The sequence below is a fragment of the Trichosurus vulpecula genome, chromosome 3 (genome assembly GCF_011100635.1).
Source record: "Trichosurus vulpecula isolate mTriVul1 chromosome 3, mTriVul1.pri, whole genome shotgun sequence".
NCBI lineage: Eukaryota > Metazoa > Chordata > Mammalia > Diprotodontia > Phalangeridae > Trichosurus > Trichosurus vulpecula.
Window position 1 is genome coordinate 312,818,756 of NC_050575.1, and position 72,089 is coordinate 312,890,844.

The following is a 72,089-nucleotide window of genomic DNA, read 5'->3' on the forward strand; positions in this document are numbered from 1 at the left end:
CTTGGGCAAGTGATGCCCTCTTTGAGCCTTAGGTTTCCTCACCTCTAAAAAGAAGTTAATGGCTTTTGCCTTCTTTCTACAGAAATATTCTAAAAATTACTAAGTAAATTTATAGATTCTCAGAAAGGAATGTTATACAAATATAAGAGCAATGATCTTAAAGTAAGGTGACTTAAATTCAAGGAAGGAAGAAAGGAAAGGAAGAAGGAAGGAAAGAAGAAATCGAGAGGACAGGAAGGAAGGCATCAAGAAAGTAAAGAAGGAAGGAAAAAGGAAGGAAGACATCAAGAGAGGAAAGGAAGGAAAAAAGGAAGGAACACATCAAGAGAGGAAAGGAAAAAAGGAAGGAAGACATCAAGAGAGGAAAGGAAAGAAGGTAAGAAAAAGGAAGGAAAAAAGAAGGAAGGAAGAGATTAAGAGAGAAAGAAAGAAGGAAGGAAGGAAAAAAAGAAGGAACGACATCAAGAGAGAAAAGGAAGGAAATAAAAAAGGACAGATGGAAGGAAGGAAAGAAGGAAAAAAAAACAAGGAAAGAAGGAAGGAAGAAAAGAAGGAACTGAAAATCATTTACTGATTCAAACTAATCTAGTTCCTGATTCAAGTCCTGGTTCTCGTCCTGACAAACTGCATGACCCTGGATAAGTCCATAAACTCTTTTGTACTTATGAAAAAACAAAGGGACAAAATTAAATCTCATTTTTTTAAAAAATGATTTTGCCCTTTCAAGAATACAACATGCGTTCCATGCTTAACACTCTTGAGTTTGGCTGAAGACGTAAAACGAGGGGAGAATGAGGGATCAGAGGTAGGATAGCAGTTAGAGGATCATAAGAAAGATGGGAGGGGTCTCAGTGAGCAACTCCTTCATTTCACTGATAAGGAAATTAAAGCCAGAGACTTATTTGCATGAGGTCCCTCAATAATAAGCCGTGTTGTTGAGTCCTGAACCTTGTGCTCTGACTTCACAACCAGTAAATATGCTTTCCACTACTAGTGTCCTAATCATGTCCCCTAACCCTCCTGTCATTTTGCCCCTTGTAAGGAGAGGGGCAACGAGGTGGCACCATAGTACACACAGCACTGGGCTTGGAATCAGGAAGACTACCCTTCATGAGTTCAAATCTGGCCTCAGACACTTAGCTGTGTGACCCTGGGCAAGTCACTTAACCCTGTTTGCCTCAGTTTCCTCATTGTCACATGACCTGGAGAAGGAGATGGCAAACCACTGCAGTAGTTTTGCCTAGAAAATGGGGTCACAAAGTCAGATACAACTGAAATGATTGAACAACAACAAAAAGGGCTCTTTTGGAAAGCAGGTTTATATGGCTGGGTGTGAGGGGCTGCTGCCCAGAGCTGCTTGCAATTGTTCAGAAATGGAACAATGGGATTCAAAAAGAAAAGATATGCCATTCCCCCTTCCCCTTCCTTCTCCTAGCATTGGCCTACTGTTTTTCATTCAGTAGAATTGTAGATGCTACAGGGGTGTGTGAGTTAAGTGACTTGTTCAGGGTCACACAGCTAGTAAGTATCTGAGGCTGGAGTTAAACTGAGGTCTTCTTGACTCCATGCCCAGTGCTCCTCCTAGCTGACCCAGGATTTGGCAGGATTTTAGCCACTCTAGTTTGGGATTGGATTGCTACGCACTGTCGTTCAGCTGTTTTTCAGTCTTGTCTGACTCCTTGTGACCTCATTTTGGGTTTTCTTGGCAAAGCTACTGGAGTGTTTGTTTTGCCATTTCCTTTTTGACCTCATTTGACGGATGAGGAAACTGAGGGAAAGAGGGTTGAGTGACTTGCCCAGGGTCACAAGTATCTGAGGACAGATTTGAACTCAGGAAGATGAGTCTTCCTGACTCCAGGGCCAGCGCTCTATCCACCGCTCCACCTAGCCGCCCCTACCTTCTATAGGTGGTATTATTGTCAAAGGACATTGATCATGACAAAATTATAGCCATTGTGGATGCCTGTGAAAAGTATCAGAGGAGGTTCCAGGAAAAGCAGGGACCTCTTCTAGGTGGGGGTGGAAGAGAAGGCTTCATTGAAGAGGTGACATTCAAGGTGACCTTCAGGCCTTGAAGGACTGCTCAGATTTTGGTAGTGGGGACTGGATGGCCAGGGAATGATATAAACAAGGCTAAAGAAATACAAAGATGCATAGAGTTCCCAAAGGGAAAGAGTTGAAAATAGGGTTAGAAATGAAGGTGGGATCCAGAATGAAGACTGTTCTTTCCAAATATACTAATGCATACATAAATGCAATGTCCTGATTGTACTTTCGATGTATTTCAGATATGCATTGCCTCACTCAGCTGCATTGAGTTTTGATGGGCTATAGGAGCTGGGTGAGCTACTCACCTTTCTCATAGGTTGTTCAAGCTGGAAGGATTCCTCATGATCATTTACTACAACCTTTTTATCTTATTGATTACACCTTGCACCTTGTCCAGAGCCACACATCTGCTAAGTAGTTGATCCAATTTTTGTGACTTTAAAATCCATTTCTCTTGTTCTTGGACCTCCCTGGCTTTGATAAGCAGCGGGTAATTAAGTGCTTTGTCTGAGTTTAGTGTCTTCTTCTCTTCCTTGTTAGCTTAGTCTTTTAGGGTGAAGATCATACTTATCTATAAAGCAATTGACTTGCCAAAGCTATTTTTAAAAAGGGTTGACTTCCCCATTATTGGAGCCCTTCCTTTACAGGAGCAGGCACCTCCCACCTCCAGGACCTCATTCCCTCAAATGTACAAAAAAAGAAAGTAACTCAGAAATCCAACTTGTGCTGAACAGAGGTTCGGCACTTTGTACACTCCAGAATTGTAATGTAGGCCTTGGAGTGGGAGGCCTGTTTGAGGTCCCCAAAGGGAAATCCGATTAGTTACACCATATTTACTGGGTGTGAAATTGGTTTTTAATCCTCTGCTGTTAAAGATGAGCACATTCTTAGTTGCAGTTCAAGTTTCTCCATCCCTTAATATATTTCCTTCAAGAAGATTGCCCTACCGCAAAACCCCTCTGGCCCACATAGTACCGTTCTTCAACCTTAACAGCAGTTGTAGTCATGCACAGATGAAAGTCCGCCTCAAGCCCATAGCGGGATTCATTTCCTAGCCAAAGCTGACTGCCTGACAGGCATTAGTTATAGAGAACGCTGATGTCATGGACCACTAGGTATCTTGCTGGATCTCCCCTGAAGTCAGAAGAAAAGTAGCATATTATGCGTTAAGAATCACAAAGGCTTTGTGTATGTTTTCTTATTGGATGCTCATAGCAACTGACTGTTTGCTAATGCAAGACTTATCTTTGTTTCACAGAGTGGGAAGCGGAGGCTCAGGGAGGAGACTGGTCATGTAGCTCCTAAGTGTCAGGGTGGTATCCAAAGCCAGATCTTCTGTTGTTAAGTCTATAGTACCTTCACTTAAGCCATGCATAGGAAGTTAAAGGGATTGGTAATTCTGGACTTACTGAAGTTCATGTCACTATCTCACACACACCATTTCCTAATCTAATTAAAACGTGATTCCCTTCTCTCTAAATTCAATTCATCATGGGACAAAAATTAAGGGTATCCAAGCATTTGGATACTCACCATCAAAAGTCATCTAAGAAGATTTGTAAATTATTTTAGGATCATGGAGAAGGAGGGCGGACAGCTGAGTGGTTGGTATAAAAATAATAGCCACACCTGGAATTTATATCACCCTCTCTCCTGGGGTATGTTGGACCAGCTCCAACTGGCTGCCTTGTGAGAGAGTTGATTATGAAATTTTCCTTGTGAGCATTTATACCTCAAAAATTGGCAATCACTACAGATCAGAACTTGATTTATTGTTCTGTTGCAGGGGTGGAGAACCTGTGACCTCGAGGCCACATGTGGCCTTCTAGGTCCTCAAGTTTTACAGAACAAATCCTTTTATTAAGGGGATTTTTTTTCTATGAAGTTTGGATTCAGTCAAAGGACCACACTTGAGGACCTGGAGCGCCACATGTAGCCTCAAGGCTGCAGGTCCCCCACCCCTGCAACAGAATGACAAATCAAGCTCTGATATGTAGTGATGGCCAATTTTTGAGGTATAAATGCTCACAAAGAAAATTTAACGATCAGCTCTCTCAAGGCAGCCAGTTGGAGCTGGTCCAACATGCCCCAGGAGAGAGGGCGATATAAATTTCAGATGTGGCTATCTTAAGAAAGTGATGGAGAAAATGTCAGTAATGCAGATCAAATTTTAAAGCGTGTCATGTGTACAGTTTTTTTGGATACCTACTCGTTAAACATTCATCAGCATACTGCTGGGCCCATATCCCTTTCAAAAGTGAGTTCACACACAGTGAAACTTAGTTGATTCTACGATATCAACTTAGGGTCATGGAAAGAGTGCTAGGTTTAGAGCCAGAGGACCTGGACTTGAATACTATCTTTGCTACTTGTTACCCATTAATTAACATTTAGCCTTTTGGGGCTTCAGTTTCCTTGTCTGCAAAATGAGAGGGGAGATAAAATCTCTCAGTTCTAAATCCCTGATCCTTAACAACAATCCTATGAAGTTCCCTGGACGATCCCTTTTCAGATCCTTTTGCCCTTTTGTTTCCTTTTCCCATATGTACACAGACATGAATGGGGAGGCATACTCAGGCTGGGGTGGCATATCCAAGGCTAGGGTGGTGATCCTGGGCTAGTGACTTCACATAGACACCCCTCTCTGAAATGTAACTTCTCATGCTTTCGGTATTGTTGTCAGTGACGCTTTTCAAGCACACATCCCCATGTTAAATGAAAAATTATTCCCTTTCAGGACATCCTGGAAGGCTTAATCATTGCCACAATCTGCTCAATAATTAATTAATTGAGCAACCAATTCAATCAATTAATCAATTCAGTAGATGTTCATTAGTTGTCTACTGTGATTAGAACACTGTTCCCCCAAATAGAGAAGAGATAAAGTTTGGGTCAGATTTTAAACTGGAAGGGCCTTAAATATCAAGTTCAACCCCTTAATTTTAGAGCTGAGTTAAATAGAAGAGAAGTTATTTGTTCGAGGTCACATAGCAAATCACAGAGTTGGGATCTAACTTCCATTCCTTGAACTCCAAGTAAAATGCATATTTCACTCTACGTTGAATTCTCCCATCCAATGGAGTTTGAAGTCCAGTAAGAAGATAAGAGACTGACTCTGGTAAGTATATGTTTAATAACTTAAAGGATGCATGATCTCATGGATGTGGGCATTCTTTCCACTGGTTCAAATGACAACCTATCCATGTCTTCTTGCCCCTTGTGATTATTATGAATCCATCAATTAATCAAGAAGTACTTATCATAATGTGCCAGCACTGTCCTGGATGCTGGGGATACAAAACCATAAAGAAAAAAGGAAAGAAAAAAAAGAAACTCTTCTTATCCTTTCTTGTCCACATTGCCCCATAGCTCTTCCACAGAAAAGCGGGCTAACATGCTAGAAGTGTTCTAGGACCCAAGTCTTTTTACATTTTGTGGGTGACAGTGAGCAGCCATACTTTATATCTGCTGTCCTTTCCTCTTCATCCTGGCCCATTTCCTTTTCTGATGTCATATTTCCTAGATGATGTCCCTGTTCTTCACCATACCTTTAGTGCATGGGTCATTGTTTTAAATATAATGCAACCTGTTTGTTTCTAGTATGCTTCTTTCTACTGTCCATTGGACATCCCACAACTTTGATTTGATTTGGCTTGTGTTCTAAGATTTGTTCTCTTTCAGCACCATTAAGAAAACACTAGTGTATGTAAAAGATGAGCTTTTATGTTGGGGAGAAACTTGGGACTATTCAAAGCAGTGCACAATTTCTCAAAAGAAACCTAACCTGCTCTCTTGTTCCTATTCATTTGTGGGCTTAGCTTATTATCCATGTATAGTGCCTATCTTTGGATAGATATGATAGATATTTTGATATCTGTATTGATGGATTAAATCAATGAACTGCCCATGGAACTGTAAACTGTGACTTAGAAAATAAGCATTCTTCACCCGTTTGGCTTTTCCTGTGTGGTTTATTAGGGTGTTATCTTTTGAGTATCATGGATCTCAATGATCCATGTCACAGATGTCATTCCCTCACTGTAATGCTTTGGGTGAGTCATCTAAGGTGTTTGAGTCGTGGTTTCCTCATATATATAATAAAGGTGTTAAATAACAGAACCTCTCAGGTCCCTTTCAACTCTAGAGTTATGAGCCTATGATTCAATGAACTGTAATACAAAATAATATATAAATGCATTAAAGCGATGGAAAAGAAAATGCTACCTCAGGGGGAAGGTTGCTTTTGATTCGAGGGATCGGGGAGCCAATAGAGCAAAAATAAGGAGGTTGAAAATTCTGCTGAAGGTTATCAGTGCCTGTGCCTGTGCCTGTATTTTTTGCTATAGTGGGAAATGTGGATAAACTTAAAAACAAACAATCCAATTTAATCCAATAAATATTTATTAAGTACCTACTACATACTAGGAACTATGCTAAGTGTAGGGATGCAATTGATAAAAAGACAGTCCTTGCCCCCAAGGAGCTTACAGTCTAAGGGGGGAAGACAACACACAAAAGGAGGCAGGAAAGCAGGTGAAAGGGTTAGGGGAGGGTTGGGCACCAGGGGTATTTGGTGTGGGGGCATCTTGTTCCATGGAGCTGAAACCAGGTAGAGCTGCATGTGCAAAGTGGAGTGATCTGAGAGTGCAGTTTCTGTCCTCTCTGAAGGAAGGCAGTTTGGTACTCTTCCCTCTAGACCTCCAATCAGAAGGGAGAGGAGGGTGAAGGAGGTGGAGTCAACTAAGAACTGAGTTAGTAGTGTGGTAGTGAGTTTAGAAGTGATGAGTTATCCTGGGATGGGCATTTGTTTCCTGGCAATCACATTCCAAACACTAAAAATAATGCTGCCAAACTAACATCCCAGCTTGACCATCAGTGTCCCAGCAGATTTTCTGCCTCCATTGTCAGCAGATGAGGGTGTGGAACTCTTGCTTATGCCTCTGCCCTTAAGGCTGAAAGTTCCTGCTTCTTTCCTATGCTTCTCTTCATAAGGCCGCGTGACAATATAAGCTCTTGTGACAGTAACATACTATCAGGTTAACCTTGAGAGCCATAGAAACATCACTAAAGGTATAAAGATAGGTGAGGATATAGGCTATTGACATGTTAGGCAATTGCTGGTCTAGATTGCAGGGACAGAGTCCAGTTTTGACCAGCATGGGGAATACTTGGATTTTGGACACCTGAGAGTCAGTTTGTTCTTGAAGTTTCTATTTGGCACACTGAGGCCAGCCTATTCCTAGGTTCTCCCTAGAGCCCGAAGAAGTCTATGGGAGGCAGCCTTAGTGTAATAGTATCATGATTAGATGGGCAAGAGTTGGGAGATCTTTAACCAGAAATTCTGGCATCTAGAAAAACTTCATTTGGAAGAAAGCCTGTCCTTGTTAGGCACAGTTAAGTTGGGAAAAGGGGAGATCTAGGGCAGGTTGGGTAAGGAAAGGCAGCTTGGCCAAGGACTTTTGGGTGAAGACATAGGGAAGAATCATGCTCCGTGGTGGCAGCTCTCCTGAGCACCTTGAGATAAAGCCTTGTTGGCAAACCCTCCCTTAGTTATGCATCTAGTCTTTGGTCTCTTGGTCCTTACAGGTTTAAGTAACTTGGACAAATTATTTCTGCTCTCTAAGGCTTCACTTTCCCCATTTCCAAAAGGAGACACTTTGACTAAATGATCTCTGAGGTCCTGTCCAATTCTAAAAAAAAAAATTCTCTTTCAAGTTTTAATGTGCTGCTATACCTTGTCTAGGCTAAATTTCCCCTCCTTTTCACTTCCTCCCCTCTTCATTCCCCAGCCCCACCATCCACTAAGGATCAGTCTTTTTCTGTAGCTTCGAATTGTTGACACAATGGCTGTTGGTATCCTTTTGAATAAAAACCCATCAAAGGCAATTTTGTGTTTGCGTCAAACTCTCCATCGCTGTGTCTCTTCTGGTCTCATCTTCTGAAATGAGTTTTCTCTAACTACCTTCTCTCTCCTGTTAGACACTCATCTTACCCTTTGATCTACTGTTCCCTGTACTCTCAGAACCAGTTGTACTCTGGGTGAGAACTATTTTCAGGAGCTCTTCCTTTTTTTCTCCTCAAGTACTCAGACTGCTCTTGTTTACCCCTTAGCAAAGAATCCTTAAGCTATTGCATACACACACACACACACACACACACACACACACACAAATATGCTCACGCAGATACACAGACACACTCATCTGCCTTAGAAATCATCCCAGATGCACTGGAGAGTGATTCACTGCAGACAGGATGCTCAGATGACTCCCTGAGTGTCCTGGAAATATGTGTTTACCCATCTTTGACTAAACTTTTGCCTCCTGAGTGTGAGTGAGCTCTCATTACACATCTGCTTTGAAGGCATAATTGACCTCATAGGTGGGTTGCTGATCTCTTAAGAACCTTCATGGATCCAGGAAATGGTGAGAGCCTTTGCTTTCCCCTAGGATGCTGTGCCTCCTCCCACAATTTATCACTTTGCCTGTGCCTTCTAGTTTCTTTTTTTTTGCTAAAGCTTCTTTCTATGACTTAGGATTTCTTTTCTCTATCTTTGCTCATTGAATTCTTAACTGTGCCTTCAAGTACAACTCACATCCCCTCCCTGCCCCACCCCCAATGAGAGATCTTTCTCAGATTTTGTTGGTTAGTAATGACCTTCCCCTCTTCAGGTCTTATATAGTATTTTCTTTGAATCTCTCTCTAATGCACTTGTCATGCAATATTGTATATTATAGTTTTCTTTAGGTTTTATCCCCCTCCTAGGTACCTTAAAGAGCTTTTAGTCTGGTGCCCTCATTTTACAGAGGAGTTTACTGAGGCCCAGAGAGGTTAGGTAATTTATCCATGATCACACAGGTAAATAACAGAGCCAGGATTCAAACTCAGATTGCCTCCTCTAACTACAAATCCAGTGGTCCTTCCATTATGCCATATTCTTTTTCTTTCTGTCTGTCTCTGACTCTATGTCTCTCTGTCTTTCTCCCGATAGTAATGATAACTTTAAAAATCCTTGTGTTGCAGCTATCAGAAAATGAAAATAGTTTCTGAGTGTGGTCCAAGGATCAGTCTTATAATGTTATTTAAATGTCCCAGGAGGGTTGAGCAGGTACTAGGTACTCAGTATATATTTGTCAGATAGATTCTAATTGAATTATTTTGTAAAGTATCTATCACTGCCTCATTAGAAAGAATGAGCCAAGCCTTCTGATTGGATATGAAGCAGTTTTCAGTTCTGTGCTCCCATACTTATTTGCTATTATTTTCAAATACAGTGGTCACTGAGTATTTGCTTCAAGTGAACAAAGCTTCTCCTCCTTCCCCATAAAAATTTAATCCCTCTGATACTATTAAAAGTTGACTTCCATCTTAGGCAATATAGACTAATGCATAGAGTGCTGGGTTTGAAGGCAGAGGTTCTAATCTTACATTAGACACTAGCTGGGTGATCTTGGGTTAAGTTGCAACTTCTTAGAGTCTTATTATCTTGAATACCTAACATTCATAGAGTGGCTTTAAGGTTTGCAGATTTCTTTGCAAATGTTAACTCATTTGGTCCTCAAAAAATCCCTTGAGGTAGTCAATATTATTTCCCCCATTTTACAGATGAGGAAACTGAGGCACAGAGAGGTTAAATGACTTGCCTAGGATCACACAGATACTGTCTGAGGCAGGACTTGAGCTCAGGTCTTCTTGACTCCACAATCCATGCTCTAGCTAGGGGAGGGGGTACAGTTTGCCTGTCCATTCATGTCCCCCTGAGGCCCTTCAGTGCTGCGGTATTTGGGAGTGGGGTGGGGGGTCAGTCATAATTCCATAGATGGTTGCATTGCCTCACTGCTTACTCAGCCAAGTATATATACCAAACAAAGGAACTTAGGGTTCCTTTCTACTCACTGTACCACCTAGAGGCCTAGAGCTTCTTTAACTCTAAAATGAGACTAATGATCGTACTCACTTCACAGGGCTGTTGTGCGGAGTGAACAAGACAAAGTATATAAAGTGCTTCACAAACCCCAACATACTATATAAAAATGGGTCATCATTATTTCAGTGATATTTGGATCCAGTGTTGAATTTAAAAGACCATTTGGCTCAGAAGGAAAGAATAAAGATTTAAAATCTCTCTTCAAATCAAGCTCCTCTCTTCCATGCAGATATTAAAACTGTGTAGGACATGCTTATAGATGTGACCACAAAGATAACTTCCTCAACAATCCAAGCAGTATCAATATCAGGAAAGGCACCAAATAGAGAGGTACATTCAATTACAGTGTTTGCCTCTATCATATCAGATGCCCTATGTACAGTTCAAATAGAAAGGCGATCCTCTGTCTTAGGCTAGATTCTCCAGATGCTTCTGTTTGCAGATTTGATTGTGCTGATTGCACAGACTGCCAATATTTCAAAGACTTTTCGGTGGAATCCATTATTACTTGAAAGATATAGGTTTAAACCACCTACAATAGAAAAGCAAATGGATGCAAAGCGCACATTGCACAAATTATGACATGTTATGTATTGGATAGTTACTCTAGATGGAAAATTAGAGAATGGAAGAGGAAGGGTCTGGGAAACTGCAAAACCTTTTCAATGGTCATAAGCTGTTCCCTATTACCAAAAAAACCCCCATTTTTTAAAAAAAGAACCAATATTTTTTTTTCTGATGGTGCCACATGGCTATGAATCATAGAACACTATGTTCAGAACAATCAGAAATGAAGGTAATGCAAAGGTTGATAGCGGATGTAAGGTGGTTGTAGTATATAATCAAAATGACTTGTAGGGAAGGTATGGCATTACAAACAAATCAAAACACCATTAAGGACATTTATGATGGGAAAAGGGGGGCTAAGCTGGGTATGTAGTGAGAATAAGAAACAATAATAAATATAAATAAATAATAATATATAATAATATATTAATTAATTATATTAATATATTATTAATAATATATTAATTATATTAATAATATAATAATAAATATAAATAAACAATAATAAATATAAATAAATAAATAATAAATAGATGACTTGAGTGTAATGTTGGTATCCTCCAAATATACGCAAACCAGAAGAGAGCCTCTGGTGTAGAAGGCAAGTTCTCTATGGAGAATTTATAGAAGAACATGATTTAGGATTACACTGATTGGGAAGGCATGGAGAAGCTTTGACCTACATAGGAGAAGGGAGTACTAAAGCCTATGAGATAATGGGAGTATCACAAACATCTGAGCATGTGGGCAATTCTGAGTTGAAATTCATTAAAAAGGAGGCCTTTTTATGTTCATTTTATGGTTAGCCAAACTCTTAGGAACTCTTATTCTATACTTACTGCCTCTACTCTCCATTCCTTAATCCTTTACCATGTGGCTTCTCTCTCCACATTGACCAATGGTCTCTTTACTGAGAAATCTGATGGTCTCCCCTCAGATTTTACCCCTCTAGCCCTCTCTGTTGCATTCGACACTATTCACCATCTTCTCTCTTCCTAGATATTTTCTCCTCTCTGAGTCATGACATGACAATGGTTCTCTTTCTGATTTCTCTTTCCTACTTTCCTTTGCTGCATCATCACCCACATTCTGCTCCCAACTGTGACTGTTTCCCTGAAGATCTGTCCTGGGCCCTTTTCTCCTTCATGTTTTTAACCTGAAGTCCATGAATTTGGCTTTAAAATATATATACATGCATAAATAATATATACATATATTGATAATCATAATTTGTTTATTTTGTAACACAATGTATCTTATTTTATGCATTTAAAAACATTATCCTGAGAAGGGTTCTATTCATAGGCTTCACCAGACTGCCAAAAATAGATGAAGAACCTCTGTTCTACATTTTTCTCTTGATGACTTTACCAGATCCCTTGGGTTTTGTTATTCATTTTTTTTTTGCAAGCGTATGTTTTGCATTGCAACAACATGGCCAGCGCGTTGAAGTTGCACTCTCTGAAGCAGAGTTTGAATCCTTGGCAGCTTAGTTCGAGAAGATGCCTTATCTGGTACCTCATCTGGTACCTTATCCTGCCAGGTGATCTTCAGAATCTTCCTAAGACAATTCAAATGGAAGTGATTTTATGAAGAATTCACACACGGCAAGCATTCACATGGTGGTCAGAAGTGCTACAGGGACACTCTCAAGGTCTCTCTCAAGAACTTTGGAATTTATTGTGTGACATGGGAAACACTAGCACAGGACTACTCAGCATGGTGTGCCCACAACAGAGAAGGTGCTGTGCTCTATGAGCGAAGCAGAATTGAGACAGCTCAAAGGAAATGCAGAATGAGCAAATTTGGAGTATCCACCCCAAATACTCACATAGACTATTTGTGCCTGATCTGTGGTAGAGTATTCCGAGTTTGTATTGGTCTGATCAGCTACAGTCGGGCACATTGAAACTTGACTCTAGCATAGTGATGTCATTTTGGTCCTCTTCAAGAATGAAGGACAACAACCATTATTCATTTTAACAAAGCTGACTACCAGATTGATATATCCAGCCCTAGTTTCTCCCCCCGAGGTTCGGTCCCACATCACCAACAATCTGTTGGATACTTCAATGTCCCAGAGACATCATAAACTCTATATTAGAAAACATAAACTCTGTGTTAGAAAATAAAACTCATTGTCCTTCCCCCCAACCCTCCACTGTCCCTAACTCCCCTGTGTCCGTGGAAGGCACCATCATCCTCCCAGTTATCATGGTTTGCAACCCCCATTTTTTCCCCTTTCCTTCACACTCTCCTTCCCTTGCATTTCTACCTCTTCAACATCTATCACATCTGATCCTTTCCCTCTACTCACATAGCAGCTGCCTTAGTTCAGATCCTTATCACCTCTCATCTAGACTACTGTTAATAATCTCCTAATTCATTTCCCTGACTCAAGTACTCTCCACTTCAACCTATCCTCCACATAGCTACCAAAGTGATTTTCTTTTAAGTGATCTATGTCACTTTCTCACTCAATTAGCTCTAGTGGCTCCCTATTGCCTCTAGGATAAAATAGAAATTCCTTTCTTAGGGTTTTAAAGCCCGTCCTAATCTGTCCTCGACCTGTCTTTCCAGCTCTGTTATATACTACTTACTTTTCCCATACTCCATGGTTCAACCAAACTGGGCTTTTTGCTGTTAATTGAACCCAACTTCCCATCCCTCGCCTCTGTAATTTTGAGCTGGCTATCCTCTATTCCTGAAATATACTCAACTCTGCCTCAAAGAATTTCACTTTTTCCTTCAAAATTTAACTCAAGCAACACATTCTGTCAAGTCTTTCCTGATCCCCTCCAGTGCTGGTCCCTTTCTTCCCCAACTACCTTCTATTTGATGATCTTGTATTTATTTAGTATCATTTTATCCTGGATTTATATGTATACTTACACACTGTCTTTCCCATCAGTTAGTCAATAAACACTTATTAAATACCTACTATGTGTTATGGTCTGGGGATACAGAAAGGGATAAAAGACTGTCTATTCACTCAATGAGCTCACAATTTAATGGGTGCCTCCCAAAAGAGTGTAAATTCCTTGGAAGTAGGGACCGATTCATTTTAAAAAATTTGTATTCCTCTTAGCATCTAATACAGTGGCTGGCAGGCACATTAGGTGCTTAATGAGTATTTGATGATTGATTGACTATATGTTTCATGTTCCGAGGTTATTTCAGCCTCTGAAACTATCTTTTTTCCTCCAAAGGTTTCTTCTACCTTTGATATTCTATCCTAATGTCCTTTCCTGTTCTAGACTACATTTTATCTCTCACAGTTTCCATGTTCTAAGTTTTCATCCAAAGTTTAAATTCTATATAACAGAACAGGGTGAATTTTAGCTTGGGTTATTTGTGATACAGAAAAGGGGATTTTATCCCTCTCTGTGGGTTAATCACCATTTCGCTTCAAATCCCCTTCCTGCAATCAAATGCAGAAGTTAACTTTCCTTCCATTTTCCCTCTGACCTTTTATTTGAATCATTTGCTATTTTTCAACTTTCTCAGCCTTAGACACTGGAAATGGAAATTTTATTGGAAGAAAGTAACTTCCTCACCTTTTTCTCTGTTGGATAAATCTGGGACAGAAAGCAGTGCTGATGTAGGAGTTCCAATAGAATTGTCCTGGGAGACAATCAGGAGTTTCTGAAAGGTTATCACCAATTGTAAAAATGAGCCAAGCACTAACCCATTTAACAGAGGAAATGGATCCTGGAAAGGTGTCACTGAGAGCCTCTACTTCAAAAGCTCTTCTGAGAAAAGGAATAACAATGGATCTTCCTTGTTAAGCTGTTGGCTCAAGTATGCCTGTGTGTTTATGGCGTTTGCAGGAGTGTGAGAAGGCGAGAGGAAGAGCAAAGAGATTTGTATAGGAATTGAGGGATGGTTTTATGGTAAGGTTTACTTTTTTTTTTAAAGTTTCACCCCTAGGGCTGTAAATGAGCTTACAAATGTTTTTTTAAATGACTTTGTTGGGTTGTGTTTTATTTGTTTTATCTTCAGACTGGGAAGGATAGAAGTGGTTAGGTTATGGCAGGTGGGGGGTGGTGGTAGGCTGAAAACCAAGGTAAATAAACTGGCTAGAGAACACCTAGCTATATCCCAGGGCAACCTAAAGGACTGGCAGAAGCTCACTACTATCATAAACCTTTTCTCCCCCACCAAGAGCAAGTGAAGGGAGGTCCCACCTTGGGAGACATTATCTATAGAGATGCCTTCACACCAAAATTTTAATTAGAACCTTGGGGACTACTTAAGTCTATACTTCTGGTTGTTATTCCCCCACTCTCTTGAATAGCAAATTCCTACCTCCCGGTCTCTGTGGTTTAGAACCCTCTGCCAGGGTGAAAATCCCTTTCGCTAGTTACCTCTATCCATGCTCTTACCCCTATCTTAAGTCAGCTCTAGCTTTCCCTGTCCTTCTCTTCCCCTCTCTTTCATTGTGTCTCTGTTCCATTGTAAATCAATCAACCAATTAAGAGGCATTTCTTAAGCACCTACTGTGTGCCAGGCATTGTACTCAGCAATGGGAATACAAAGAATAAAAAGATTGTATCAAGGGAAGTCTCATGCGTGCATATAAGTATATACAAAAAATATAATGAATAAACACGAGGTAATTTCATTTTTGGGAGCCGGAAGCACAAGTCAGCCAGGGGAGGGAGAGATCACAAAATGTCTTATGCGGGTGATGTTGTTTGAGATGAACTTTGAGGAAAACTAGGGATTCTAGAAGGTAGAAGTGGAGAGAGTATATTCCAGGCATGGGGATACAGCCTTTGCAAAATCGAGTTGTGTCAAGTTAACATGCATTTATTAAATGCTTCCTGTGTGCCAAATTCTGTGCTAAGTGATAGGAATATAAATATAAGCAAAAAAGGAGTCATTCCTTGATCTCAATGAGCTTACATTCTAATGGGGGAGGACAACATATAAAAGGGGGCAAAATTGGGGAGGAGAGTAAGGAGTAAAGTCAAAGAGGAGTCAGAGATGAGTGGCCTGGGAACTTCCTCAAAATAGAGGTTCCAGAGGTACTTACCAGTGGGGTAAACAGGATACCAGGGTGGGGGGGATCTTCCCAAGTGAGAGGGCAGCAGAGATATAGTGGTGAAGTCTGGAGAGTTAGGAGTGAAGGATGGCAGGCTTGGGTGCTTTCTCAAAGAAATATGAGACAGAGAGTGCATTGGGTGAGGAACGGCATGAAGGCCAATTTGGATGGACCTAAGGGTGTGTGAAGGGGAATTATGAGTAATAAGCCTAGAAAGGTAGGTTGGAGTCAGACTGTGAAAGACTAACTGGATTTTATTACTGATCTTTCACTCAAGCACTTCTTCCAACTTCTGGGGATAAGTGAAACATTGCCCCCCTCCCTCCAAAAAATCCTAACATCTTTTATCACCCACTTCAGTGCTAGACATTTCTTTTCCAATACATAGGACCAGCAAAAGTTGGCACACTTACTTGCTTACTACTGAATGAATGAGAAAGCATTTATTAAGGGCTTCCTATACTAAGTGCAGGCAGAGCAGTGGAGCAATGTATGGAGCACCAGGCCTGGTGTCAGGAAGACCTGAGTTCAAATACTTACTAGCTGTGTGACCCTGGACAAGTCACTTAACCTCATTTGCCTCAGGTTCCTCATGTATAAAATGAGTTGGAGAATGAAATGGCAAATCACTGTGGTATTTTTGCTGAGAAAGAGTTGGACACAACTGAAACAACTGAACAACATGTTAAATGCTAAGGGTACAAATACAAGCCGGCAAAATATTTCCTGCCTGTAAAGAACTTACATTCTAATGGGGGAAGATAATACATAAAGAGGAGGTAGAAAAGGGTAATGGAAGAGGTGAGAGCATACAATGGGGGGCATGGTTTGGAAATGTCCCAGAAATGACGTGGATGCCTCATTCTGGGCAAGAGAAGGAAAAAACTCACCTATCAGAGTGACTGATGGTATACTGTCAATAGAACTCTGAATTGTTCCAATCATTCAGGAAAACAATTTAAAAGTTTGTGATAAAAATGACTAAACTGTTTACACCCTTTAATTCAGAGATCTCACTCTTGGACATATATTCCAAGGAGGCCAAAGACAAAAATACAAGGATCTATATACCAAAATGTTCATAGTAGCACTGTTTGTGGTAGTAAAGAACTGGAAACCAAATGGGTGGCCATCAACTGGGTGACAGTTGAACAGATTTTGGAATATGAATACAATGCAATATTATTGTATTGTAAGAAAAAAATGTTAAAAAAAGGCACAAAGGAAAATTTGTGTGAAGTGATGTAAAGTAAGCAAAACCAGGAAAACAATAAAAAGGATCATCGATCACTACTGTAATGTAAATGAAAGGAATAATAAAGAAAGTCTAATGTTTATAATGATAATAACCAATCTTGGGCCTGAAGAGGATATGAAGAAATGTATCTCCCTCTTTTCACTGGAGAGGTGGGAGACTATGTATAATGTTGCCCACATGTCAACTATGCTTACTATGTCGACTTTTTTTTGTCAAATGAGATTATACATGTAAATTGCTTTGCATACTTTAACATGAGATATTAATACTAGCATTATTGTTGCTAATGTTGTTGTTATGATAATGATTATTATTACTATAAGAGAAGACCCACTGAGAGGTAAATGGCATGTTATTTGTTATATAGAAACAAAAAGCATTAATGAAACCTAAAGATATATACAAATGTAATATAACACATGATTCAATGACATGGCATATATAATGCAGCACAGTACAGTATTATACAGTACAATATAGTATAATATTATTTGCAGTTTTAAAGTGGTTCATGTCATGGCCACCTTGTTTTATTTTTTTTAAAAGACTACTATACTGGCAGATAGGTAGAATGCTGTAGATATGGTTCGCCAAGATTTTAGCAAAACACTTGAAAAAGTCCTTAATGCTGCTTTTCTGGAAAAGATAAATGGATGTGGGAGACATGAATTCACCTAAGTATTCTATGCTGCCATTCCATGAATTCAAAACTTGTTGAATGTCTGGAACCAAAGGATAGTCATGAATGGGTCAAGGGCAGCTTGGAGGGAAGTGTCTAGTGGAGTGTTCTGTTCTTGGTCTTATGCTAATTAAAATATTTATCAAAGATCTGGATAAAGACATGATTGTCAGTCAGTAAATATTTATTAAGCTTCTACTGTATGCCATGCACTGTGCTAAGCATCAGAAGATACAAATGTGAAAAAGAAAGACGAGATCCAAAGACAGCCCAGGGAGCTCAAACACTGGACCCAATTGAACAAGATGACATTCTTTGGGAGTAAATGTAAATTCCATGTAAATGTGTGGTTTCAAAATACCAACTTTAAATATGCAAATTGAGGGAGGGGAGTGAGCCTAATGACACCTTACCTAAAAAATATTTGACAGTTTTAATGGATTGCTAGCTTCGTATAGTCCACAGTGTGATATAGTTGTCCCCAAAGCTAAATTGTTTTTAAACTGAGACACAGTCCAAAGTCCAAACTAAAGTCCAAACAGGAGGCAAAGTCCCTAAGACTAGGAGGGGGATGTTCCTGATGTAGTCTACCCCAGTCAAACCACATTTGTGGTTTTGTGTTCAACCCTAGGGGTCACATTTCAAGCGGGACATTTATAAGCCAGAGAAAATCCAAAGAGGGCAACCAGATTATGGAAGGGTCTTGAGATCCTGTTTATAAAAGAATGATTTAAAGGAAATGAGAATGTTCAGTGTGAGGAAGCAAAGTCCCAGATGCAAGAATGTGTTGGAACCAGCTCACATGTCTTTTAATTGTAGAATTTTAACGAGAACATTTACACCTAGGAAATGGGCAAACACTACAAATTAGTACTTGACTTATTGTTTTGTTGGTTTCCTAGACTTAAAAAATGATGGGTAAAACATAAATGCAAATTAAACTGGAAAGTGTGTCATGCATTTGGAGAGCTGATTGTTAAACATTTGCCAGCACACAGCTATGTAGAGAAGGCATTATAACTGTCTTCATATCAATTATTTTTAGGGCAGTCATGTGGAAAAAGGATTTGACTTGTTCTTTTTGGCCCCAAGGGGAAGAACTGGAAACAGTGAGTAGAAGTTGCAGAGAAGCAGATTTTGGTCCTAGGTGATAAATTGAGCCACTCAGAAATGGAATAGATTGCCTTGGAAGGTAGCTGACACCCTCCATTAGAGTTTTTCAGGCAAAGGCTAGATGACCACTTATCAAGTATGTCAAGGAGAGGGTTTTGGTTCAGCTTTAGGTTCTAAACTCTAAAGGCTTCTGTGTCCTATCCAACTGTGAGATTTTGTGTATCACTGCTAAATTCCTAAGAAGAGTGGTTTACGCTTTATGTCTCTCCTTCCTCACAACCCATTTGCTTCTTAACCCCACTTTTCTTAGGCTTTTGGCCCTGCCTAAGCAGGATCCCTTTGCTCTGTATAAAGTATCTGAAGTGCCCTGATTTTGGAGTTGTCATGACCCTTAAGATAAGAGGACTGCTTTGAAACTTGAACCCAGGATTCCTTGTAAGAATTTGTTTAACTGTGATGGCAAGCAGGGTGGGACTTTTTGCCTTTGTTTTTTCTTTAGGAGTGCTTCTCAGCACTAAGGCCCTCAAGTACCTTTGATGAGTCTTGCCTTTGAAATGTAATGGAAGCAAAGTAGGACTTTTTGTTGTCTTTTGTTTAATGCTTCTCAGCATTGAGGTAATCAAGTGCCTTTGATGAGTCTTGCCTTTGTTTCAATTGGGAGTATTTGATTGAATCAAGAGTCTTAGATGACCTGCTTAAGAAACAAGAAAGCCGCAGGCCCCACATCCTTTTGCTATGTAGGTACTAAGCCCCAGGGCCCTGAGAAGTGTGTACATGATCTGAGGTTGGCATTTTGTTTTGGGGATTTCACTCACTGGAAGAGTGGTTGACTAGTTTGGCCAGACAAAACTTTGGGTAGCTGTTAAGAGCCTCCCCCACCCCACTTTGAAAACACAGATGTTGGTGCTTCTCTCTCTGGTAATTATGTATTGTGATTTGGTCAGACAGATAGAAGCCTGTCTGGCGATTTCTGTTATTTTCTCTGCTTGTAATTCCTGCCTGTAATTTCTGTTTGTATTCTCTCTGAAGTCCAGGGTGCTGGCTTTCCCCCCTGAACTAAGTGGATGATATACGTATGTTTAATTAAAGTAAGATTGTTAACCCCTTAAAGTTGCTTTCCTTAGAAAAGCTGATCAAAGAACTTGTGCTAGCAGCCCACCTGTGTGCTGGTGTTATTGGTCTTACACCTTCACAGCAGCTGCTAGCAGCCTTGTTGATACATTAACTAGGAGCCAAGGCCTGTGAGCAGCCTCTCACTAGACCCTCCTAGAATCCTTTTGCCTGCCATGACCAAGTCTAGCATATTCTCTGTATTAGTAAAAGTAATAATAATGTAAATATTAGTAAATGTAATAATCTGTGAAAGCCATCACAATTCTGTCATTGTCAGCATGAATTGCCTCTAAATGCTTGGTCCAATCTATCTGCTTTCCTTTTCTCATCTCTTAATTGCTATTTTTATCTCCCCTATAAGGATGTGGCTATATATCTATATCTATATCAATATATGCATACACACAAACACATGTGTATATATATGTATATATATATATATATATACACATACATACATTATATATGTGTGTGTGAGAGTATATATATATATATATCTTTGTCTCCAAGATTTTGATGTTAGAGTCCAAGAGCATCCCAAATAGAGGAGTCTATTGTTTTCAGCATTGATTGACTTAATTCTTATTAGATGAAATCCCTTTAGTCTCAAAAATGGAGCTGGACAGTGCCCTTTTGGTACAGTTTTTGAGAACCCTGAGTCAGTCACTAGGATGACAAACTGAGACATTGGAAAATCACTTTAGTGTAGACATCTATTTATTGAACTTATTCACAGGACCTCAAAGTGGTATGGTCACAACTGTATCCCAAACCTATTCTAGGTCAAAAAGGATCCTTGTCACATGAACAAATTAGTCAATGCTCCAAAATAGACCATTTGATTTTGATAGAATATATTGTTTTTTATCTTTATTAATGGTCTTTTATTTAAGAATCTTCATTAGTTGTAGCAAACACATATCCAAATACTCATCATTCTAAACATTCATTCATTCTTATATACACTCAGACTATAATTACCAGCTAAGTGAGTTCATTTATAGGAGACAAATCCTATGGAAATGAAGTGAGATTTATTGAGAGCTCAGTAACTTCTGGTTTATGTACAAGGGAATTCTCAAAACAGCCTTATTCAACCAGTTTTTTTAAATGTCTAGTAGATATTTCTCAAGTTAGTTTTTATTTCTGCTGAGTCCAATATAACTGACTATTTTTGTTTACATGCCTTTGCCTTCCTTTAGGGGATATTCTAGTTTTAGACTGGGTGGGCATTATATTCAGCCAGCATATTTATTGCTTAGATGCTGTATCCAACTTTTTGCTAGCTAAAATGTAGCATACAAATAGGGATTTTGCTGCTGATTTTCTCTATATATACATCTATATACACACACATACATACACGCATATATATATATCTATATCAAAGGCAGGAATGTGAGCCATCTGAATTGAGAAAAGTGACCTCATCTTTTTTACTTATATTTTGTTTTGACTCAAATTCATTTGCCGGTCACAAATTCTAGGAATTTCTGGGAAAAATTCTAGGAAATTCTAACCCTAATCCATCTGGGACAAAAGACTGTGATCCCATACTTAAACAATGGCTTTAAGAAGAAAAAAATTCATCTTAGCATAGGGACACTTTACCTTATTAGGTTAGCATGGTCTGGCTTTTAGTAAGACCTATCAGATTGCCCTTATCAGGAAATGTCTTCCTAGTTACCAGAATCTAACAGACTGGAGCTGAGATGGCTGGCAGGTTGTCCTGAAAAGCTCATTGTCAGAAACTGATATCAGTGAGCATTGCCTTCAGAGACAACAAAATCGGTAAAGTGATAACCTAACAGAGAACAAAATAGGTCCAGAGAGAGTAAGAAGAAAGAAAGAGCAAAACTGATGTCCAGTTGGAGATCGGCAACAGGACACAGGAGCAGGATCAACCAATAGCAGTACTTGAAGCATTCCATGCCTTTCAATTATAGAATTACTATTGAGTCAATCCCCAAGACTTTTACTACTGAAGAAATTTACCTTTTGGGGGCTAGAAAGGAGGGTTTTAGAATCATGCTACCTAGGAAATAAACTTGCTCAAGCCTCTGTTTACAAGGAGTGTGGGGTTCAAGAATAATGTCCAAAGAACCTTTGGCCATGTGGGTAAGCTTCTCTCAGCCCTGACTGTTGTCACTTTTCGCTGTTGCTCAGTCATGTCCAACTTTTTGTGACCCCCATAGACCATACTGTCCATGAGATTTTATTGGCAAAAACCACTGGAGTGGTTTTCCATTTCCTTTTCTAGTGGATTAAAGCAAACAGAGGTAAGTGACTTGCTCAGGGTCACACAGCTAGTAAGTGTCTGAGGCTAGAGTTGAACTCAGGTCTTCCTGAGACCAGGGCCAGCACTCTATCCATTGTGCCACCTAGCTTCCCTTTACTTCCTAGCAGACTTATCAAATTGATCACTTCCTTAACAAACTCCTTATCCAATGAATTGCAGAATCAAAGAATTTCAGAAGCAGGAGGGCCTTAGAGATCATTAAACTGATTAAACTTCACAGATAAGGAAACTGAGTTTTAAAAAGGAGAATTAACTTGCCCAAGATAATATAGATAATGACTTTCAAAGTTTCTCCCTCCCATTTGTTTTTTGGCACTGACTTATGATTTCATAGGTTTGGGGAATTCTTCAGTGTTGAAGCTCCTTTCATCTGTAACTTGTAGTCATTGTCATGGTCAGCATTGTCATCATCATCATCGTCATCATCATCGTCATCGCTACCATTTATATAACACTTACTATACTCCAGGCACTGTGCTAAACACTTTACAATTATTATTTCTCATAGCAACCCTGAGAGGGAGAGGTTATTATCACCCCCATTTTATAGATGGTGAAACTCAGGCAAACAGAGATTTTTTTAAGTGACTTGCCAAGGGTCACAAAGCTAATAAAATTCTGAGGCAAGATTTGAACTCAGGACTTTCTGACTCCAGGCCCAGTGTCATCTCCATTATGTTGCCTGGCTATCTGTCTTAGAGAATAGACTATCCTGAGAGCTTAAATGACACAGGAAGTGTGTATCAGAGGGAGGACTTGAACTCTGGTCTTTCTGACTCCAAGCTGGACTGGTATCCACTATGCCATGTTACCAGGATGCAAATAACTTGTCTCCCACCTTGAGATGATATTCTTCTGTTCTTATCTAATTAAAACCTCTTTAAGCTTTGGTTTTCTCATCTGTGAAGAGGTGATCACAATTGTAGTTTCATAGATTTAGAGCTGGGAGAGACCTCAGAGGCAATCAAATCCAACTCCTTCAGATGAAGAGACTGAGGCATGGAGGGGGAGGGGAACAAACATTTATTAGGTGCCTACTATGTGCCAGACTATGTGCTAAGTGCTTTACAAATATTATCCCATTTGATTCACACAACAATCCCATGAGGTTGGTGCTATTATGATCCCTGTTTTAGTTACAGAGGAGTTTATGGGGTGTTCAGGGAGACTTCTGAATTCCCAGTTCTCAATGGCTACCTTTTGGGTATATGTACTCTTTTTAGGGCTCAAGGGACTCACAACCAATCAGCCAAAGTGTGTAGGCCTAAGGTTTAGTGCCTAGTAAGTAAAGGGAGTAGGCCTGTCTACAAACAAACCTCTAATCAAGCTTCCCTTAATTGGCCCCACCTGAGGTCTATTGAGTGGGTGGGAAAGGTCTTTAATCATTGATTGGCATCACAAGTGTGTGAGCCTGCCTCTAATGAAGCCTCCCTTTGTTGGCCTCACCTGAGGCCTATTGAATGGGTGGGAAAGATCTTTAATCACTGATTGGCATCACAATAACACCTCTTATGTGAGCTTACCAGCCCTTTGCAAGGCTGCTCAGCTACTTTTGGCATCTGTCTTTCACCCAGCTCTCACCTGTGTCTCTAAGAAGCTGTAGCACACACAGCAACCGAGTCCCGATAAATAGGCAGATGGGCTAAACCAGGCTGAAGGTAACTGACAGGCCTCAACCCCATCGGTGAGTTAGGGGGCCGTCTACCCCAAGCATGTGAAGACTTCTCCAGGCAGAATGGGAGGGTGAGAACAATTTGTTCTAACAGCCACAAAGGCAGCTGAAGCAGGCAGTATGGAGTGCTTAGAGCTTGGTCAGACATCAAAGATGCCAAGGTCATCCACTGGATCCAGGGCCATTGCCAGTTGTCCTGACTTTTGTCAGATGACTCTGGAAGAGAGAGTGAGGCTGATGACTTTGTGCAACTCTGCCTTACTTAAATCCAATTCAGGCATAAGTCAAGACATCACCCTGGAGGTCATTGGTCTTCTTCAAAAATAAAGACAAACAGCAGTTAAAGAAACTGAGGCAGAAGGAAGTGATTTGCCCAGGTTCACACAGCTAGTAAGCGTCTGAGGTTAGTTTTGAACTCAGGTCTTCCTGACTCCAGGCCTAGTGCTCTATCCACTGAACCACTTAACTACCTCAACAAAAAAGTTTGTAAAGTGATTTGCCTAAGGTTGTAAGTATGTATGTCAGGATTTGAACCCAGGCTGCCTTTCTGTCGTTCTGACTTCATAGGATTACTGTGAGCATCTTTTGAAGATGGTAAGTAGAAAAGACATTGTGCTTGGAATTAGAGTATCTGTGTTTGAGTTCCAGCTCTGGTGGAGCTTGGGTAAATCACTTAAATTCCAAGAGGCTCCATTTCTTCTATAAAAGGTCAACAATCATGCTTATCTCATAGAGTTATTGTGAAGAGAAAATGAAAGAATGCTTGTTTTCAAGAAACATAATGTATAGGAAAGCTCATTATAAGCTGTAAAACCACATGTTATTTGTAGTGCATAAGCCTATTTAGTCCTATACCATAGCTTGTTCCCAATGACCCCAAGCCTTGTCACAATGTCATCTTTTTAATACCAGTCTTCTCCTAATCATGCTATATGGCTGTAAGCCAGAAATGCCATAATTTTAGAAGAATCAAAATGGCAGGTGACCCCAAGGGCAACGATGGGTATCAATAGTATTCTTCATGTAACTAGTTCAAGAATGACTGGAAAAAAGGAGGTTAGCTGAATGGAGTGAGGAGTGACAGATGGACAGCCAGAGTTTTGTATTGGTACTCATAGAATGTTAAAAAACACCACCACTTGAGGAAGACTTCTGGGATATTGGTTGGGTTCTCGATAGGAAATTTAGGGAAGATTGTGGACAAGAAACTCCTGGGATGAGAAAGCAGAGCAGGGCTATAATCTACATTGATGGAAAGAGTGTTGACATTAATGAGATCATGGATCCCTCAAAGTAAGAGAGTAGTTGATTATAGCTGATTATGTTGCTGATAAGGAAGGCCTATTTCTCTGTTTCTATTTGTTTTTTTTTTTACTGTTTTATTTTCCCTTTCTGTGTCTCTGCCTCCGTTTCTCTCTTTTGCTAGTGATAGGGTAGTAGGGATGGTGATGTGAAGAGTTGGAGTTAAGTCCCATAGGCATCACCAATAAGACTTCTGGAAAACAACTGCCAAATTCTTAAACCCTGAGACTCCCCCTCCTCAAAATGGCGTTGATTCCCAAGAACCATTGAACAGATTTAACTTTTGGTTTAGGAGCAGGGATTCCATTTCTCCAAACTTCCAAATTAAATTATTTTTCAATAATGACAGGAAATTATTTCCTTTACTCATAAAAGGCATCAAAGACTGTAACTTTCCTATTACTTCCTAGCAATATGGCATTTTAGGAAGAGGACTGAAATAGTAGCTAAGAATCTATGAAACTGATAGTTGCTAACTGTGTGATCAACAGTCAGGTGACATTTCTTTGTGCCTCAATTTTCTTATGCTCAAAATGAGAATAATTCTTGTGTTTACATAGCTCAGAAGGTTGGTGTGAGAAGAATGTTTTATAAAGCATTATAAAAAAACTATATGAAAGTGAGCTTTTGCTGTAGCATGTTTGTATCAGCCCTTTTAAGCCCTTTAAAGGTTTTGGGGTCTCTACTGATATCCCCAACTGAGAAATAATTCATGACCAGCTGTGAAGGCAGCTAGGGAGCCAGACTTAACTGGGCTAGAAATTAAATAGCTTTTTGATGGACGGAAAATCTTGGCCTCTTTACACATAGGCACACAGAATTAGAACATTTTATTCCTGAAAGGGACCTTAGAACACACAACTTAAAACCTCCAAGGTAGAAGGAACGTTAGAACACAGACTGTCAGAGCTGTAAGGGACCCTAAAGATCATCTAATAATTTCCCATCATTTGCCAGCTGAGAGAACCAAGGCCTACACAAGTGAAATGGTTTTGCCCAAGACCATAAAGCACATTACAAAGATAGTTAAGCCAGGGACAGAGTAATTACAATAAACAGTGGAAAAGTGAATGGAAGTTTTAAACTCATCAAGGCATCAATCAGCACAGAGCTATGAACTACTGGTTAGTGAGATAGCTTCTAGCTACCTTTGTTTACTCAGAAAACTAAATACCCTCAAGAGAAAAGAATAATCATTAAACAATATCTCCTTTTGTTGCATGCTTGATACTGTTAATTTTGGTATTCTAAGTCTGTGAAATCCAGAAACTGCTACGAAAAGATGATCTCTGGTAGATCCATGATTTCAAAACAAAGAAAGTATTTTTTCAAAGGAATTTCTAAGGAGCTGGTAGTTGGAATTTTTTGTAAAGCACATTAATAATATCAATGAAAAATAATTTTCTCTTTAATATTTTTGATTTTTATTTTGGTAATAAATTAAAGCTAAAATAGCAAATCTAAGAACTATAGTTAATGCCCTTTCCCCTCATTTATAAGAAAAGCAATGAAAGGACCATGGTTAATTGTTACAAGTGTTTATATTTATGGAATATGAACAAACATTACTGTGTAAGGAGTCTGGTAATAGAGAAAGATATTGAGAAAAAAAAGATAAAAAAGAAAAATAAGATAAAAAAGAAAGATTTTGAGAAAAAACTCAAAAACAAAATCATATTGTGGCTAAGAAAAAGAGCTAAGTGGCTAAAATGTTCATATTCTTTGAGCCAGAGGTTGCAGTCACTTAACAAGTATTTATTAAGTGCTTACTATATGCCAAGCACCACACCAAGTGCTATGGGTACAAAAAAAGGCAAAAACAGATTCTGCTCTCATGGAGCTCACAATCTAATTGGGGAAGACAGCCTGCAAACAACTGTGTTCAAACAAAATATATTCAGGATGAATTGGAGATAATCAAAAGAGGGAAGGCACTAGCATTGGGGGAGGGGAGTCAGGAAAGGCTTCTTGTAGAAGGGGATTTTAGCTGGGTCTTGAAGGAAGCCAAAGAAGCCAGGAGGCAGAGATGAGGAGGGAGAAAATTCCAGGCTTGGGGGCTAGTCAGGGAAAATGACTAGTCAGGAGATGGAGTATTTTATTTGAGGAACAGCAAAGTTGTTGGATCACAGAATATGTAGGGGTGAAGAAGCTTTAAGAATACTGGAAAGGTAGGAGGGACCAGACTATGGAAGGTTTTGAATGCCAAACAGAAGATTTGACATAAGATTCTAAAGGTGATAGGAAGCCACTGTAAGTCATTCATTGCATTGGGAAGAGGTGGCAGAACTTAATCAGATCTGCACTTTAGGAAGATTAATTACCTAGTTGAATGGAGGATGGACTGGACTGGGAAGAGACTTGAGAGAGACCAACCAAAAGGCTATTGTAACAGTATAGGCACAAGGTGATAAAGGCCTGCCATCACTAGGGTGGTGGCAATATCAGAGGGAAAAAAAGGATGTACCTGATAGATTCTGAGAAGGTAAAATCCACAGGCCTTGGCAACAGTTTGGAAATGGTGGAGTAAGAATGAGAAGTCAATGATTATGCCTTTGTTGTAAGTCTGAATGACCCAGAGGATTGACAATAACGTTGAAGGGAAGATTTTTGGGGAAGATGATGAGTCCATTTTGGATATGTTGAATTTAAGATGTCTATAGGCTATCAGGTGTAGATATTCAATAAGAAATTAGAGATGGAAATCTGGCTCTCTGGAGAGAGATTAGAGCTGCATAAGTAGAATCATCAGCATAGAGATGAGATCTGAGGAGACCACCAAGAGAAACAATACAGAGGGAGAAGAGAAGATGCCCCAGGGCAAAGCCCTGGTGGGGGGTGGAGGTAGAGGGGTGGCACTGATGGTTAGTGAATGTTGACCTACATGACCCAGCAAAGGAGAGTGAGGGGTGAGTGGTCCTATAGGTAAGAGGAGAATCAGTACAAAATAATGTTATTGTGTGCTTTGTCCTTCATTCTCAAAGAGGACCATGACATCAGGAAGAGAAAGCCATGACTTGCAAGTGAATTGGATTTGAGTGAGGGAGGGCTGTACAAAATTACCAGCCTCACTTTCTCTTCTGGAGCCATCTGGGTCCAGTGGCCAGATATAGATCAGGAGGACTGGAGATGGCCCAGGATGCAGTGGGAGACCTTGTACTCTGATGGCTCAGAGTGAATGTAAATAGAATAGTGTCTTGAAAGCAGAGAGAAGAGAAGATGAAGGAGAGGAGGATGAGTAATAATGTCAGGTGGATGACAATCTCACAGATATCCGTATCTGTTTTATCCCTTTGGTGTAAACAAGTCTCTACATATTAGTGCTAGAGAAGAGAGGTCTTGAAACTCATGACCAACAATAGTCTCTGGCTCCAGCTTCAGAGGGCATCCCTTTTCTTGTTTTTACCCAGAGGCAAAAACTGAGGCAGGGTGGGGCACTTGTCTAAGGATGTCTAGCCAGAGACGAGGTGCCGATAGAATGCGGGTGGGTTCCGGGGCTGGGAGTGTGGTCCTCAGTGTTAGTCAAATATTTTAATTCTGAAGCTAGCTGTTTGAAGATATGTGGTTCAGGGGATAGAGCATTGGGCCCAGAGTCAGGAAGACCTGAGTTCAAATCTAGTCTCAGATACTTACCAGTTGTGCAACTCAGGGCAAGTCACTTATCTGGTTGCCTCTGTTTCCTCATCTTTAAAATGAGGATTAATAACAGTACTTCCCTCCTAGGGTTGTAGTAGAGATAAAGTGAAATCATATTCATAAAGTGCTTTGAAAACTTTCATTGCTGTATAATTTCTGGATGTTATTATTATTATTGGCTATTATTATATGACATTAATCTTCCCTCAACTGAAGACATCCATGGAAAGGCTACATATTGGATAATATCTTTATTTGTGAAGAAGCCAGATGGCTCAGTAGATAGAGTGCTGGGCCTAGAGCCAAGAAGAACTGAATTCAAATTCAGCCTCAGACACTTACTAGCTGTGTGACCCTGGGCAATCACTTAACCCTGTTTGACTCAGTTTCCTCATCTGAAAAACTATTAGGAAAGGGAAATGGCAAACCATTGCAGTATATTTGACAAGAAAACCCCATGGACAGTGTTGTCATTCTATGACCCATGGGGTCATGAAGAGTTGGACATTCACAGTTCCAACAATAATGCCTTTCTCAATGTGCCTGTCTTTCTACAACCCCTCCAACATTTACTATTCCCATATTTGCCAATCTGCTGGGCATCAGGTGAATTTCAAGGTTCTTTTGATTTTCATTTCTTTTATTATTAGCAATTTGGAGAATTTGTTTATATGGTTATTAACAAGTTACAGTTTTTCTTTAGAGAACTGTTTGTTAATATCCCTGGCTCACTTATTTATTAAGGAATGGCTTTTGTTTTTATATATCTTGGATGGGTTAATTGTGATTTCAATTGTGAGATTTTTTCAGTTCTTTAGAGGGAATTTTTCATACATGAATACTCAAGATAATTTATTATCAAGTTGTTCTCTGTCTCATGAATCCCTCTAAGGAAATCTTGGCTCCTTGAAGAATTGATGAACTATGTGCAAAGGGACTTATCCTGAAGCAGCTGACTGAGAAGTGTAGAGAATGCATAATCCCACCTTGTCTATTATTTATTGATTTTGTAAGAAAGCTTTTGATTTGGTAGAACAAATGTCACCTTGAAGTATCTCCACAGACAAAGCATCTCTAAGGTTTACATTAAAACTAAGAATCTCTGACAGATGATACTATGGAGATAAATTTACTAAGTCATCTACTGATCATAGACATCCACCAAGATGTTAAGCAAGGAAACATAAGTTCACCAAAGGTGGTCACCAATTAGATGCTGTGGATCAAATCCAAATAAAACCAGGATTCTCTTTATAAGTTCTCCAAATGATCCTGTTCATAGATATTTCCATGGATCTGTGAGCTCATGGTTTTGATTCTTGCTCTAATGGTACAGGTGGCTAGCTATATGTACCTTCTATTCAATTTTTTTGTCCACATCTTCCCCTAAGTCCTCAGTGGAGGTCTACCCAATATCCTGGAGACTTTCCCCTAGGTCTCTTAGCATTACATGTGTATGGATATAGGATACAGACTTTCCATTGGTTATTAGGTAGGCAGTGTGGTCCAGTAGAAAGAGCAATGAACTTGGTGTCACAGAATCTAAGTGAAATTTGGCTCTGCTACTTATTACCTATATTACTTGTCACAAAACCCTTAACCTCACTAGCCCTCAGTTTCCTCATCTGTAAAATGGTTGAACTGGATGATCTAACGGGTCCCTTCTGGCTCTAATTCTATGGTCTTTAACCCTTGTTCTATGACCTGTCTACTTCCTCTTAGTGGAAGGGAAAAATGATACCTCTTTGATGACAGTTTTTATTCTTCTTCTGATTTGAAGCTTTTCATTGGTCATCTGCTACAACCTCACATCTTCCTGTCCCTCCTGCACAATATTCTGTCTCTTAACTCCATGCCTTGCATTGGCTTTTCTGCATGCCTGGAATGCTTTCCCTCCTCAGCTTTACCTACTGACTTCCCTGGTTCATTCAAGCCTCAGTTCAAATCCTGTCTTCTGCAGAAGACTTTTCTTAACCCCCTCTGCTCCTAGGCCCTCCCCTTTGGGATCACCTCCCATTTACTCCACATGTGTCTTTTATGTATATAATTATTTACATATTGTCTTTCCCATTAGAATGTAAGATCTTTGAGGGAAAGGACAGTGTTTTTGCTTTTCTTTGTATACCTATCACCTAACGTAGTACTTGACACATAAAGATAATAAAAACAATAACAAGAAAACTAGCATGTATATAGTACTTTAAGATTTATAAAATGCTTTATAAATACTACTTTGGAAGGAAGAAAATTACCAGTAAACTAAAGGGTAATGGAAAGCTACCAATATATTTGTGAGGATGAATTATATGAACAAGCTGATATAGAAGACATTGTTTTGCTGAGTTTTTGGTTTATTATTTTTAAATTATAAAAGTTCATTGAAATTTTTTTATATAAATTCCATTTCCAGATATAGCTCTCTCCTTCCCAGTGAGCCATGCCACATATCAAAAAAAAAAAAAGAAAAAAGAAAGAAAAAAAAGCTGTTCAACAATACGAACTAACACGTCAATAGTCTCACAATGTCTTCAATGTTCCATACCTAAAGTCCGTCATCTTCTGCCAAGCTAGGCTCGGTCATTATAATTAGAGCATTCAGGGTTTTGTTTTGTTTTGTCCTTTATGCTTGCATCGAATGAATGAAAAAACATTTCTTAAGCACTTACTATATATCAGACACTCTACTATGCATTGGAGACACAAATACAAAAGAGAGACAGCCCCTACCCTTTATTCTAATATGGGGAAACAACACATATAGCGGAATGATGGCTTCTATGTGCCAGACACAGTGCTAAGCATTTTACAAGTATTATCTTATTTGATCCCAACAACTACCCTGGAAGGTAGATGCTATTATTTTCTTCATTTTAGAGTTGAAGAAACTGAGACAGACAGGTTAATTGGCTTGCCAAAGGTTATGCAACTAGTAAGCGCATACATGAGGTGGGATTTAAACTCAATTCTTTCTGACTCCAGTCCCAGAGCTCCAACACTAGGCCACCTAGTTGCCTCCAGGGTGTTTCTTTCTTTCTTTCTTCCTTCCTTCCTCCCTTTCTTTCTTTCTTTTTTCTTTCTTTCTTGAGAGTCACAAGGATAGAGAATTCCAGGCATTATGTATATTATTTTCCTGGTTCTCCTTACTTTACTCTGAACTGGTTCACATATGTCTTCTTGTGCTTCTCTGAATTCTTTGTATTTATCATTTTGTATAATGAAATATTCATTTTCATTCATGTATCACAATTTATTTTTATAGTACTTCTTCAATTGATGGGGATCTACTTTGCTTCCAGTTCTTTGCTACAACAAAAAATGCAGCTGTTTCAAATTTTTTCTTTAACCTTATTTGAACTGATCTTAAGCCAGTGTAAAGGTAGAGCTCCTTCCCTTCTTCCAAATACTGACTGGCATCAATCTCATGGAACTCCTGGAGATACTTCTTGTTTTTGTGCTTGTGAATATCTCTTTTTTCCTATTTCTCCTAACTCTTCTACTTTACTTCTACTTGCTATCTTGCCCTCCTATTATTGAACCTGCCCCCACTCCAGCAATCTCTCTTTTATCCTTCCATTCCCCTAAATCTAAACACCCTTCTATACCCCCTTTTCATCCTATTCTCTCACCTCTTCCCCTATAAAAATCCCTCCTTTATCTTCTCCTCCCTCCCTATCCCCTTAGAGTTTTATTTTTTTAAAATTTAGAAGATGTCTTTTAGATGTATATGTATTTTCCCCTCTTAAACTCATTCCCAATGAAAGTAGGTTTCCAGAACTAACAGTTCCCCTCCCCCACCTAATTCCTCAGTATTGGTTCTTCCTCTTGCACCTCATTTGTATAAATAATTACTCTTTTAGCTTTTCTTAAATGGTTTTACTTTTTAAAGTCATATCATACTCCGGTCTATCCCAATCTTTCTTATAAGCTACCCAATTACTAGTAGCAATCTTAAACATGGCTTTTACATTTTCCAAACATAAAAGCTAAACATTCTATCCTGATTGAGTCCCTTGTAATGGGTCATTGGCATGTACCTTATATTTCTCTTGGCTCTTGTATGTCAAATCTTCTGTTGAGTTCAAGGGTTTTTTTGAACAGAGTTCTGAAAGTCTGACAGTTGATCAAATGTCCATTTTTTCCATTCAAAGTTATGCTTAGCTTTTCTGGGTATGATATTCTTGGATGTAGGTCTAGTTCTTTTGCTCTTCAATATATAGTGTTCCAAGATCTGTGATCTTTTAGTGTTGCCAATGCTAGGTCTTACATGATTGTGTGATATAATTATTTATCTAATTGTGGTACCATCATATGTAAATTGTTTTTTTCTTATTTGGGGGTTTCAGAAATTAACTATAATATTCCTGTGGGGGTTTCTTGTAAGATCTCTTTCAGGTGGTCATTGGTGCATTTTTTTCTATTTCTACTTTCCACTCGTTCCAATGCTTCAGGACAATTTTCTTTAATTATGTCTTGTATTATTGTATCAAGATTCTTTTTTTTGATCAGAACTTTCAGGTAGTCCAATTATTCTTATGTTTTCTCTTCTTGATCTGTTCTTTATATCCATTGTTTTTCTTATGAGATGTTTCATATTCTCTTCTATTTGTTCATTCTTTATATATTTTTTTTTATTTCTTCATCTCTTAGAACTTCGCTGGCTTCCCCTTGCCCAGTTCTGATTTTCCAGGAGTCATATTCTTCCTAAAGTTCTGGATCTTCTTTTCTAATTGGTAGACTTTCCTGTCTTAATCTTCTTGTTTTTCTTGTATTTTTCTTTTTAATTTTTCCTCCATCTCTCTCACTTGTTTTTTTGTCTTTTTAAAGTTCTTCAATGAATGCTTTTTGGGCAGATGACTATTTAGCATTACTCTTTGGGGTAGAAGAGGGTTTCTTTGTTTCAGTATCCTTCTCTGAAGATGATCCCCAGTCTTCTCTAGTCACATAGTAGCTCTCTATGGTTGGATTCTTTCTCCTTTGCTTGTGCATTTTTAAAATAATAATTTATTTTTCATAATCACCTCTGGTCCTGGGGTGTGATGGATAGTGCCTCTGATTGTCTTCAGTTCTCCCCTCTGACCTTGAACTCAAACCAAGACCTCCAGCCTCTTATAAGTGCCCACAGCCAGAGGCTTCCGTGCCCCTCTGCTTCTGCACTCACCAGGCATGGGCTGTTTCCTTCTCACCCCCAGGCTCTCTGCAGCACAGCTGGGTCTGGCATTCCTTGTCCACAGAGGTTCATAGATCTTCCCCAGGTCAGACACCCAACTCCCCTCACTGCCCCAGGGCTGGAGTGGGGGTGGAGGTAAAAGTTCCTGTGACTGGAGGCAGCCTCCCAACCCAGCTAACCCCAGGGCTTGCTGCTCTTGTTTAAGCATTTTGCTGCTGGTTGTTAAAGTGGACCCAAGCCTGGAGGTGTTTATTCTTTACAGAGAGGAAATCTAGCCCTGGGATTTTTCTTCCAGTCTTCTAAATTGTCCCAAGAGGACCCTTGTTCTGCCCCTACTCTAATTTGTTTTCACAACTCTTTGTTTACCCAGAAGTGTTATTTTATCTCTCTTGAGAGCTAGAAATTCTCTGACCTACTCTGCCATCTTTCCAGAATCCTCTCATAACTTGCTATTCCTTTGAAATATATAATAAAGTTATCATGTAACTTTCTTTTTTTTCTTTCCTCCCCTCCCCCCCACCATGAAGGGCAAAATGAGGCCTATCTATTTTATGTCAAAATAACTTAATATTAATGATTGATTAATTCAGGACCTTGGTTTATCCTGCTAGAAGAGACTTGCCAAGATTCAAAGGATCACATATTAAAGGCTGGGAGACACTTCAATGGCCCGCTAGACCAATTTTCTCATTTTTATAGATGAGGAAACACAAGCCAAGAAGAGTTAAGTAATTTGCTCTGGGTCACACAGGTAGTAAAGTAGTAGGTGGCAGAGGTGGGAGCCAAACTCAGGTGTTCTTGCTCCAGTCCCATTCTTGCTCTCTCCTCTGTACCACACTATCTCTCAATCTGAGAATTCTAATCTGAGAAAATAGACAAGCTTTTGTAGTTTGGGTTTTGGTGTAAGCGAACTTTGTATTAAATTCTTTCCTCATGGGAACTGAATCCTTGTCTTTAAAAAAAAAAACCATGCCCATAAACTCCAAACTAAGAGCCCCACCTGGTCCTACAAAAAGCAAATCAATTATAATGGGCACAGGAGAGAATATCTGGAATTTTCTGAGCAACTGGGAAAGTAGTGAATAAATCCTATTAATATGGATTAGTAAGGATGCTATTTTCCTATTAAGGCAATGACCAACCACTGATTCCAGAGGATGGTTATGAAGTATGATACCCACCTTCTGACAGAGAGATGATGAGCTCTGGGTAAAGAACGAGACTTTTTTTATACATAGTTGATGGGAGGATTTGTTTTGCCTGATTATTCACCTTTATTACAAGGCTTTTTTTTATTTATTTGTTCATCTTTGTTTTCAGTGAGGGAGGCAGAAGGGAGAGAAAAAAGATTTTTGTCAAATGAAAAATTAAAATTAAATTTGAAAAGAAAAAAATAATAAATATGTTCTGAGAGAATCAGAAGAGCCTGTCTTATCTCCCAGATAACTGCATTCCAAGTCAACTCAATATACAAAGCAGAATACCTCAAATAGTAAAGAACTTAAATAAGATAAAATAAAAATGGTCCATTGGTCAAAGGCTTTCAAATACAAAATGCAGAGCTATTTTGCTGTCTCCCTTCCATTTTCAATTTTATGCTTTACTCCCTTATGGAGCTAAGCTAATTCTGAAAATATAGCTGGCCATAATATTCAATTTGGAACCTAGTAAGCACGGTGCTGAGCTGTATAACAAAGTGAAAATTGGACTTTTCTACTGCCTTGTGTTTTTATATCACCCGCTCCTCCCTGAAACAATGCTTTCTCTGCCTGAAAAGTGGCTTAAGTGAATTATGTCTACCGCAGGGCTATGGTTCTACTTGGACACTATATTAGGCTGGGGAAAGAAGAGTGTTTTTGGTGTCCTTAGATTGAATTTATTGTTAAGCCAATCACTGGCCCAAGTGAGAATCATCATTATCAAATAGTTCTGGTGTATTATTCAGAGAGAAATGGAAAGTGTTCAGAAGGAAACAAGCACTTACTAAGCACCTATGTGCCAAGCACTTTACAAATTTAACTCATTCAATCCTCACAATAACCCTAGGAGGTAGTTATTATTATTATTATCTCCATTTACACTTGGGGAAACTGAGGTAGACAGAGGTTAAGTGACTTATCCAAGGTCACACAACAGAGCTAGAAAGCATCTGAGACTGGTTATGAATTCAAGTCTTCCTGATACCAAGCTCAGTGCTCTATTTACTGTGTCACCTAACTGCTTTCTTTGGTTAGTTTGGCAGTGATAATACTGTTTGAGGCAGGGCCTCCAAAGGTTTCAGCCCTAGGTGCTACCAGTTAGGCTAAGCAGTTAAGGCTAGCCCTATCTATAGGCACAAAAGGTGGCCAACTGCATGATATGATTTTTTTTTTGGTGGGGGGTGGGGAGTGGGATCTTAGTGTTTGAATGTGGCATAAAAATCACAAAGCTTTCCTCCCTAAACCTTATGCGAATTGAGATTGGAAATTCCCAGTCTGGAGCAGGAGCAGATGAACTTGGTTTTTAGAGAGTCAATAATCATGCTAACACCAATATTGGGAAAGGCTCAGTCAAGCCAAAAAAAAAAATTGATCAGCAAGCATTTATGAAAGTTCTTACTATAGGCCAGGTACTGTGCTATGCACTAAGGATACAAAGAAAAAATGAAAATAGCCCTTGCCCTCAAGGAGTTTGTATTGTAATGGTGGAGACAATGCATAAATAAATAATTATATACAAGATACATACAGGATAGATGGAAAGTAATTATAGAGAGGAAGGGACTAGCAGCTGATAGAATGATAGAACAAGAGAATTGTTCCTGAGAGAGATGATTCCCTAAAGGCTTTGTATTGGCAATCAAAATGGGTTTGAGAGATATGTTTGTGACATCAGAGGCTTTTAGACCACGTGGGTTTGTTGCATTTTTGTGACGATTTTAGGTCACATGGGTGAGTTGCATGTGTGACTCACCTTTGACCCTGAACAAGATATATAAAATCAGGGTTGGCTTTCTTTTTTTTGAGCTCTGAGCTGCAGCAGTAGTGATGTGTGACTCTGAGCCAGCTGTAGTCAAGCTTCCTGGCTGAACTCAGATGTTGGTAACTATGAATTGTATTTGGTCTGTTTGTAATTTGATTGTATTTGCTCTAAAGTTCAGGGTGCTCGCTTTTTCCCCTGAACTAAGTGAATGATATTTGTATGCTGGATTAAAGTAAGATTGTTAACCCTTTAATGTTGCTTTCCTTAGTAAAGCAGATCAAAAGGACCTGAACTTGTAGCATTGTGTGAGCTGGTTGTTGTTGGTTTTACACCCCCACAGCAGCTGCTAGCCAGATTGTTGCAACAGGCTTATAGAGACTAGGGATGGTGGCTGGAAGTGATGTCAGAGCTTTAAGGAAACTTGAGTCTTCTAGAGAAATTATAAAAATATCCATGGGTTTCTTCCTCTGATGCTTTATTATGGTATTAGAGAAAACAATGCTTTTCAAAGTCTATGAAGAAGACAAATTCTGACCAGTCCTACCAAGCTGGAAAGGCTTTGAGAAAGAGCTTGCTGATGTGTCTTTTGTCTGAAGATCTGTCTAGCTAAGTACAAAGAGACTCATCACAAGGTAACTCAAAGACACATTTTTCTATCCATCTCAGTTCATGAAATAGTCCATTAGAGGCATGGAATAACTGTGATCCACATTGGTTCAGGCTATAGCACAGTAAAAAATTATATATATATATATATATATATATATATATATATATATATATATATGTGTGTGTGTGTGTGTGTATGATGTGGAAGTAGAGTTTTATAAAGAAGTGAAAAAATCTTTTAGAGCAAATTAAAATGACTAGAAGAGGAGCAGTTTAAGTGCCTACCCATTCTTACAATGGAAAAATGAAATAGGGTTAATTCTTTGGATGAAATCTTAGTGGGCCAGAGAAACTGGATTTAAATAGAACTAAAAATATGTTTTGACCCAAGAATGATCTGAAGCCCAAAAAGAAATGACTTTGTTATTTTTTTTAAGCGACTAAAGGAATTGGTAGAAATCTGTTCTTGGACTGAGGGAGAATGAACTAGAAATGAAAAGCCTGGATGCTATATGAACTTTGATATACTGAGCAATATGGAACCTTCTTGTGGCAGAACCCCAAGAGATGTCACAAGGCAGTTTTCTGTATGCCAATGAAAATGTCATAGTCAATAAGTACTATGGAAGTTCAGGGGAAAGAGAGAATATTATGGATCATAGTGCTTCAGGGAAAGAGGCAGAACTTGAAAGCTAGGATTTAATAGATTTGTGGGATTTGGTTCTCTCCTCTACTGAAACTTAGTTCCTTTACTTATGGCTCATAGAATCAAAGAATTCAAAGATAAGGTTCTTACTCATTTCTGGAAGCCCTTAAAAGCTTCAATGTGTGGTGATTAATTATATAAAAATGAATCAAGTTTGTACCTGGTGCCATCACACCAGGTGGGTACCATAAATCAAATTACAAAAGCATTTAATTAGAACAGGATAGGAAAATAAATAACAAGAGAAAATTAAGTATTAGAACAATTTTCTACCTCCATACATTAAAGAGTATAGTTTCCCATGGAGTCCCCATATTGATTGAAGAAGGAACTCTTCTTAGTCAATTCATGCTCGTAGGGTTGTTATGTGACTGGATCAACTCTTGTGGTTGAGTTTTCAATTTCCTCAGTTTCCCTGTGACTAACTTCTGCTCCATTATGCCCCTGCTATTGTTCTCTGCAACTGAAACTTCCATTTTCTATGGAAGTATGTTGTTGTTGTTCAGTCATTCAGCTGTGTCTGACTTTTCGTGACCTCATGGACTAGCACACCAATGCTGTCCATAGGGTTTTCTTGGCAAAGATAATAGAGTGGTTTGCCATTTCCTTCTCTGGATGGAAGTGTAGCTTACTGCAATGAGCTACTGTTGTATTTTGCTGAAGCTGTCTGCTAAGGTCTCTTCTTCAAGGGGAGTATTATTGCTCTTTTGTGAATCTGCTCTTGGGAGTTAATCAACATATTTTCAGCTCTTTTAAAAGTCATTATATATGTTCCATGACTGTGACATGATAAGGCCCTTCACATGTCTTTAAAGACCTCAGTTATCACCCTCAGTCCACGACAAGAAGTGTCTCATCTGCCTGGTAGTATAGTTTAAAGAAATTCCTTCTAATTCACTTCATGCTATTGGCAGGTAATACCAGGGTCATGCAAACTACTATGATGCTCTTCTCTTCAAGCAAGAACTTAGCAACAGTAGAGGAAGGTGGAAAGGGTGCCTTTAGACTTGCATTCTCTCCACTTTGGCAAAATTAAAAAGGAACTTAGATTGCATCATATTCAGCCTATATATGACTGAGAGGATCAAATGATATAATAATTATATGATGCCTGGAATATAATAATCACTATGTAAATGTTAGTTATTGCTATCATATTACATACAATAAAGTGAATAAATGAAAATATACATATGTACATAATAATTAGATACAAGGTAGTTTGGGAAGAAAGATTCAGTTTCTTCATATGTAAGATGAGGCAGTTAAATTAGATGATCTTAAGGGCTCTCTTATCTATAAGATCTATTATCTCATAGATAATAAATCTATTATCTTGTGATCATGTGATTTTGTTTCCTCCTCCAAAACTTGTGGTTCACTTAGCAATACTGCCTTTGCTCACTGCTGTTCTCTTCTCCTTAATATGATTAAGTTTAATTTAATTTATGATCACTGTGGCATTATTGGGGGAAAGGAGAACCCCAGATTTTATATCCAAGGCTTGACCTCTTTGCTACCAGATACCAGGTCCATGATAAACACATATATGTAGCAAAACAGAAATCAGAGAAAGTATATATAGAAGAACATTTACCAGACACTTCAGAGCGAAGAAACTCTTACATGGGAATGAGGTTACTCACCTTAACCAAAAGAGAGCCCTAGGTCTTATTCAAGGGGAAACTCCCCAAAGTCTCTAGTGTAGCAAGCTGGGGATATGGATGTGACAGAGACTGCCAACTCCCTCATGTTTTCCTGGACCCCTTCCCTTCCTAGACCTCTTGTCTTCCTGGACCCCTTGCCTTCAGCCTGAGGGGGATTGGCCTCTTCCATTTTCCCTTTCAGAGCTTGAAGCCAGAAGAACCTGAAGCAAAGTCAAGCTTGAAGAGTCCTGAAAAAGACTGAAGAAGGCTGGTGCTCTCACATTCTCCTCAACTCCATCCTGCCCTTCCCCCAGGGCAGAACATTCATCTCCACTTGTGAGGAAAGAGTGCCATATCTCTGGGCTTTGAGACTGGGATCATACATAAATGTCAGTTATTTATGTTTTTAACTTAGCATTTTAGGGACTATGACAACAAATCACAAGATCATTTTAAAGTACTTTGGGTGCTTTGACAGCAAATTGTACCAAAAGAAGACTATATGCATGAAAATCCGAACATAAAATGGGCAGATTGAAGTATAATTGCTCACTTGACCAAAGGATTCTTTACTTTTCTGAAGGATTCATTTTAAGGTTTCTTTAAATAATGAGTTAATATATGCTCCCTTTGTCAAAAATTTATATACAGCTTTCCACGAGCACATCTATGGTTACATTATAAAAACACCTACTTAAGACAATTTTCTTTAAAATATTTTAGGTACTGTTTTAAAATCTTGTTTGTCCTGAGAAATTTAATCTTTTTCAAATCACTACCTTGGTCATGCTTTGCAAAAATACCTCATGGATTCTCACTTACACTTGTTTCATGTCTGTAGATAGCAGGGCGTGGGTAGAACCACACTCTCTTACAAATGATTTATACTGTTGAATGATTTGGATAATTAGGCTGGATTGGGGAGTTGGTGGTGAAGGTTGACCAATGGGCAAGAGAAACTCTTGGGGGACTTTTTGTGGATAAGAACATTAGATTTGGACAGACACAAAATGCATCTCATGATGGAGCTTTGTTGACCTTTATGGTTTGGGGAAATTATGATGAAATAAAACCACAAGGCAAGTGCAAGAATTATAGACACAAATGCCTAGCAAAATATTAGAATGAAAGCTAATAGGTAGGCTCAGTGGTTACATATAAGGGTTGATATGGTAGGGGTATTTTTATTCAATTAAAATGATATTTTGCAATCAGGAAGACATTAAAATCATAAAGATTTATTATTAAAATAGACTACTTTAAAAAAGTGGGAGAAACTGATGGAATATCTGTAGGAATATTTTATAGACTTCCCTATCAGATGGAGAAAATGAATGATGAGATTCTGATACATAGCCCAAAAATGGCTGGATAGAGTTGTGAGCAGGGTCACTAGCTCTCCAGAAATCATTAATAGTTAACGTCATTGTTATAGATATCACTACCATCAAAATAATAGTATTTTAGAGTTTACAAAGGGTTTCACATAGATCATCTCATTTTATCTTCAAAACAATTCTGTAAGGCATTGCTAGTTTCATTTTATTTGGGAGGAAACCACTATGAAGAAGAGAAGCATTTTTATACAAGGCCATACAAGTAGTGGATGACAGGGCAGGGACTTGAGCTTAGGTTTTCCATTGTAAATCCAATGTGTTTTCACCATAGCTTTTCCCTATGCTATAGTACATGCCTTCTGAAGGTCTCTTTCTGAGAAAAGCCAAGCATCTGATAAATGGACTCGTCAGTAACAATTTCACACTTCACATGATAAAGAAAGCAAAGAAGGGCAATGAGCTTTTGAACCTGGTTCTAATAAACACAGTAAAGCTGGTCAGTGAAGCAGAAATGAAAGAAACATTGAAGAAAGTTATTTTAAACTTCATGATAGATAAGTTTAAACATTCTAGGCATTCTCAGAGGTGCAACCTTGGTTTTAGGGAAGATGGTTTTTAAAAATTCAGGGAAAAGATGGGCATGATCCCATGACTTGGCATTTAAGAATGAAATATGGCTCATGGTGAATGTAATGCTTCTAAGGATGAAATTCTGATGATGAAATTTCAAATGATTCCGTCGATCAAGAAAGGAGAGAGATCTCTAGAGGCTACTGTAACTCCATGGGAGTTCTCCACTGATGTCAGATTTTTCAAGGATGCTATAACCAATCAAAGCAAGGTATAACACAGTAGGGTGATACAGTCCCATAAGAATAGTGTCAGTAGTTCTAAAGTCCAGAAATAGTTGTGACTAGGCCAAAATATTGAGGACAACTGTAGTTGGTTTTGATCGGGTTCTACTATCACTAGTAAGTTCCATTTGCAGATAGAGAATTCTAATGAGGAAATACCTCAAGAGTGGTAGTACAGTGGGAAATTAATGAGGTTCTAAAAATAAAGGGGAAAAGAGTCCATCAGACACACAATACCATTTTGGCACTTGCTATGCTCTTTTGACGGTGTCCAATCAATTAGCAGAAAGCCAAAAGGAAGGTTTTATATATTTTCCCCAGTATCACTCTGCCATCTTGCTTTTAGTGTGCTGCATTTGTTCTACAAATATGGTATACCTACCTTGCCCTGGTGTTTCACAGATAACTCACAGGAGGCACTGGAGGTTTTGCACTCCAGCCTCTAACAGGTTAACTCTTGATCTGGTCAGAGAGCAGGACATCTTCAGAGGGGTTAATGATCAGCTTTATTCTAGTCTAGTCTTCTCAGAAAGGTTGCTGATAATGGGAGAACTGGTTCCTACAGCATTTCCTAATCACCCTTCTCGCAGGGGCTAGTGAGAAGGGGGGTCAACTACCCCTATATCTTGACGGGGTCAATCAAGACAAGCACAGCTTTTGCACTCCCCTAAATCCCCTCAGACCTCAATGGGGGCTGGTTGAGTTAGGTACATGAATTCCTCTATGCATTACCCATGGTTTCTCCATGGGTCCCCCATGGACTCCCCATTCACTGACCAGTGACTACTTCTTTATAGGACAACAGACAAAGAAGGCATCTTGCCCACATTGAGCTCACAGGTGAACTTTAGCAATATTGTCATTCTGCACAAGTGTAGTAAATATCAATTATGTTACCCCTATATCTCATTAGATAGCCTATCACTACGATTCTGGGAACTACTATCTAGGATCCTTGGGGCTATTCTGGGAGTTATTTTCTGACATCTGGAAACTAGACATTGCCATGGCCATGGATCCTAAGAAACTGAGCCCTAAAAAGGGTAACAAAATCCTCCTTACATATACCTAGTTAGAGCACTTTTGGAGTATTGTATCTAACATGGCAGGTAGATGGTACAGTGCATAGAGAGCTGGACTTAGAGTCAGGAAAACCTGAGACTGAATTTTGCCTCTCACACTTATTAGCTGTGTGACCCTGGATAAGTCACTGACCTCTGTTAAGTCTCACTTTCCTCATCTGTAGAATGGGGCTGACATCATAGGATTGTTGTATATTCGTATACATGCATATTTATGCATATACACATATATCTATTCATCTACATATATATATATATCTATTCGTACACACTTATGTAGGGCTTTGTAGATTTTAAAGCTTTCTATAAACACTAGCAATAAAAAATTTAATAATAATTAGTAATAGTAGTCATAGTAGCATAAATTTTAGAAGGGACATTGACAAGTTTCCATGTGTCCCTAGGAAGAATTCCAGGAAAATGAGAGGACTCAAAACAATACCATGAAAAGAATAGTTGAAAGAACTTAGCACGATCATTTAGTATGGAGAAGAAATGACTTAAGTGGACATGTTAGGTATCTTCAAATATTGTAAAGTCTGTTACATGAAAAAGTGATTAGATTTTTTTCTAATTGGTCGCAGAGGGTTTGTGTTTGTCCTTCGTTTTCGAAGATGATGATAGCATCAGGGAAATGATAACATGACTTGCAATTGACTTTGATATGAGTGAGGGAGGGCTGTGCAAAGTCACCAGCCTCACTTTTTCCTTGAGAGTTATCTGGGTCCATTGACCAGATAGTTATCAGGATGCCTGGAGATGATCCAGAATGCAGTCAATGGGAAACCCAGGCCCTTTTAGGCTAAGGCCTTTTCATGTACTCACTTAGAGTGAGGTAAGGCCCATTCAGTGAATAAGCCTCTTTAAGAAGTGAGTCAAGGGAACCGGACTGGCAGCTGTGTGGAACAGACCACAGGGCCCTGAATCAGTGAGCTGTGGCAGTTACCAGACTTCTCAACCCACAAACACCAAAGACAACAGAGAAGGTTAGTGGGTAGAACTGCTAGAATGGAGTGAAAGGAGTGCATGGTCAGCCCCAGCCCCAGGGGCATGGAAGTGGTACAGCTCTGGGGCTGCTTTCAGGTACAGTTACTGCCAGCCCCAGGTCCACCAGGTGGGAAGAATTAAGCAAGGGATCAGAGTGGGAGTGCAGAGCCTGCTTGGATCTGAGTCACGGGTCCGGGTTGGTGGTTCTTGGGGGAGGAGGAGTGCTGGTGTAGCACAGCTTGCTGTGTAGAAGTAGTTCTGAAAACAGCAGCACAAGGCCCCTAACGCTTGAGACAAAGTACTCTTTACTCTACAAGCAGTCATACCTTTACAAAAAGCTCAAGGGTCAAGTAGTTGGCTGGGAACATGGCCAGGCAGTGAAAGCAGTCTCAGATTCAGACTCAGACTTTGGAATCTTTTTTTGGTGAAAAAGAAGACCAAAACATACAACCAGAAGAAGTCAACAAAGTCAGAGAGCCTACATCAAAAGCTCTCAAGAAAAATATGAATTGGTCTCAGGCCATGGAAAAGCTCAAAAAGGATTTGGAAAACCAAGTAAGAGAAGTAGAGGAAAAATTGGGAAGAGAAATGAGAGTGATGCAAGAAAATCATGAAAAACAAGTCAATGACTTGCTAAAGGAGACCCAAAAAATACTAAAGAAAATAACACCTTAAAAAATAAACTAACTCAAATGGCAAAAGAGCCCAAAAAAGTCAATGAGGAGAAGAATGCCTTGAAAGGCAGAATTAGCCAAATGGAAAAGGAGGTCCAAAAGACCACTGAAGAAAATACTACCTTAAAAATGAGATTGGAGCAAGTGGAAGCTAGTGACTTGATGAGAAATCAAGATATTATAAAACAGAAACAAAGGAATGAAAAAATGGAAGACAATGTGAAATATCTCACTGGAAAAACCACTGACCTGGAAAATAGATCCAGGAGAGATAATTTAAAAATTATTGGACTACCTGAAAGCCATGATCCAAAAAAAAAGCCTAGATATCATCTTTCAAGAAATTATCAAGGAGAACTACCATGATACTCTAGAGCCACAGGGCAAAATAGAAATTGAAAGAATCCACCAATCGCCTCCTCAAATAGATCCCAAAAAGAAATCTCCTAGGAATATTGTCACCAAATTCCAGAGCTCCCAGATCAAGGAGAAAATACTGCAAGCAGCCAGAAAAAAACAATTTGTGTAATGTGGAAACACAATCAAAATAATACAAGATCTGGCAGCTTCAACATCAAGGGATTGAAGGGCTTGGAATATGATATTCTGGAGGTCAATAGAGCTAGGATTAAAACCAAGAATCACCTACCCAGCAAAACTGAGTATAATGCTCCAAGGCAAAATGTGGATTTTCAATAAAATAGAGGACTTCCAAGCTTTCTCAAGGAAAAGACCAGAGATGAATAGAAAAATTGACTTTCAAGCACAAGAATCAAAAGAAGCATGAAAAGGCTTTTTTCAATCAGCCTGACTATTCATAACCTCATATGGGATTTTCTTGGCAAAGATGCTGGAATGGTTTGCTATTCCTTCTCCAATTCATTTTGTAGTTGAAGAAACTGAGGGAAACAGAGCTAAGTGACTTGCCCAGGGTCACACAACTAGTAAGTGTCTGAGGCCAGATTTGAACTCAGAAAGGTGAGATTTCCTGACTCTAGGCCCAGCGCTCTATCCTCTCTGCCACCTAGCTGCTGCCTAATTTGTCTCTCTTACTCAAATCTCTTCCCTTTCCAATCCACACAACTATTAAAGTGATTTTACTCAAAAGCAGGTCTGTCCACATTATTCCCTCACTCAATAAATCCCAGTGGCTTCCAATTTACTCTAATAACAAATATTATTTTACCTTTATTATCACATTTTATTTTTTGACTTATAAATTTTTAAGATTTTTTTCTGTTAACAAGCATTTAAAAAATTAATCTATCCCTCCCCTCCCCTCAACTGAGAAAATTTTTAAAAGTCCTCAAGGCATAGTGAAACAAATTCTGAAATTAAAAAAAAGAAGTGAGTCAAGGGATGGTCCCCTTAACTAAAAAAAAAGAAAAAAATCAAGCTGGGAGGGGAAAACCCTCATGGTTGCTGTTCCAAAGAGAAACAACTAGAGGGAAGAAAGAAAGAAAAAGAAAGAAAGAAGAAAGAAAGAGGAAGAAAGAAATCTAGCCAGTAAACCTCAAGTTAAGTGGGCAGCTTATGGCCATCAAAATTTACCTTCCTTTGGAGAGAGGGAGAGGGAGAGGACAAGCTGAGTTACCCAATTAGCTGGGTACCTCTTCAGGCAACTATGTCTACTCACAGGTTGTGTTTGTCCTTTGTTTTCTAAGAGGACCATGGCATCAGGGAAATGATGACATGACTTGCAATTGACTTTGATTTGAGTGAGGGAGTACTGTGCAAGGTCACCAGCCTCACTCTCTCCTCCAGAGCCATCTGGATCCAGTGATCAGATATTCAACAGGATGACTGGAGATGATCCAGGATGCAACAGGAGACCCCTCCTGGCTTATAGTGAATGTCAATGGTAACTGTTTCTCTTTGGAACATCAACCCTGAGGGTCTTCCCCTCCCAGCTTGATTTTTTTCCTTTTTTTTTTTTCTAATTAAAGGGGCCATCCCTTGACTTACTTCTTAAAGAGGCCTATTCACTGAATGGGCCTTACCTCACTCTAGGTGAGTACATGAAAAGGACTTAACCTAAAAGGGCCAGGATTTCACATTGCATCCTGGGTCATCTCCAGTCTCCAGTCATCCCAGAGGGCGGAACTAAAATCAATGAGGAAGAAGTTACGAAGAAGCAAATTTCTCTAAATGAGAAAAAAGTTTCCAAAACCTTGGTGTTGTCCAAAAGAAGAATAGGTGGCCTCAGATGAGTAGTGAATTCTGTCCCTAGGTCTTTAGGCAGGGAGTTAGATCATCATTTGCTTGGGATACTGCAGAAAGGATTTCTGAAAGTCAGGAAGTTAAAAAATATGTTAGGTACTTCATCATCATGAGTTCAAATCCAGCCTCAGACACTTACTGGCTGTGGGACTCCGGGCAAGTCACTTAACCCTGACTGCCTCAGTTCCTCAGTAAAGCTCAGTAAAATGAGCTTTAGTATCTCTGCAGAAAAGACTGAGCAACAAAGACCTTGGTTTATGTGTCAGATATTTTGCTGAGTGCTGGGAACACAAAGAAAAGCACAAAGAGCCCCTACCATGAGGAAGCACAACAGAGTAGAGTGTGGGACCTAAGTCAGGAGATCTGGCCTTAAATCCTTTCTCAGACCCTTATTGGTCAGGTGATCCTGTGGAAGTCATATGATCTCAGAATTGGATTTGGGGTTTGGAGGTCACCTAGACTAATATCTTCCTTTTCACAAGTGAGGAAACTGAATCTCAGAGAACATAAATGATTTTCCTAAAGTCATACAAATAAAGAGAAACTGGCAGGGTTCAAAACAAGGTACTCTGACTCCTAATCCAATAATAGTGTTTCCACACATCATTCTGTCTCTCAAAGACTCACTTTTTTCAACTTTAAAATGGGGGTGATAATATTTATACCACCTACCTTACAGGGCCATTGTGAAAGAATAGGTAACAGTGATGTGATCTTTATTCTTCTTGGGTTTTGTTGTTGTTTTTGTTGTTCAGTCGTTTTCATTCATGTTCCCATTTGTGACCTCATTTGGGTTTTTCTTAGTGCAGATACTGGAGTGATTTACCATTTCCAACTCCAGCTCATTTTACAGATGAGGAAATTGAGTCAAACAGGGTTAAATGACTTGCCCAGGGTCACCCAGCTATTGCCTGAAGCCAGATTTAAACTCAGGAAAGTGAGTCTTCCCGACTCCAGCCCCAGCACTTTATTCACTGCACCATCTAGCTGCTCTTCTTGGTCTTGGGTTTGGCTAAATGATCTCTGAGGTCCTTTATGACTTTGAGACTCATGATTTTACAATTCTGTGGTAAACAACTTGAATCATATGTCAATAGAAGCTTCTAGGATCCTGTGTCCTGTACCAGTCCTCTTTTTCTTTCATCAACCCCCTGAGCAGGAATCTCCTGCATAAGATTCTGGGAGCCTTCTTGTTATTTGATACGTAACAGAGACCTTGGAGCCACAAATTGCCATTAAAATTCCTATCCTTTCATTGGCAAGAATGTGAACTTAAGAAAAAACCTTGGATGAAATCTAGCTCCAGGGGTTTTATTTAACTGTCTTTAATCCTCTGGCATGTTCAACAGGTATCTCATGATGATGCATAAAATGCTGCTGGGCACTAGAGGCCTTGACCAGCATGTGCTTCACTGCTCATTAGGCCACCAGATGATAAGCCTCCACTGAGCGTAAGAAGGCATGAAACTCAACCAGGATGTGAAAGTCTTCTCAGAGAAAGAAAGAAGTCTGTGAAACTCTGGCTTTATGTTCAGATTGGCTCATAGTAGTGTAATTTTATTCGAATGAACCAGGCTCATCACCAGGTCATTCTTTCCATGTCAATAGCATGGTGGCTCAAATTTCCCAGCCTGAAAACTGTTGAAACAGCTTTTGGAATTTCCATATTCAATTGGTTGCACTGTTGAAGATGCTACTTAAGGCCCCAGAACAGTGAGGAGAATAATTACCAGGTTGGGTCTTGTGCAATCAATCACTGACAGTTTTCAAATGCCTCCCCACTGGCATATTCAATGGGACTGATTAGCAGAGCTTTCTCTTTGGAGCTGAAAACAAGGTAGGGACTTCAGAGGAATGCCAGGGCTACATCTGCACATTGGTTGTCAGCAACCATAGAGCCATAGCCACAGCCACACAGTGCTGGCTCAGGCCCAACCTCCTTGCTAATTGCCATCTCCATTTCTATGCTACCTCTCGGTAGAGTGAACAAAAAGTCCTCTTGTTCATCATGTTTTATTCAGGATAGGTGCATGGGAAATGGGATTATACTTTGTGAGGCGTGGTAGACAGCATACTTGGCAAGGAGTAGTGAGTTCCAGTTCCATATCTGGCAAATCAATTGATCCATACCTCAGTTTCCTCATCTGTAAAGTTAGAGGGCCAGAACAAATGATCTCTAAGGTCCTTTCCAATTCTATTTAAGAATCTATTCTTCCATCACACTATAATTTTCAAGTCAGGATGTAGCCTAGCTAACTTCTGTTTTCTAAAACACATCTCTTCCAAAAAACTTCATTTCTCTATATTAATTCTCGAGCTTTTATTGTCTAATTCTTTCTTCTCCTGCAGATCTCTTTGACTTAGCGCCACTCACAATGCATCCACAAGGATGCGCAGAGGCATTTGCTGTTTCTAAACTGTTCCATACTCATAAACGTGCAGGCAAAATCCATTCGTCGATGAATATAGCACCTCCAATGTAAATTGCTAATAGGAGAAATTGAGTAATCTCTACTGCAATCTCTTATGAAGTGAAATGCCTAAATTTTAAAATAAATAATAATTGCTAGTACTTCTGTATGCTCCAAGGTTTGCAAATGCTGTACCCGGGTTAAATCATTTCATCCTCACAAAAAACCCTGAGATAGGTGCTATTATTGTTTCCATTTTGTATATTAGGAAACTGAGTCCAAGAGAGGCTAAGTGATTAGCCTAGGGTCACATGACTGACAAGTGTTTGAGACAGAATTCTAACTCTGGTCTTCCGGACTCCATGTCCCATTATCTATGCACTGTATCAGCAAGAGTCTTATAATTATTAAATCTCATACTTTTTGTCTCATCATGGCATAGAAGTGAACACCTCCAAGCCTTTTTCCAAAGCTACACCAGTAGAGTTTAAGTGCTGGGAAATCCTACCCAACTGGAAAGATTCCAAATACATATCTGCTCATGCACTGGACATCAGCCTAAGTTTGGAAATGTTCATTACCACCTTGCTGTCAGGATGATGAATTTTCTTCTGCCTTAGCAACTCTTGAAGAATGTCTACCAAGTTGTAGAGAGGATGCAACATGGTGCTGGTAGAGAGAGGACTGACCTGGAAGAGATTACAAGTTCTTGGAGCATTCACTGTTGTTGTTTGTCCTTCTTTCTCAAAGAGGACCCGTGACATCATGACGGTGATGTCTTGACTTGCAAGGGAATTGGATTTAAGTGAGGCAGAGCTGTGCAAAGTCATCAACCTCACTCTGTCCTCCACAGTCATCTGAGTCCAGTGGCAAGACATAGATCAGGATTACTAGAGATGACCCCACATGCAGTGGAAGACCTTGGCCTTTTTAAGCTAAGGTCAGTTTGTCTGAGGCAACATCCATTTAGCTATTTAAGACTAGGTAAGAAATGAGACAAAAGAGGGCTTAGTTTGCCTACTCAAAAAACAAACAAACAAACAAAACCAAACAAACTGGGAGAGGAAGACCCTTGGGTTTTGCGGCCAGAACAGAAGCAATTGCTATTTAGCTCACTTGATGGAATCCATTTGTTCTGTGAAGTTTGGATTTACTCAAAGGGCCACACTTGAGAACCTAAAGGGCCACACGTGGCCTCAAAGCTAAGGAGATTTGTTCAGTGAAGTTTGGTTTCAGTCAAAGGGCTTCCTGAGGACCTAGAAGACCACATGTAGCCTTGAGTCTGCAGGTTCCCCTGAGTTAGTACTTTAGGTATTTTCTGTATTTGTTTACAACGTTCTATGAATCCTTTATTGGCATTTTCTTGGTATATCTGGTAAATATTATTGCCAGATTTGGCATATATTTGCCAAATAATGCCATTTATTGGCATTCTTGGCATTTTCTGTGTGGTGCAATAAAATTTGTGCTGTACTTAATACGTAATTGTTAACTTGTATGCTATTGTAGGAATCAGAGACCTTGTTACCCACATAAATACAAGCTACATACACATTCTTTACCGAGAATTTCCAAAGTAAACTGAAGTAGAGGCAAATTTTTAAAGAGGAGAGAATTTGACCTTTGTGGTCAACCTCCAAGGTAAGGCACAATCTTTTTCATCCTAGATCACCTAAGATTCTGATTAGGTGACCTTGGATCTTGCCTCAATCTTTGTTATTATTTTTATTTTGACCCTGCTTCCACTTCATTCATTGCTGACCATCTCTAAACCATGGGCACTTCTTCCTGAGTGCTGATTTTTTGACTTTTTTGCAAGATGATTCTATTGACTGCTCAAGTAGAAACTTCCCAGGGTGTTGAAATCCCCTGCCTTTCCTGCTGGCTAAACCTTGAAAACATGAATCAATACCAATCAACACCAATTAATTCTAACACTAATCAATACCATTATCAGTTTCTGTCATACTCTAAGAGCAAAAGACCATACAATTAGAGATGTAAAAGGAGCTTAGAGGCCATATAATTTAACCCTGTCATTTTAAAAGTGAAACAGAGAGGTTAGGTGACTTGTTCAGGGTTATACAGTTAGTAAGTGTCTAAGGTTGGATTTCAATTCAGATCTTCCTGAGTTCAAGCCCAGCACTATATCTGTACAGATAGGCAATTGAGCTAGGTTTTAGTTCTGATTCTCTCTTTCTAGAGGCACAGACCAGAAAATGCACTATGGAAAACCTTGGCTGGTTATCTATAACAGTCCACATACCCTTTTATTTCTATTTAGTTTAGCTTAGCTTTCAAGCTTTCAAAGTGATTTTCCTACAACAGCCCCATGAGGCTGGTGTTACATATATTATTATCCATTTTTCTTTGGAAACTGATGTTGAAAGAGATCAAATGACTTATTCTAGGTCATATAGCTAGTAAATGTGAGGATTAGAACCCAGTTCCTTTGCCTCCAAATCCAGTGCTCTTTCTATTATACCATGATGCTATCCCTAAGAATAAGGAATCCCTATCAGAGATATATTTTGAGAATCTTCTCCCAGCAAACAAGGAGGTAGAGGAGAAAGTTTAACCTTCAGACATGGTATGAAATCCTTAACAAGTAACTTTTTTGATAGGCACATCTTTGGCCTAAAGGCACCTCTTAAGCAAGAATTATTCAGGCAAAAAGAAAAATAATCAGAGCTGTTCTTCTCTGACTCAGCCCCATGCCGTTCATTGCATTTATAGAACAATAGAGTACCCTCTCACAGTTTGTAACTCATCTTTTCACAGCCATTCAGTGCTTTCAAGTAATTGGCTCTCTGCTTTAACTATTTTCTGCTTTAGCAACTCATTTGTATTTGCTCTATTAAGATAAACAGATTTGTGTGCATTCGCATAACAACAATTACAGATTTTATTGCTCTGGTCCTCCACTTAAAATCCTCTGATTGCTCATCATGGTGTGGAAGTAACCCTGGGATCTTGAAAGCTATGCCGTCAGACCATAGTCCTTGACAAGTTCTATTAAGATGACAAGGCTTCTTGTTTGGTCCCGGTTATGGACCATCCCCATCTGAAGACCAGTCTGTCTATTGAAAGGCTACCAACTAATAATTTTTTTTACCTTGGTGACCCATGGGACAGATGAAAATACAACATGGCCTTCTGTTCTATGTTGCCACTTTTGCTTTCATGGTGAAATTGACAGAATGGTGGAAAGTGGGACAGAGTGATAAGAATCACAGTTTTTTGACCAACAAAAACATTTAACACTTGGGAAGGAATAGACAAGTCATTTAATTTCCTTCTATAAAAATGCAATCAGAGTTAAGTGACTTGCCCAAGGTCACACAGTAAGTGTCTGAGGCCAAAGTTGAATTCAGGAAGATGAGTCTTCCTGATTCCAGGCTGGCACTGTATTCACTATGCCACGTAGCTGCCCTACCTATTATGCATATATGCGTAATCAATACTTGCTGACTCAACTTGATATACCTCCTGAAGGGCAGAAAGTTATGAAATTGTGTGGAGTAACTGTGTTTTCCTTACTGTTCTGTGTGGGCTTTGTGCAGACCCTAAACTGACTGTATGGAGCCAGGACACAGAGTATCATAGGAGCAAGGTTTTCTTTCCAGCTCTAGAGCTGAGTTCCTATGATACTCGTCCAATTGCTTCATTTTACTGATGAGAGAACTGAGGACCAAGCAAGTTGTGACTTGCTACAGTTCATACAGGTAAGAAGGGACCCAGCTAGGATTTAAACTTGGTTCCTGTGCCCCCAAATTCAGCCTCCTTGCCACTGACCCCTGCCTCTCACACTGAATAGGGCTTCTCACATCTAACAGGGGATCTCAGCAGCGCTTCTATGTCCTACAACTCTTTTACTCCAGGGCTCAACCTTCTCTCCCCTCATCTAGCAGTAGGTATCCATGAAAGACTCTGATGAGAGGCACAAAGGACTCTCCCATGGACAGAAAACCTATCCGAGAGACTTCAGAAAGGGAATAGAAAGGACAACTGAAAGGATTTTTTTTCTTTGTCTATTTCCCCTCCAGTGACAGGTTCAAATTTGCCTGCATCTTCTAACACCCTCAAAAGGCGCAAGCACCTTACACACCCCAAGTTTTTCTCTTAATGTCACCTCACATTAAGGTGACAGCAGATCAAATAGTAGCACTGGGTTACTTTGGGATTAATTCCATCTACCTTGCTGTCAAGGCCTCTGTACAAATAAATGGATCAGAGAAAGTCAGTTACAAGAAACAACTCAGATTGTTGAGTTTTTAAATTCTTACTCATGCCCTATTTCAGACTGCCTATGTTTCTTCCCCAACCCCTCTCCACCCCACCCTCCTCAAATAATAGATACCATCTTCAACTTCAACTCCTTTATAGCACTCCAAGCTCAGCTGGAGCAAAAGGTTAATGAGGAGAAAGTCCTGGAGCATTTGAAAAGAGTCTGCAGAATACAATATTGTCTTCAAAGTTCCCTGCTGCTCTGTTCAAGAGGAAGGATCCTGTGGCTTAGTGAATATGGGAATGACAGAGAGGCTGCAGTGAGATTTATTTACCTGCTCAGTTGGAAGGACTAAGGACATAAATGAATCTGCCTTTAACCCTTTCATTCAAAATATGCATGTGTCTGTCTCTGGATATAATATTGGGAGGGTTCTGGAGAGGCAAGACACTAAGGGGGAGCCCATAACATGTATTTTCTAGCACATACTGGGTACTGCCCAGTGTTTGTGTTGTTGGGTTTTTTTCTGTTCTGCTTAATTAGTTTATAAGCTCTTGAGGACAGTGATTGGGTTTTACTTTTTTTTTAAATAATGGTGTTAATGACAACAGTAATGATATCTCACATTTATAAAGAGCTATATTGGTTAGAAACCCCTTTCCATACACGATCTGGTGACTCGGTAGAAATGAGATGACACATGTAAAGCATTTAGTAAAATATCACCAAATAAGAGGCAATATGGCAAAGTGGATAGAGTCAAACTTAAAGCTAGAAAGACGTGGGTTCAAGTCCTTCATCTGACATACAATGACTGCTAACTCTACACCATGTGGTTTGCAACTGGCTACTGACCTCAAGTCTCTTTGACTCCCAAACTTGGAATCATTTCTGGGTTGTTTGGTAGTTGTGACCCTACCTTGCCTTGGACCAGGTCTCATCTAAGTCACTTCTCTGATATCTATATTCTGAGCACTGCATGATCTTCCTTCCTTCCATTCCCTTTCCAGCTTTTCTTTATGTGATATTTCCCCCTTTATAAGCTTCTTAAAGGTAGAAGCTATCTTGCTTGCTTATATTTGTATACCTATCCTTTAGCATAGTGCTTAACAAATGCTCTGTCTCTCTGTCTCTGTCTGTCTCTGTGTCCGTCCGTCTGTCTGTCTGTCTGTCTCTCTCTCTCTCTCTCTGCTCTTGGCAGCTCTCCAAGATGATAAATTACAGAGAAGTTACTGAGCAGCATTGGTAGATAATTTCCTTATTTGGGACTTCTCTATGCTTAAGCAATCCCAGGTCTCTTCCCTGTCTCTGTAACTTCACTGGGCACTATAATTTGCTTGCAGTAGGTGCTCAGTAATTCTTTCTTAGTGATGTCAAATATAATAACGGCAAAGTATCATTGATGCGGTGACAAGAGTGCTCAATTTAGATTCAAGAGATCTGGGTACAAATCTTGTCTCTGTTATCAATTAGCTGTGTGACCTTGGGTAGTGTCTGTTTCATCTTCTACAAAATGAAGATAATAATTCTTGTAGTATTTACTTCACAGAGTAGTTTGAGAAAAGGGATTTTTAACTCTAAAAGTATTAAAGAAATGTGAATTGTGGTGGTGACGATGAAGATCGTGGTATTGATGTGGCCGTTGTTGATGATAATTATAACCTTGAAGATGGCGAACTTCTAAACCAGGCATAATTTCATGCAACCTATTTGATCTCAAGTGTCTGAAACCTACACTTGAGTTTCAGACCCTGGGGAATAAGTCATAGCTAAGTGAAAAAGCAATCCAATCCCTTTTGGCTAGCAAAGGTACTTTCAGGCTCAGTAACTTTGGAAATCAAATGGCATCTCTAAAGTCCCAAAGTAAATGGAGCCAGTGGAAGTCAGGAGACCTCTGGTTCCAGCCTTATAATGAACTTGCCTTGTAACCTTGACCAAGTCACTAAGCTTCTTTCTTTTTCTCTCTGCAGTTTCTATGAAATATCCGAAACTCAGGTGATTCTTCAACACAGGTTCAATTGTGTGTGAATTCCAGGGGACAAATAAAGTGCAGCCTCAGAAATGTTCTTTGAAGACTGAAAAGAAAATCAGACAAATTACTTCCCTGCTCAGAAAGAATCATTAATCAGCATTTCAAAAAGAAATGATAATAGGTTATTTCATAATTTACTCTGAATTTCAAGATGTAGTCGATGAAGAGGATGAGATGTGCAATCCAACACTGACACACTCACTTCCCTTTCTACCATGTTCCCTCCTTTTTTCCAAGCATCAGGGACTGGGATTATTTACTTGAGACAAACAATGAGAGAGCTGTGATCTATCTTTTGATGTATTCAAGAATGTTTTTGTTAACTCTTGTTTGTCCAGATGGGCTCCTACTCTTGCCCTAAGTTTATCCTCTCTGACTGACCCTAGCTTAAGATCTCCAACTTTTTACTGGGCATTTGCACCTAGATTTCTCAAGTTCATTTCAAAATCAACACATTGACACCTGAACTCATCATACTCCCTTGTCAAACCAATTCTTCCATCCAACTTCCTCATCTTCATCCAAAGATGCCTGCCTACCACAGTTACATAACCTCAGATGGGAGTGAAGAAGGGTATTAACACTTTTCTTATACAATTATGCAAACAATAAATTGACAACCATTTACAAAGTTTCTACTATACACCAGGTACTGTGTTGAGTGCTAGGGATTCAGAGACAAAAAAAATAGAACAGTATTCACTCTCAAGGGACTATTGGAATGAGTAAATCCTGCTATTCTATGAGAGTGGACACAAGAACAAAAGAACCAAATTGAGGCAAAGGGGCAGAGAAAAATCATATGATCTTGTTGTTGACAACTTTGCTTCTTGAACTCATGTTACCTTGATGCCTTCCTCTATTTGCTTCTTTTTCTTTGCTCTCAATAAGAAAAAAAATCCTCATTTTAAATGAGTTCAAACTACTACGTGATCTGAATGACCTCTATCCATGGGTACAAAAGACCTTGTAGGCATGTTAACTAAATTACCATTAGTGATCATTGAAAAATTGTGAAGAATGAGAAGTGCTACAGGACAAAAGGGAAAATGTCCCAATTTTCAGAGGCATAAGGAAGCACATGATTCATTCTTTATGTTGGTGAATATGACATCCATTCTCAGCAAATTTCTTGAAATAATTATTAAAAGGACAGCTTATGAGCACTTAGAAAGGGAATTGATGATCACTAGGAACTATAATGGGTTTATTAGGAAGAAATTATGTATGCTGGGTGAAAGTCATTTTCCTTTTTTTGATGGGGTGATTAGATTGATGGACGGAATGTGCCTAGATTTCAACAAGACATTTGGCTAGGTCATTCATGGTATCCTTGTGGACAAGATGAAGAAGTATGAACTGGATGACAGTACAGTTAGATGGCTTTAGAAGTGGTTGAGTCACCAGACAAAAAGTGTACTGGTGTCAACCTAAAGGGAGAGGTCTAATGGAATGTCATAGAATTCTGGCATTGGCTTGGTTCTGTTCAACATTGTTATAAAAACAAATTGGATGAAAGCATAGATGGCATAACCTATCAAATTTACAGATGACAGCTAATTTACAAGATACAAAAATAAACTCAGAATACTGGAAAAAATTGTGCTGAAGTTGCCAAGATAAAATTTATAGGGGTAACATAAGGTCCTGTTTGAAAAAAGAAATTGATTGAACAAATAGAGGGCAATGGAGGTGATTTGACAATTCTTATGAAAATGATCTCCGGATTTTAGTGCACAGGGAGCTCCATTAAAATCAGCAGTGTGATGTAGCAGCTGTAAACAAACACCCAGGATGATCTTAGGCTATGTTAATAGAATTATATTGACCAGAACAGGGAGCTGAAAGGCCACTAGATTCTGCCCCTGGTCATACCACATTTAGAGCCTTTTTTTAAGGTCTCAGAATCACATTTTAGGAAGGTCATTGGCAAATTTGAATACATCTAGAGGTTGACCAAAACAATGAGGAAACTGGAAATCATACCACACCAGAATCACTTGAAGAAACAAGAAGTGTGAGATGAGACATGCATGCCATCTATAAACATCTGAAAGGTTATCATGTGATGGAGAGACTTTGCTTGTTTGCTTTTGCCCCAGAAGGCAGAATTAAGAACAATGATAGGAATTTGCAGAGCAGCATTCTGTTTAGTATGAGAAAAAAAAAACCTATTGATTAAAACTCTCCAAAATGTAATGTATTGTTTGGTAAAGGAATGTTTCACATCACTAGAGATCTTCAAGTAGTAGCTAACAAATGAAAGCAATCCAATTGAATCCAAACTTTTACAAGTACCTACTCTATCCAAGGCATTGTGCTAGGTGTTGGGGGCACAGAGACGGACACAAAACCAGTCCTTGTCCAAAGGAATTTACTTTCTATTTGGATGATATACCACAATGACAGATAAGCATAAACATGATAATTTGAGGAGGGAGAGAGCATTAACAACTAGAAAAATTACAAGCATTTTTCTTAACATGATTTAAGCCTTGAATTGAAGGAAGTTAGGAGGAATTCCAACAGGTAAAGGAAAGGAGATAATGCACTCCAGTCATGGGAGACAGGCTATCCAAAGGCACAGAGACAGGAGTGTGAGAAACGTGGTTTCGGGGATCACTGGACTTCCTAGGCAGGGCCAAAGTCCTGAAGAAGAACCCTGTGAGAATCCCTAGGGAAGGCTGTACAGACCACAGGACTCCCAGAGGAAGACCAAGTGGTAGCCATCCCTTAATCTGTGGGGATCACAGGGCCTCCTAGGGGTCAGACCCTAAGGAAGACCCAAGTGATGGCCCCTTAGGATGGCAGTAAGATCACAAGGCTCCTGAGACAGGGCCGGAAGTCCCATGTGATGTCCCCTTAAGAAGGCCGTGCAGACCACAGGGTTCCCCAAAGGAATCCAGAGTGGTAGCCCTCTTAACACTGCAGTGGGGATCACAGGACACCCCAAGACAAGATCCAGGAGTAAGCCTGGTGAGCTTCCGCTGCCTGTTGCTTCCCTTCACTTGACCTTAGGAAAACCCATGTGATTTGCCCATTCACACCCAAAGAACTCAGGACCAGAGTGAGCAGAGAAAGGCATTTTATTACGCTCCCCGGGAGAGCCGGTGTAGTGCTCGCGGGAACACTCACACTGATACAGCTGCAGGAGCAGGGGTAACCATTCCCTCCACTCCTGCTAGAGTCATGGTTAGTTTACAATCTTTGTTTTTTACATAGTTTTCCTAGGTTATATAGTTTATATAAATAGGATAATAAGGATACAGAAGCAAAAGTGAAGTTAATTAGATTTTCCTTGTCTTAGTTTAGGATTAAACTATATTCTTTTACTTCCCCTACTTTCCCTCTTTAACATATGCAAATGATGCAAATCAGTAGGCCTGGATTCTTGACCAAGACCAGACCCTAGATAAGCTTGAACAGGTTCAAGTGGGTTTGGCCTCTCTAATTCCCCAGACTGCCTTCTCAAAAAGTATGCACATGTGTACAAGCCTCTGACCTCTCACCTGACGGACCTTGAGGCCTGGTCTCTGCTAAAGCTGGGATGGGGGAGGGCGGGGAAGCACACCTTTAGTTCTGTGGAAACAAAACTCCTCCTCCCATTTCTTACAGGAGGATTGCCAAATTCAGGGAAGAGCAAGTAGTCCTATTTGATTAGAATGTAGAGTGCATGCAGAAGAAGAACAACAAAAGAAGATGAATATGTAAAAAGCCTTGAGAGGTAGACTGGGGCCAGACTGCCAAGAGCTTCAAACATCCAGCTGAGGTGTTTGTATTTTGTCTTAGAGGCAGCAGGGAACAATTAAAAGTTCTTAACCAGAGCATGGCCACAATCAGACTTGGGTTTTAGGAAGATTATTTTAGCAACTATGTGGATAAATTGATTTGAAAGGGGAGAGACTAGAAGCTGGGAATTCAGTTAGGAGAGTTCTACAATAGTCCAGCTAAGAGACAGGAAGAGACTGAATTAGACTAGTGACTCTGTGTGTGTGTGTGTGTGTGTGTGTGTGTGTGTGTGTGTGTGTCAGAGGAGGGGGTGGGGGAGAAGGAAATATACATAAGAGATATTCTACAGGAAACTCAACAAGATTTAGCAGTTGTTTGCATGTAGAAGGTGAGAGAGGTGGTCTAGTTAAGAATGATATCAAGGTTACAAAACTGGGTGACTGTGTGTGGGAAACAAAAGAAGGAATTCTGTTTCCACAGGATTAGTGATAACAGGATGTAAGTCAGAGGTGAATGGTTCTAATCAGAGCTGTGACCTAGCAGAACAGGCTTCTGATCAAGTAAAAGGCCAGAAACTCGTATGCATGCTTAGTGAGCTGTTTAATATTATTCAACACCCCACCAGGGTAGAGCAAACTAATTTAAATGACATGATGGGGGAGGGGGAACATATCAAGTAGGAGAACAAGAAATAGGCATTTCAGGAAGTTGCGTTTAGCCAATGGGGAACCAAGGAGGAAATTTGAATTGGAGACAGGAAATAAAAAGCCTTGCAATTGTCTGAGCAAGCATACTCCATTAGGGAGTTACCCATTCACTAGGAATGCAAAATAAGCGTAAAATAAAAGGAGAACTTTCCTGGCTTCACAACAAGTATTGTACTTTCTAGAGTGAGCACGTTTCTCACATGTGGATGATGGGGACAGAAACAGAGACATTTGGATGAGGGCTGTGTTTAGGGTGGGGGAGTATTGAGTTATATTATAAATAGTTTGAGATTGAAATGCCCATAGAATATCCACTTGGAGATATCCAATAGGCATTTGATGTAGAATTGGATTTCAGGAAAGAAATTATGTCTGGATAGATATAGTAATCATCTGTAAAGAATAAATAATTGAATACATGGTAGCTGATTACCGAAATAGGATAATATATAGAGAGAAGATAAGAGGGCCTAACATATACCACAGGGGTATACTCACACTTAGGGGGCAGCAATTAAGTTATAGAAGATATGACTGAGGAAAATATTTGCCATGAAATCCAAGGGTGAAGAAATTATCCAGCTACAAAGGATGTCAACAGTGTAAAAAAAACCAAAACCAAAACCAAAACAACAGCTGTAAAGATGGATAGAGAATGAGAAAAAGTGCTTTAATTTAGCAATTACTAGATCATTTGGTAATCAATTAATCAACAAACAATTTTTAAGTTTGGACTATGTGTCAAGAACTGTTTATTTTTGGAGAAAATAGTTTCATATGAGTGGTAAGGTTGGAAATCAAACTGCAAGGGGCTGAAACATTAATAGGAAGAGAAGTAGAGACAAAGATTAGAAGGTCTTTTCTAGTGTCTGGAGACAATGAGGTTTTTCCCAGACTAGAATACTATACAAAATATAGGTTGTAGTTGCTGTTGCTGCTGTTGTTGCTGGTAGATTCTCATGATAAAGGCAGGAATGTGGATGAAGTAAGTAGAGGGTAATTGCCTTACTTAGCTTTTGTTCCTGCTTAACTCCATTTTTGTGAAGGCCAAGGAGGACAAAGAACATCTCTAGTGGCTTTTTGTTGCTTGACAAAGTCCACCAAATGGGTTTTATGGTCAAATGGTCTTCTAAAGTTAGATTTTTAAAATTTGACACTGGACTTCACATGAGCACCAGAAACAGTCTAAAGAATGGATTAAATCTTAACCTGGGATACACTGACTAGATAGTTTTGACTGCCTGGCTAGGTATGGTAGCTCATAACCCAACAGGTACGCACACAAAAAGGACAACTTGTCTTTCTTTATCATAGTGAAGCTTTCTGTAAGCCATACTTTTGTATATGAAACAGACAACTAGTAGATTGTCCTGAAGGGCTGAGCTCCAGTAGATAGTAGCATAGAAAGGTTCCTTTCTAGAGGTATGCAGGAGAGGTAGACATACAGAACACAGAAAACGTTCTCAGAGGAAAGGAGAAACACTGTCCACCAGAGAGTAGTCTAATGATACCAATATCTCTGCAGCATCACAGGCAAGAGTTGCTCTGGTCCTTTATATGTGACATCCCTCTTGTATGTACCCCAGTTATGTGAATTCCTGACACATCCCCCTATATGTATGTTTACTGGCCTCAAGTATGGCCCACATGTGCACCCTGATCACATATTTTCCACATGCGTGTCTTATTCCAGGGCTATCCAAACTTTAGGAGCACCTCGTATATCTCTTTTTAGGGCTAGCTTTTATAATTCCACAGCATTAAATTTTATTATTGTTCCTTGACTGCAAAGCTCTCACTAAAATGTCAAATCAAAATATATTGTCCATTGTTTTAATAAAAACCCTGGACAGCCCTGTCTTATACTGCTGGCAGAAGAGAGCTGGGCTCTGACCTCCAAAGAATCTCATGAAGGTTTGGTGCTGGCCCATTGTGACTAGTTTCAGCTAGATAGTACGGTAGGTAGAATACTAAGCATGGAGTCAGGAAGACCTCAGTTAAAATATGGCCTCAGACACTTATTAGCTGTGTGACTCTGGGCAAGTCACCTAACTTCTGTTTACCTCAATTTTCTCATCTGTAAAATGGGGATAATAGTCCCTACCTCCCAGGGTTATTGTGGAGATCTAATGAGATAATATATGTCAAAAACTTAGTAAGAACTGTATAAAAGTCAGCCACAAGGATAGTGATGTCAATATGAACCCATTTGCTAAAGGAGCCATGAGAGCTGGCACTCTTACCCTCCCTACCATTACTCTCTTAGGTGCAGTTCTGTAGCCACTTCCCCCATGCCTATAGAGATAATTTAACGAACTCTAAATTCTGTGGTACTTGGGAAAATCCCCACTTGCCCTACTCAGGTTATGGCTTCCAGGCCATCTCATAAAGAATTATCATCCCTGAAGATATTCAAGAGCATGCTTAGGCTTTTCAAAAGGATACTGATGTTTTGGGTTGAGGGTTGATTTGGGTTATCTTTAAACTCTAATTTACTACAGTTTTGGATTTATTGAATACATATTATCTATATAGTGTTTTGCCAGGCATTATGGGGAATATAAAGACCTTATGCTCAGGAACTTTATAATCAATATCTTTTCCCCCTATAAATTTTTACAAATATACATGAAAAGGTAGGCAACAAAGTATACAGTAGTAAAAACTTTAAGTGCTATATTGAAATTGACACAGAGATTTTAACACAAGTAAAATTGAGCAAGCGGTCTCTTTGGTGAAGATCAGGAAATCTAAGTTCGATTTGACATATTGGGTTTGATGTAACAACAAAACATTCAAAGAAAAGTGTTAAGTAGCCAGATGAATGTATTAGACTAGAATTTGGGTAAGAGAACAGGATAGGAGAAATGGGAATCATAAGCATGAAGTGCATTATTAAATCCACAAAAATGGGAGAGTTTTGTAAGGGAGAGTGTAGAGAAAGGTCATTGCTTAGAGTCCTCAGTAAGTCAGAAGAAGTTTTCAAATTCTACAATGGTTATGCCAAAATGTGGTCCAGGGGAGCCCTAGTGAGTCACATTCTATCTATAAGATAAAAAATATGTTAGAGGTGTGAGAAATGTAACAAGTCATGAAGTCTGGATGGAACTACCTGACCAACAAGCAAGTTCAAAATCTAATACACACATGTTCTTTCAACATGGCACAAGGTAAGAATTCAGGGAGCCAAAAACTCTAAAAAGTATGACTTTGTGCTTTTATATCATTTTGATTGGCCAATTAATTCCAACTTTACTATGGATTTTAACTCACTATGCACATTTCTTGATGCTATAGCAGGAGCTCCTGAACCTTTACTCCAGAGTTCTAACACCACTCCCTTCCCAAAAATTCACCCAAGGAACAAGATTTATTTCGACATTGCAGGTTGAATGTTGAACTAAGTTTAAGGTATGAGTGTTTCCAGTGACGTCCCATATACATTTTTCAGGACCGGTGTGCCTTTCTAATTAATCAGCTAATGCAGTCACCTATGTCTCCATCAAGAATACATAATTTTCTTTTTTAAATAGATTTTTATTGACAGGGAAAGTTTACAAGCATTTATTATGCACCTACTGTGTGGCAGGCATTGTTCTAAATGCTTTATAGCTATTATCTCATTTGGTCCTCAAAACAACTGTGGGAAATAGGAGTATTTATGATTTTATTTTACAGTTGAAGAAATTGAGGCAAAAAGATGTTTATTGACTTAATTAGGGTCACATAGCTAGTAAGTGTCTGAGGATGGATTTGAACTTCTAGGCCAAATGTTCTATCGACTGTACCACCTGAGTATCTCCGTCAACAAGACTTTATTAAGTGCCTACAATGTGCCAGACACCGTGCTAAGATAGTATTTGTTTTTTTAATTGTCTAGATCCAGAGATCCATTTTTCTAAAGAAAGAAATAGAGGAAGAAGAAAAAAATTGAGTAAAATTGAACAATACATTGAAAAAAGAATCTGATTTTATATGCAATGTTCCATATCCAAGAGTCCCATTTGGTAAAAGAGTTGGTGAAGATATCTTCTACATGGTGTCCCTAAAGTCTGGACACATAGGAAAAATGTGTATTTTGAAATATTTGGAATATTAACAGACCTTAGCCCCCTTGACTTCTTTTTCTGGGGTATGCTAAAGGAGAAAGTGTACTCAATTATAATCACAGATGCAGCACCCTTGATCGAATGCATAAAGAGTGAATGTGCTAAAATTGATGGCAACACGGAATTATTGCATTGAGTTCATGTGAATCTTGCAAAGCCCATCAACCTTTGCAACACAAATGATGGAAATCATATTGCAAATGTTATTAGTTAATATTCCAATTAAAAAATGTTGCTGAAAATTTCATTCATTTCATTTCTTGAAAATTTGCATTTTTGCCTTTGTGTCCAGGCCTTAGGAGCACCCTGTATATCTCTTTTTAGGGCTAGCCTTACTTTATAATTCCACAGCATTAGACTTTATTATTGTTCCTTCCTTTTAAATTGTTGTAGTAATTGTGTACATTGTTTTCCAGGCTTAGAATCTATTATTTTCTTGATTACAAACTCTACCTCTCCATCCATCAGAACTGGCCATGGCAGAGGCTAGGGTAGGTACAGTACTAAACTTTCTTGTGTTTTCTGGAGAAAAGACCAGTAGAATACAGGGTGTACTCATACCCACAATGAATCCAAGATTTCAGGTAAAAGGCTTTAATACTTTTCTTCTTGAAAATAAAAATCCTAGAAGTTTCCAGTGGTATTATCCTCTACTTTCTACAGTTGTCTTTTATTCAGGAATATACCAGAATATGTAAAAAGGCCATATAATAGCCTTGGTACACCCAAAGCCCCTTAAAATCATAATGTAACATATATAGCATCTTTCATATGCCCCAGTGCCCAACAATAGGTCCATCATGTTGATGTTTCAGTGGCTACTGTATTTCACCACATAGTTGTCACACTCTGTTTTTTCAGTCCAAAAATTGGTTTATAACCTTTCATTGTGTAGTTGTTACATGGTATAATTCTGATCCTCATGCTGCTTAAAAGGTAAACAGAGCAGCAATGTATATATGGGTACACATTTATCTCTTGTGCATTGCAACCCACAGGCCTGGAATTCTCAGTCCACATGCATTGTTAGTATATTTCTGAAAGCTGACTTTTGTGGTTTGTATAAAGTGCTGCAGTACTAATGGTATTGTCACTCAACCCATTGAAGAGCCATAGGTGCAAGGGGAGCAGGCAGGCAGGTAAAGCTGCATGTCACGGGATATGGTAAGACTTGCATCTTCCGAATTTTAATGTATATTCATAAATATTCCATGTGTACTCATCTTGTACCAAAGACAGTTTAGTAATAAATTATTTTTAAGTAATACAGCACAATTTTCTAAAAGTTTCACATAATGGTTGCGCCCCACCTTTTTGCAAAAAAAATTGGCATAAAATCTGTGATGATTATGTGGTGAAAAACTGTACTTTAGCCTTATCCCATTCCAGGATATCTGGAGTGAGTATTTGCAGAAATGAGTATGCAGTCTAGGTGTGGTGATACACAACTCTAATTCCAGCTACTGAGGAAGCTGAGGCTGCTGTATTTCTTGAGCTTCGGAGTTCTGAGCTATAGTAGGCTATTTTGTCAAGGTGTCCACACTAAGTCTGGTAGCAATATGGAGGGACCCTGGGAGTGGGATCCCTCTAGGTTGTCTACAGAAGGTTGCAGTAACTTCTAATAAGTGAAAGTTAGAAACAGAGCATGTCAAAAGCTCCTGTCCTAATCTGTAGTGGGATAGGACACTTGAGTTACCCCAATATTTTGAGACTGGGTGAGATAAAAAACCCATTATTAAAAAGAAAAAAAAGTAGACAAGCAGCTTAATCTTCTTGACTCCTGATATGGCCAAAACATTCTTATGAAGGGAGACCATAAACCTTTGCGGAAGGGAGCCCAAAGCTGTTGTTGCTAAATGTGGAGTCCATAGAAGTGTGCCCTTATCTAAGAGGTTCTAAACTTGGTCTTTTATGATAGTGCTTCTGTCCAGGCACCTACTGTACGTAGAAACTGAACTAAGCAAAGAATAGGGCTCAAAGGATCTGTCACTAATTTAATTTTCAAAACAATTAAAGGTGTAAGGCATCAGTGATAGAGAACTATTTCCAGGCTTTAAGTGAGAGGAATTGGTTCCAACTCCTGGCTTCCTTGTTTCCTCACTATGTGGCTAAGGATAAGCCACTATCTAATTGAAGCTTAGTTTTCAAGTCTATATTTTATAGATGAAACTTGCACTGCTTATATCACAGAGTTATTGGGAGGAAAGTGTATACAATTTAATAGAGATGTGTCATTTTGCTATTACTGTTCTTGTTCTTATTTTATATTTGATGGGGTTCAGACAAAATTGGTCCAGGGATAACTTGTTTCCCTCTGTTCTTTTATATTGAACATTTGGTAAACCATTTTACAGGTAACTAAAATGATTGCTTTTGTAATTGAATAAAAGTGTTGAGATGTAAGCTCATCTTTTGTAAAGTCATTAAAATCACAATTGCAATAGCAGACCGGATGATGGGGGTGATCTGTGCTTCATCTCGTTCCCATATGGTTTTGATTTCTTCTACTAGGTTTTGGTATCTTGAGAACTTTTCATTCAATGTAGTTTGGAACCTGTGAACGCTTGCTATGATTAAATCTATTAAAACCATTATTCTTAAATTTTTATGAGTTATTGTTATGTCCTGATATAATATATAATAATATATATACCACAGTTCCAGGCACTGTGGTAAGTGTTAGGGATACAATAAAGAAAGAGACAGACTGTCCGTCCCTTCTCTCCAGGAGTTAAGATCTAGTGATGGAAGATGTTGCACAAAAGTAAGCTGAAGAGGAAGTTTAGAAGACAGATGGTACCTCCTAGGAGGGGCATAATGGTGGTGGGGTCAAAACCAAAGAGTACAATTGGTGGGAAGGGAAGAGTTGAACAAACTTCTGGCCCTTCTTTAAAGAGAGGCTTTGGGAAGAGTTTTTTGCTCTGTCCTCCAGTCCTCCAATTATAAGGATGGAGGTAACTGACAGTACTAATGAGGTGTGAAAACCAAAGCTGAAGCAATCTCTGAAATCCATCAAAACAAAGGATGAGAAGAATGCAATAATGATACAACTGTAATACTTTGCTGCCTTCCTCTCACAGGTAAGCCTTACCTGAAGAGCAGCAGTGATTCTTCCAAATAAACACTAATTACATGTTTTTATATTTTATGCAAAGCATTTGCAGGTAGTATCATTATACATGCATGATTTTATTTATACCATCATCATTATTAGTAATCTCTTTCTTATTTTTGATGGACTTAGGAGAGGGGACAAGTGCTATATTGCAGTTATTCACTTTTGTTTAATGTTCTGAAGACTATTGTGTAGGTGGATAAGATGATTGTTTTTGTAATTGAATAAAGATGTTGGTAATTAGGCTCATTTTTTGTAGATTCAGTGAAAGCATCTTTGGGTCAACTCTAATAGCAGACAGGAAGATGGGGGTGATATATGTTTTGAAAGTCTTTCGTTCCATGAAGCTTTGAAGATTTCGCATAATTGACATGGTAATGTCTTTTAAAATGTCGCGCTTAAATTTTTGTGGATCATTATAATGCTAGGAAGATCATGGGCAATAGTTCTCTACCTGTGCTAATGGTTCAGTACTACTGCAATTTACTTTTGAGGTCTTTATTTTTTATATCGGAATTTGCCATCTGATAGTTTATGAAAGATAGGAACCTTCTGATGTATAGTTCCAGCCACCAGGTTGTGGCTTTCTGCTTGTTAAATCTTTGTAGCCTGTAGTGATATGTTGCATAGTTTTCCACTGTTTCTTTCCATAATCAGCATTGTTTAGTAAGTCCAGGCTCCTTAAGGATAAACTATCTTTAAATTCAGGTGGTGATGACATAATTTGGAATTGTCATCATAAACCCTTCTTTTTCTATTAACAAATCTGCATGATTCAGTCATATGTTCTACCCTTTCTTATCCATATATTGTTGGCTGAGTTCATGTGGATGTCATTATGAAGGGCCTTTTTTATTCCACTCTTAGATCTTATTCATTTCAAAATCACCATCTAGAGATAAATTACTTTTGGTTACATTCAACAAATCCAATGGTATGTACATATTATTAATTTTTACTCTTACTGGTGAAGTGATGTCTGTGTATTCCAAATGCCTTTCTGTAGATTTTTGACCCATTTATCATGTCCTCAAAGAATATCGATATCGATCAATCTTCTCTCTTTTTTGATGAGAAGCTATGTTAGGTAATAGGCTCAATGTTTTACTATCACGCAAGATTTTGTGTGGATATTTTAAAAATCTATTATGGTACTTTTTATAGTTATGAATGTATGCATTAGGACAGCTTCAAATTGCTTAAACATATTCTTCCCTCTCAACTTTGATTTCAGGATGCCAGTAAGTATTTTAACGTTCACTTATAGCCTTCACCACTGATATTGTTATGCTTATTGTGTTTATTTCTGGAAGACACCAAGAAACTTAATGGTAGTAAATTCATCCATTGATTCAATGAGACTCATGGTTTCAAGCTTTAAGCATTTAGTCTCTATCTTTCCTTGACATACATTAACAATTTGACAGTTATGAAGTCCATGTGACGATTCGATAGAGGATTCTACAAATAAAAGGGCCAGTGGTGTCTTTTTTTAGGGGAGTCATGTAGTTTGATGTTATCCATGTTTTTTAGTTGATTCCTTTTTATTTGGAAATTATACTTAATTCTATTTAGTACAGATGATAATGGATTTAAGGTAGAGGTTGAATCATAAGGGGCCTCCTGAAAATGCCATTTTTAGTCACTTATTGTTGACATTAGTGTGTTTATGGCATGTATTAAAAAGTCTATAGTTTTCCATGTGGACACCAAATATTCTAGTGTTCTCACTATATTTAATTGTATTTTATATATTTATTATAGTGCGTAAGTCATGAGTTTTGAACTGAGTCAAAGGCTTTGTTATAACCAAAATAGTATAAGGGTTATGATACTATTAGGCAGCTTATTAAAAATTGCCTAATCATTAAGTTGCCATTTATACTCATGAGATTCTTTTGATATTCTCTCACTCAGTGTATTGTTTTATTTTGAGCATTTATAGGCTCGTTTTTGTGATACACATTGTGAATATTTTGTGTAAAGTATATAAACAATGAATGATCTATAGTTCATGGTGTCACTGGCATTCTCTTTTAGTAATAGATATGTCATGAATTCTGTTAAGAAAGGTAGCATCAGGGGGTGGAGCCAAGATGGCAGCTGGAAAGCAGGGACTTGTGTGAGCTCCCCGCCAGGTCCCTCCAAAAACCTATAAAAATGGCTCTGAACAAATTCTAGAACTGCAGAACCCACAAAATAACAGAGGGAAGCAGGGCTCCAGCCCAGGACATCCTGGATGGTCGCTGGGTAAGGTCCATCACACGGAACTGGGAGCGCAGTGGAGCAGAGCCCAGTACGGGTGGCAGCAGGACCAACCAGACCACGAGCCTGGTGGAACAGGCCCTAGAGCCCTGAATTAGTGAGCTGTGGTAGTTACCAGACTTCTCAACCCACAAACATCAAAGACAACAGAGAAGGTTAATGGGAAAAGCTGTGGGGGACAGAGTGAAAGGAGTTTGCAATTAGGCCACTGCCCCGGGGGCAGTGGGGGTGGTGCAGCCTACAGAACTACAGCTGCAGTTGCTTCTGGCCCCAGGCCCACCTGGTGGGAGGAATTAAGTGGCAGATCAGAGCTGGAGTGTACAGCCTGCTTAAGATCTGAGTCCTGGTCCAGGTTGGCAGTTCCTGGGGGAGGAGGAGCACTGGTGTGGCAGAGCTGGCTGTACAGAAATAGCTCTGAAAACAACAGCACATCCCCTCAAGCTTGGAACAAAGTACTTTCTACTCTACAAGCAATCATACCCCGACAAAAACTCAAGGGACAAGTAGTTGGCTGGGAACATGGCCAGGCAGTGAAAATGGACTCAGATTCAGACTCAGACTTTGGAATCTTTCTTTGGTGACAGAGAAGACCAAAACATATAGCCAGAAGAAGTCAACAAAGTCAAAGAGCCTACATCAAAAGCCTCCAAGAAAAACATGAACTGGTCTCAGGCCATGGAAGAGCTCAAAAAGGATTTGGAAAAGCAAGTTAGAGAAGTAGAAGAAAAACTGGGAAGAGAAATGAGAAGGATGCAAGAAAACCATGAAAAACAAGTCAATGACTTGCTAAAGGAGACCCAAAAAATACTGAAGAAAACAACACCTTAAAAAATAGACTAACTGAAATGGCAAAAGAGCTCCAAAAAGCCAATGAGGAGAAGAATGCCTTGAAAGGCAGAATTAGCCAAATGGAAAAGGAGGTTCAAAATACCACTGAAGAAAATACTACCTTAAAAATGAGATTGGAGCAAGTGGAAGTTAGTGACTTGATGAGAAATGAAGATATTCTAAAACAGAACCAAAGCAATGAAAAAGTGGAAGACAATGTGAAATATCTCATTGGAAAAAACACTGACCTGGAAAATAGATCCAGGAGAGATAATTTAAAAATTATTGGACTACCTGAAAGCCATGATGAAAAAGAGGCTAGATATCATCTTTCAAGAAATTATCAAGGAGAACTTCCCTGATATTCTAGAGCCAGAGGGTAAAATAGAAATTGAAGAATCCACTGATCACCTCCTGAAAAAAGATCCTCAAAAGAAAACTCCTAAGAATATTGTTGCCAAATTCCAGAGCTCCCAGATCAAGGAGCAAATACTGCAAGCAGTCAGAAAGAAACAATTTGAGTATTGTGGAAACACGATCAGAATAACACAAGATCCAGCAGCTTCTACATTAAGGGATCTAAGGGCTTGGAATATGACATTCTGGAGGTCAAAAGAGCTAGGATTAAAACCAAGAATCACCTACCCAGCAAAACTGAGTATCATGTTCCAAGGCAAAATATGGATTTTCAATAAAATGGAGGACTTTCAAGCTTTCTCAGTGAAAAGACCAGAGCTGAATAGAATATTTGACTTTCAAACACAAGAATCAAGAGAATCATGAAAAGGTAAACAAGAAAGAGAAATCACAAGGGATTTACTAAAGTTGAACTGTTTCGTTTACATTCCTACATGGAAAGATGATGTGTATGATTCATGAGACCTCAGTATTAGGGTAGCTGAAGGGAATATACATAGGTGTGTGTGTGTGTGTGTGTGTGTGTGTGTGTGTGTGTGTGTATGTATATATACATATATACGGAGGGCACACGGTGAGTTGAATATGAAGGGATGATATCTAAAAAAATCAAATTAAGGGATGAGAGAGGAATATATTGAGAGAGGGAGAAAGGGAGAGATAGAATGGGGTAAGTTATCTCACATAAAAGTGGCAAGAAAAAGCAGTTCTGTAGGAAGGGAAGAGGGGGCAGGTGAGGGGCAATGAGTGAATCTTGTTCTCATCGGATTTGACCTGAGGAGGGAATAACATACACACTCAATTGGGTATCTTAACCCACAGGAAAGCAGGAGGAAGAAGATAAAAAAGGGGGGATGATAGAAGGGAGGGCAGATAGGGGGAGGAGGTAATCAAAAACAGACACTTTAGAAAAGTTCAGGGTCAAGGTAGAAAATTGGATAAAGGGGGATAGGTTAGGAAGGAGCAAAATGTAGTTAGTTTTTCACAACATGAGTATTGTGGAAGGGCTTTACATAATGATACACATGTGGCCTACGTTGAATTGTTTGCCTTCTTAGGGAGGGTGGGTGGGAAAGGAAGAGGGGAGAGAATTTGGAACTCAAAGTTTTAAAAACAGATGTTCAAAAAAAAAGTTTTCTCATGCAACTTGGAAATAAGATACACAGGCAATGGGGCATAGAAATTTATCTTGCCCCACAACAGAGTAAGGGAAAAAGGGGATGGGAAGGGAGTGCAGTGGCAGAAAGGAGGGCTGACTGGGGAGTGGGGCAACCAGAATATATGCCATTTTGGAGTGGGTGGGAGGGTAGAAATGGGGAGAAAATTTGTAACTCAAACTCTTGTGA